At 37.7% G+C, this 72,089-nt stretch overlaps 1 protein-coding gene and 3 non-coding genes across 5 annotated transcripts; 2 read left to right on the forward strand and 2 right to left on the reverse strand.

The window, feature by feature from the left end:
* Positions 1 to 11,677: 11,677 nt before the first annotated feature.
* On the reverse strand, positions 11,678 to 11,781 carry LOC130971280 (small nucleolar RNA R71). Its single transcript, XR_009082507.1, has one exon. It is a non-coding gene; the product is annotated as a small nucleolar RNA R71 (small nucleolar RNA).
* A 14,849-nt stretch (positions 11,782 to 26,630) lies between these two features.
* On the forward strand, positions 26,631 to 29,894 carry LOC130970361 (cinnamoyl-CoA reductase CAD2-like). Of its 2 annotated transcripts, XR_009082046.1 has the most exons (7): positions 26,631 to 27,000; positions 27,086 to 27,255; positions 27,347 to 27,538; positions 27,749 to 27,917; positions 28,387 to 28,573; positions 29,152 to 29,211; positions 29,523 to 29,761. XR_009082046.1 is itself a non-coding variant. In XM_057896428.1 (6 exons), exons 1-6 carry the CDS (start codon positions 26,880 to 26,882, stop codon positions 29,665 to 29,667), a joined length of 984 nt encoding a protein of 327 aa, XP_057752411.1. In that variant the 5' UTR covers positions 26,639 to 26,879; the 3' UTR covers positions 29,668 to 29,894. The 2 variants fall into 2 exon arrangements, 1 of the variants encoding a protein (XP_057752411.1); XM_057896428.1 differs by lacking the exon at positions 29,152 to 29,211 and having other exon boundaries at positions 26,639 to 27,000; positions 29,523 to 29,894.
* An 11,673-nt stretch (positions 29,895 to 41,567) lies between these two features.
* Positions 41,568 to 41,675, forward strand: LOC130972121 (small nucleolar RNA R71). The gene has a single exon (XR_009083318.1). It is a non-coding gene; the product is annotated as a small nucleolar RNA R71 (small nucleolar RNA).
* A 24,859-nt stretch (positions 41,676 to 66,534) lies between these two features.
* LOC130971674 (small nucleolar RNA R71) lies at positions 66,535 to 66,642 on the reverse strand. The gene has a single exon (XR_009082883.1). It is a non-coding gene; the product is annotated as a small nucleolar RNA R71 (small nucleolar RNA).
* Between the last annotated feature and the right edge of the window lie 5,447 nt (positions 66,643 to 72,089).

Consider the following 72,089-nt stretch of genomic DNA (forward strand, 5'->3'; position numbering starts at 1 on the left):
CGTTGAGTTGTTGTACTTCTTTGACAAAGGTAGGGCTCTTCATGTTGAGTATGGCTTGACATTTGTCTGGATTTGCTTCAATTCCCCTTTGTGTGAGCATGAAGCCTAAGAATTTGCCTGCTTCCACTGCGAAGGTGCATTTTGCGGGATTGAGCCGCATGTTGTGCTTCCTTATAGTGTAAAACACATGAGTCAGCTCAGATAATAATGTATCTTCGCTTTATGTCTTTATCAACATGTCGTCCACATAAACTTCCATGATTTTTCTGATGTGATCTGAGAAGACTTTATTCATAAGCCTTTGATAAGTAGCTCCTGCGTTCTTGAGACCGAAAGGCATCACGATGTAATAGTAGTTTGCTTTCGGTGTTAGGAACGAGGTCTTTTCTTGATCTGGTGGATACATGGGGATTTGGTTGTACCCCGAATATGCGTCCATGAACGAGAGATACTTATATCCTGATGAAGCATCTACTAGAGCGTCGATGCTTGGGAGTGGGTAAGGGTCTTTTGGGCAGGCTTTGTTAAGGTCGGTGTAGTCGGTGCACATTCGCCACTTCCCATTTGACTTTTTGACCAAGACGACGTTTGCTAGCCATAGTGGGTATTTAACTTCCCTTATGAACCCTGCCTCTAGTAGCGCTTGTACTTGTTCTTCTACAGCTTGAGATCATTCTGGTCTGAGTTTTCTTCGTCTTTGTTGTACCGGCCGGGATCCCAGGTAGACTGCCAATTTGTGGCTCATTAGTTAGGGATCAATGCCTGGCATGTCGGCAGCTTTCCATGCGAAGAGATCAACATTATCTCGTAGGAATCGTATTAGTGATTCCTTTGTGTCTCCTTTCAGGATCGTGCCAATATTAGTTGTTTTATCCGAGGTGTCTCCGATCTAGACTCTTTCTACTTCTCCTTCGGGTCGTGGTCGGAGTTCTTCTCACCTCTGAACTCCACCGAGCTCGATTGTGTGGAACTCTCTTCCTTTGCCTCGGAGGTTTAGATTTTCGTTATAACAGCGACGCGCCATTTTTTGATCTGCCTTTATTGTAGCTATCCCTTCCGCAGTTGGGAATTTCATGCATAGATGTGGAGTTGAAACTATTGCGCCGAGTTGATTTAGCGTTGTCCGACCTATTAAGGCATTGTAGGCTGAGCTTACGTCGACCACGATGTAGTCTATCTTGAGTGTTCTGGATTGGTTCCCCTTCCCGAAGGTTGTATGCAGCGATATGTATCCCAGTGGTTGAACTGGGGTATCTCCAAGTCCAAACAGGATGTTCGGGTATGCTCTTAGCTCTTTTTATTCTAGGCCAAGTTTGTCGAAGGCAGTTTTGAATAAGATGTCGGCAGAACTTCCCTGGTCAATTAGTGTACGGTGAAGGTTGGCATTTGCCAGTATGATTGTAATGACCATGGGGTCGTCGTGTCCCGAGATGATTCCGGATGCATCTTCCTTGGTAAACGTAATTGCTGGGATGTCTGGCACTTCTTTCTTTCCTTCGACATGGTACACCTCTTTGAGGTGTCGCTTGCGGGATGATTTGGAGATTCCTCCCCCAGCAAATCTGCCGTGTATTACGTGAATGTGTCTTTCCGGTGTGCGAGGGGATCGTTCAGATCGTCCGACATCCTCATCCCTTCTTCTCTTTCTTAGTTCGTCGTTCTGATTGGCCAAAAACTGATTTAGCCTTCCTTCTCTTACTAATTTTTCTATGACGTTTTTCAAGTCGAAGCATTCGTTGGTGGAATGCCCTCGAAGTTGGTGATATTCACAGTATTCATTCCAATTTCCTCTTCCTCTTTTGCCTTTAAGTGGCCGAGCTGGAGGGATTTTCTCCGTACGGCAGACTTCTTTGTAAACATCTACCAAGGATACCCTAAGAGGAGTGTAGTTATGATAGTTTTTGATTTTTTCTCCGAAGCGATCTTTCTTTTTCTTGGATTCTTTATCTCGGTAGGCAGAACCGGACCTTGAGGCTTCGCCAAGTCGAGACTTTTCCTCCATGTTGATGTACTTCTGCACCCGTTCTTGTACTTCGTCTAGGGATGTTGGGTATCTCTTTGATATAGATTGGCTAAATGGTCCTTCTCGCAGGCCATTTATGAGGCCTATAATGGCAGCTTCTGTTGGTAGACTCTGTATGTCCATGCATGTTTTGTTGAATCTTTCCATGTAGTTGCGAAGACTCTCCCGATCACCTTGTTTGATCCCTAGTAGGCTAGGTGCGTGTTTGGCTTTGTCTTTTTGTATGGAGAATTAGGCTAGGAACTTTTTGGCCAGGTCGTCGAAACTCGAGATGGATTTTGGAGGTAGGTTGTCAAACCATTTAATGGCTATCTTGGTGAGAGTTGTTGGAAAGGCTTTGCAGCGAACTGCATCTGAAGCATCAGTGAGGTACATTCTACTTCTGAAGTTGTTGAGATGATGGTTGGGGTCCGAGGTGCCGTCATATAGAGTCATATCCGGAAGTTTGAAATCTTTTGGGATTTTGGTCTTCATAATTTCTCTGGTGAATGGATCTTGATCTTTCTGAGAGCTATCCTCTGTGGATGATCGAGTAGCTTTAGTCTTGAGATCAGCTTCAAGCTTTATAAGCTTATCTTCTAATTCTCGGTGCCGCCTTATCTCCCGACGTAGATCTTCTTCTTTTTCACGTTGATGTTGGGCTTCTTTCTCAAGTTGCTCCAATCGATTTTGAAGCGCTTCTATTACTCCTAGATTTGATGAATTTTTGTCTCCGTTGGGTTTCGGAGTATCTTTGAGTATAGTATCCGCGTTTTTATGCGGCGTTCTGTCTTCCAAACCTGAATCGTGGTCGTTGTCATGCTCATCCGCCATGTTGATGGATGACTTCCAGGTTCCCCGGCAACGGCGCCAATGTTCCGAGGGTTACCTGAAACTGTAGGTCGATCTCGGTTGAGATCTTCTGTGTTGGTCAGAGCCGACGTATCCGGCAGGTGTATAACGGCCGGAGCTGGTGTGTTCGACTTGTAGGACTTGGTGATGGTGCTTATCCTTCGTCCCCGGAGGGTGGGGGGTACCTGCAAGGAACTCCGATGCTTAAGTTAGCAAGGGTATTAAGCAGGTATTGAGGAGAATCAAAGTATGAGTTATACCTAGGTGCTCCAGTGTATTTATAATGGTAAGATGTGGCCTCCTGCGGATAAGATAAGTTAGTTATCTTTATCTTATTTTTATCTTATCTTTAAGTGAGGTCATCTTTAAGGGAACCGCCTTTATCTCTATGGACTCGGGCTGCCCTTGGTTTTGGGACCTGTTCCTCTATTTGGGCCCTTTGTTTGGGCTTTCCTGTGACTTGGCCAAGCTCTTTAAAAGGAGGTCGGGTTGTTCTGACCTGAAGAGGTCAGTCGCTTTGTCTGTAGAACATCCTGGGTCGGACAGCTCGACCCAGGGTATGAACAGGGACAAAGTCATCATCTTCATTGTCTAAGACCACCCTCTCAAATCTAGTATGTCCTTTTTGCTGTTTCACTGCACCACCTCCCTTTAGATATGAATGTCTATTTTGATAATCTTCATTGGTCAAGTCAACACCAAAATACTCAAATATGTAAGTTAGAAATATGCCATAAGGAAGTACTTTGTCTTTTTCACTCCTAACAGAGTCAAACATGTATCTAACCATCAAATATGCAAATGAAATTTCAGTTTTGGTGAGAAGGGCATATAAAACAAGAGTATCAGTGTAGAAAACCCTTTGATATGAACCACTTTGAGGAAGTATGATGTGGTTGACCATTCGGTGCAACTGAGCACGTTCATATCCAAGGACTTTGTGAGTGGGTGTAATGCCATCAATCAAGGAAACATGTTCACAAATATTAGTCAAAGCATCATGGTAGGAAATACCAACTCCTTCATCCCACTTAACAGATGCATAAGCATAAGGCCTAACATCAGTGTACTTCAATGAATCACTGATTATTTTATTATTTAGAACTATGTCTCGGCCCTTCACATATGAGTGAACAGTGCCTTCATGATATGTCATGTTAGCATAAAATTCTTTGACCAAAAGAGGATAAACATGCTTTTTGATGTCAAAAAGATTATTCCAATCCAGAAATTTCAAGTTCTCAACAAAGGAAAAACCTTTTCTTTTTAAAGTTGGCAAATCGGCTAGAAAAGAAGGACACATGGAATGATATTTAATCACTCCATCATAAAAGTCATTATTCATGGCAGATTTGAATCTATAAGGGTTATAGTTCGAATGAGAGGTCAAAAAATGAGATTTGTGATCAAAAGGACCAATGTCTGATTCTCTAATTGATTTAAGAGGAACTCAAGTTTTACCTCACTGAGAACGTAATGGAACAAACCTAGACTTTGGTTGTGTGGGCTCAGATGGAGGTTCAGGCGCGGCTGGTCGCTTCCCCTTGAATGAACTCGGCTTCGACGACCCTGGTTTGGATGTTGGCTCCTTCGAAGGTGGAGGGTTTGGCGTCGACTTGGCTGAAGAAGGGAACCTTAAAGGGTTTTTAGTGCGAGCCATGGGATCGGTTCTTGGAGGAGAGGTAGGAGGAGAAGGTGAGGGTGTGAAGGTTCGGTCTTGGGAGCGAGTTGAAGGCTTTGTGGGAAGCTTGTAAACTTTTTCACGAGGAGCCTTTTAGCATTGGTTTTCTTTCTCATTTGGTTAATTTCTGGCATTTGAGGGAAGAGAAGCAGTAAAGATAGTGGAGGAAACTGAGGAGTTGAGGAGAAGTTAATAAAGGGAAGAGAGAGAGTATTGGTAACCGTACCCAAAAGAAGTTTTTCACAAACCATGCAACTATATCACCTTTTGAAATGACTTGAAAAGACATGACCTCATAAAAGAAATATTTTATTTGATTTTAAAATAAAACAGGAAATAAATTTTAAATTTTGAAAACCCTTTTTGAAAAAAAATTAAATCAACCTGAAAATCTTTTTGGACTAGAAAACATTAAATGAAACCCTATCAAAAAAATTTAAACACTCGAGCCAAAAAAATATCAACCAAACAAATTGTAACATTCATATTTGGCCCCAGAGGTGGTTTGAATTAAGGAAACACATAGGACCACCCATGATCTGAATATTTTGAGGTTGGCTCAGATCAACCTTCACTTGCAACAAGCCCAGAACATGCTGATTGAAGGAAACTAATCTTCACTTGTCCAGAATTGTCTCATACCTGTTTATGAGACAAAAAAATTCTAACAAACACATCAGGAACTTATAAACAAGGAATCATAGCTTAAAATCCCTAGACTAGTCCTAAGAGTACAGAATCTGTCCTCAGCAAGTGATTTTGTAAAAATATCTGCTAATTGCACCTTCGGTTTAACAAATTGAATGCTAATATCCCCCTTTTGAACATGTTCTCTTATTGATTGAAATCTCACTTTAATATGTTTAGTCCTAGAGTGCAAGACTGGATTTTTAGAAATATTAATGGCACTCATATTATCACACAACAGGGGTATATTTTCAGCATTTAACTTGTAATCAGCAAGCTGTGTTTTTAACCACATAAGCTGAGAACAACATGAAGAAGCAGCTATATACTCAGCCTCAGCAGTGGATAAAGCCATTGTTGGCTGCTTTTTACTTGACCAAACATTTAAGGACTTTCCAAGGAAGCAACATAAGCCTGAAGTGCTCCTTCTATCAACTCTATCACCAGCAAAATCTGCATCACAATAACCAACTGTAGAAAAATCATCAATCTTAGGATACCAGAGACCAAAATTGGATGTGCCATGAACATATCTAATGATCCTATTAATTGCAGAAAGATGAGACTCTTTAGGTTTAGATTTAAATCTTGAACACATTCCAACACTTTGCACAATATCGGGTCTAGAGGAAGTTAAGTACATAAGAGAGCTAATCATTCCTCTATACCTAGTCTTATCTACATTTTTCTCAGTTTCTCCCTTATCTAATTTTGAACTAGGGTGCATGGGAGTTCCCATGGGTTTGGCATTTTCCGTACCAAATTTCTTAACTAGTTCCTTGGCACACTTCTCTTGATGAATGAAAATACCATTTTCAGTTTGTTTAATTTGCAGCCCAAGGAAAAAATTAAGTTCACCCATCATACTCATGTCAAATTCACTTGTTATGAGTTTTCCAAATTCAAAACAAAGGGATTCATTGGTTGATCGAAAAATAATGTCATCAACATATATTTGGACTAGAATGAAAGAATCATTAGAATTCTTGATAAATAGAGTTGTGTCTGTGGTGCCTCTTTGAAAACCATTTTTCAAAAGAAAAGAGCTAAGCCTCTCATACCAAGCTCTAGGAGCTTATCTTAAACCATAGAGAGCTTTTGATAATTTGAAAACATAGTTGGAATGCTCTTTATTTTCAAAACCAGGTGGCTGCTCCACATACACTTCTCTATCTATCACACCATTCGAAAATGCACATTTCACATCCATTTGATATAATTTAAAATCACAAAACACAGCATAAGCTAAGAAAAGTCTTATGGCTTCCATTTGGGCAACAGGGGCAAAGGATTCATCAAAGTCTATCCCTTCTTCTTAGTCATATCCTTGTGCCACTAGCCTTGCTTTGTTTCTTGCAATGCTACCATCCTCTCTTAGCTTGTTCCGAAATATCCACTTGGTGCCGGTCACTTTCTTTCCATTCAGCCTTGGAACTAAAGTCCACATTTCGTTCTTCTCAAACTCAAGAAGTTCATCCTCCATTGCTTTTACCCAAGAGGGGTCACTAAGGGCTTCTTTGACATTTTGAGGCTTCATTTGAGAGAGAAAGACAATGTTTGTCTCTTCATTGGCCTTTCTAGTTGAGGACCAAGTTCTAACCCCATGAGAGATGTCCCCAATAACAAATTCATCAGGATAATTCTTCAAGAATCTCCATCCACGAGGTCTAGTTGACCGGAGGCAGAATCAGTCACCAAGGGATTCTGAGTACTGCTGGTTTCGAGATCTCATTTAGATTCATGAGACAAAATGGAATTGTCTCTTGAATTTTCAGAAGCTGTAGTTTCTGGTTCAACTTGTCCAGAATTTTCATTTTCATGATTTTGAGCAGTTTCATTGTCCTTTTGAACTTGATTCCCTGCATCATAATCTTCTAAAATACTTTGAACCAAGTTAGTATCACAAAATGTAACATGTATGGACTCCTCAATAATCCTAGCATCTTGATGGTAAACTCTATATGCTTTACTAGTTGTGGAATATCCTACAAACAAACACTCATACGCCTTTGGATCATATTTTTCCAAATTATCCTTGTTATTTAAAACAAAACATTTGCATCCAAAGATGTGCAAGTAATCTAAGTTTGGTGGGTAACCTTTCCAAAGTTCAAAGGGGTTTTCTTCAAAAATTTTCTTATGATTGTTCTATTCAAAATGTGGCAAGCCGTGTTGACCGCTTCAGCCCAAAGGAATTTTGGAACATTACTCTCACAAAGCATAGCTCTTGTCATCTTTTTGTATGCTTCTATTTCTTCTTTCCACAACACCATTTTGTTGTGGTGTCTTTGGACAAGAGAAGTTGTGAGATATTCCAAATTCCTCACAAAAGGATTCAAATAAATTATTTTCAAATTCAGTTCCATGATCACTTCTTATAGAAGAGATCTTTAAATCCTTTTCATTTTGAATTTTCTTGCAAAAAGGTTCAAAAGCTGAAAAGGCTTCATTTTTATGTGCAAGAAATAAAACCCAACCAAACCTAGTATAGTCATCCACAATCACTAAACTATAATGTTTACCACCTAGGCTTTGAGTTCTTGTTGGACCAAATAAATCAATGTATAGCAACTCAAGTGGCCTTTTAGTAGAGATGTCTTCTTTTGGTTTAAAAGAACCTTTTGTTTATTTTCCAATTTGGCAAGCATCACAAGTGATGTCTTTGTCAAACCTTATCAAAGGAAGACCTCTTACTAACCCTTTCTTTACAAGTTTGTTTATTTGAAACATACTTGCATGCCCAATCTCTTGTGCCATAGCTACTTTTCAGAATCTTTAGAATGAAAACAAGCTACATTTTAATCCTTTAGTTCATCAAGGGTAAGTCCATACATATTATTAAAATGCTTGGCAACAAAAAGCACTTCATTGATCTTTTCATTTACAACACAATATTCAAGCCTTTTAAAAGTCACTAAATATCCTAAATCACACAGCTGACTTATACTCAAAAGATTGTGCTTCAAACCACATACTAAAAATACGTCATCAATAAAAGTAGATTGTTCATTACCTACTTTTCCAACAACAATAATTTTACCTTTACCATCATCTCCAAAGGTCACAAAACCTCCATCATACTTGTTTAGTTTGATGAAGTAAGTTGACCTTCTAGTCATGTACCTTGAGCATCCACTATCCATGCACCACATGTCCTTTTTGTTCTTGGATGCTAGGCAAATCTGCATGAAGAGTTTTAAGTAGTCTTAGGTATCCAAATTAATTTGGATCCTTTGAAGTTAATCCATCTTAGTTGTCCAAGTGCATTGAAATCACAAATAACATTGTAAATTTTGTTTCCCACAACTCTCTTTTCAATGAAACATCGTGCATATGTGTGACCAAATTTCTTGCAATTTACACAATGATTTTCTGATGTGTGATGCCAAGGCATCTTAGGCTAGTTTCACTAGCATTTTTCTGTTAGTTTTAGTTGTTTTATGCATTTTCTTGAGCTTAAAGTAACCAAGAATGGTTAAATGAACAACAAAGCAATGAACCATCCAAAACATTATGATTTTGATGCAAATTCCATGAGTTTTTAGTGATATTACTTGAATGCTATGAATGGATGAATTCTCATGAAATTTTGCAAGACTTTGATGCAATTGTTTGGATGATTTCAGGGAAGAGAGGCTAGGCAAGGAAGCAACAAAATCAATAAAGGAAGCTTGAAATTCAAATGGGACGTTTAAGCTCCAGTTTAAGCCTAAACTGGAGCTTAAACGCCAAAATCATGAGAAGAAAGGAAATGCTGTGACTGGCGTTTAACCTCCAGTTTGACCTTAAACTGGAAGTTAAACGCCAGAATGATGATTTGAACCAAGGGAGCATTCCACGTTTAACCTCTAGTTTAACCTTAAACTAGAGGTTAAACGTGTTCGACACTTTTCTTTCTCACCAAGAAGCATTCCACGTTTAACCTCCAGTTTAACCTTAAACTGGAGGTTAAACGCCAGAAGCAAGAGAGGCACCAGGAGCATTCCACGTTTAACCTCCAGTTTGACCTCAAACTGGAGGTTAAACGTGTTCGACCATTTCCTTCCTCCAGGGTGTTTTCTTCATTCCACGTTTAACCTCCAGTTTGACCTCAAACTGGAGGTTAAACGTGTTCGATCCAAATTGCCTCCAGGGGTTGCTTTCTTCATTTCCAAGTTTAACCTCCAGTTTGACCTCAAACTGGAGGTTAAACGTGTTCGACATTGTACACTCCTGGGTTGCTTTCGTCCAATTCCATGTTTAAGTTTCAGTTTAACCTTAAACTGAAACTTAAACTTCAACTTAAAGGCCATCTTTTGAAAGGGTTTCTGGGCCAAATTTATTGAAGTTTAAGTTAGCAATTGAGCACAAATGTTAACTTAAACGTATTATGGCATGAAACCCAATTGAATATCATGGTTTATGGGATTGGGCCTGAAGAATTGATGAGTCTGGAACTTCAAATTGTTGAGTCTTGTGTCATTACTTGTTTATCACTAAGTTTGCTCAATGAATGATACAGAATTGGATCATAGCCTCATCAGGATTATGGACCATAAGCCTAAAGCAAAAGGAAATCAAGGAAAGGCCTCAAAGACCAAGAAACACAACAGAAGCTCAATTTAGAAAGTGTATAAATAGGATAGAATTGAAGTTAGTAGGGATCTTTTGACCTTTGGACAATTTTTTTTACACTAGAGAACTTTTGATATTGTGTAATTGAATTCTGAGCTATGAAGCACTAAACCCCTTTCATTGGGTGAGGGAGCTCTATTGTAATTCAATGAATCAATAATAGTTTCATCTTTTTCTTCAATCTTTTCTCTTGAATTTTGTTAGAAAGCTTCTCGATCTAATTCCATTGGGTAGTTGTCTTGGGAAAGAAACTACCCATAATTGGAATCCTTCGGAACCTTGGGAAAGGAATGATGGATTCATGCTAGAGAAGCTTTCTCACAGTGAATTGGATTGGGGTTTGGATGGATATTGTGACATGTAATCCTACCAAATTGTGGTCCATGAAATTGTGTGGTATAATCAGTGATCGAGTATCATCTCTTCTTATGAACATTTAAACCAAGGGATTGGGAATTTGTTTGTTTTTAGAGAGAATTGGTGAGCCAAGGAATTGGGATCCAATCATATAAGATTGCCAAGCAAGATTCAATGAATGCATTGGTTGAGGAAGAGATGAAAATGTTTTGATTTGGAGATTTCAATATCTCCTGACCCCAATGAACTCCCCATCTCTGATCTACCCTTTTCTATTCATATTCTGCAATTTCAATTCATGCAATCACCCCATCCCTTTTAATTTCAGCAATTTAATTTCTCGCATTTTCATTCTTGCAATTTAAGATTCCGTCATTTCCATTCCTTGCAATTTACACTTCCCGCCAAATTTACTTTATGCAATTCACATCCAATTCTTGATTCCGCTCAACTAACCAAACTTCTAATCCGAATTGCTCACTCAACCAATCCTTGTGGGATTCGACCTCACTCTATTGTGAGTTTTTACTTGACGATAACCGGTGCACTTGCCGGAAGGAATTTTGCCGCTCGTGCAATTTCCTAAAATCGTAGCATAACAAGTTTATGCCCATCAAGTTTATGGCGCCGTTGCCGGGGATTGGTTTTCGATTGACAATTCTCAAATTGGAAGTTAACTAGATTGAGCATTTTTTTGTTTTGTTAATTTAGTTCTAGTTGCATGTTGAACTTTTAATTTCTGCACTCTGTTACTTGCTTTTTCTTTCTTATGCCTTTCAATTCAAACAACTAACTCACTGACCCACTAACTATTTGAATTAATTCCTCAACTGCTCTAACCATACTCTTCCATTAACCAAGAGTATTCCACTTGTTTGCTGCTTGTGGTGTGTTCGTGTATGACAGGTAGGAGAGGAGAAATATCAACTCCTCCATATACTGAACCAGAGAGGACCCTTCATAAACTTAGAAGGGAAGCAAGAGGGAAGAGAGTACTGGGAGAAGAAGAATCTGAAGGAGAATCTGAGGACAACTTTGAGGAAGCTCTAGATCTCAACATGGATAGAGAATTTCACAACCATGAGAGGGTTGATGGAAACAATGCCATTCCTGAGAGGAGGGTTCTTGGTTCATACATAAACCCAACCTCTGGGAATTGTGGAAGCAGCATTCAGAAACCACCCATTCAGGCCAATAATTTTGAACTCAAACCACAGTTAATATCACTGGTGGAGAACCATTGTTCATTTGGTGGGAGTGTTAATGAAGACCCAAACCAACATCTCACAAAATTCCTGAGAATTTGCGACACTGTGAAGTCCAATGGAGTCCAGGAAGATGCCTATAAACTGCTCTTGTTCTCATTTTCACTTAGGGACAAGGCAGCTAAGTGGCTGGAATCATTCCCAAGGGACAGCCTAACAACCTGGGATGAGGTGGAGAGCAAGTTTCTGGCACGTTTCTACCCCCTACAAAAGGTCAATAGGCTTCGATCTGAGGTTCAAACTTTTAGACAACAAGATGGTGAGACACTCTACGAGGCATGGGAGAGGTTCAAAGAATTGACAAGGAAATGTCCACCAAACATGTTCCCTGACTGGGTGCAATTGCATATTTTCTATGATGGACTTTCTTATGAATCAAGGAAGGCTGTAGACCATTCATCAGGAGGTTCATTGAACAGGAAAAAGACTGTGGAAGAAGCCATTGAAGTGATTGAGACAGTGGCTGAGAATGAGTACTACTATGCTTCAGAGAGACACAACACTAAGGGAGTCATGGAGCTGAACCATGTTGATACAATTCTAGCCCAAAACAAGGTGTTTGCCAAGCAACTAGCAGAGCTCACCAAGAAATTAGACACAAAGCAAGTGGCTGCAATACACACACAAGATCAAGAGGAAGTAAGCATTGAAGGAGGTGATTGGGAAGAGGCCAACTATGTGGGAAATCAACAAAGGCAATCATATGATCCACATTCTAACACTTATAACCTAGGATGGAAAAACCACCCAAACTTTGGGTGGGGAAACCAGCAAACCCAACCACAAAACCACAAATCTTACAACCATAACCAACACAACAATTCCACATACCAAAATTCCAACCAAAGATCATACCAAGCCTCACAAAACACTTACTCCCAACCACCATATCATGGCCAAAATAACCAACCTGCCCAATCTAATTCGAACCAACAATTTCAAGATCAATTAAACAGGATAGAAAGAATGCTTGCAACCATGAGTCAAGACATAACCGAATTGAAAGCCTTTAAGGAAGAAGTAAATTCCAACTTGCAAAACCAAGGAGCTGCCATCCAGAAGCTAGAAAATCAAATTGAGTACTTGTCTAAGCAAACTCCTGGGCCAAGCGTTTCTCATGCTGCCAAGGCTATTGCAAGGGAAGAATGTAAGGCCATAACCCTCAGAAGTGGAACGAAGCTGAAGGAGATCTCAAAGGAAACCACAGAGGATGAAGAAAAAGAAAATGTGAGAGACAAAGAACAGGGACAATCTTCTACACCGTCTGCAACAAAAGAAAAAGAAAAAGAAGTCCTGAAGCCTTACACACCCAAAGCACCATATCCTCAACGTTTGATGAAAAAAGAAAAGGATGGCCAATTCTCCAGATTTTTGGAGATTTTCAAGAAGCTTCAAATCAACATTCCGTTTGCTGAAGCAATAGAGCAAATGCCACTCTATGCAAAATTCTTAAAGGAATTAATGACCAAGAAGAGAAGCTGGAGAAATGAGGAAACTGTGTTGTTAACTGAAGAATGCAGTGCCATCATTCAACACAAATTGCCTCAGAAATTGAAGGATCCAGGCAGTTTCCAAATCCCCTGCATCATAGGAGAAGTCATGGTGGAGAAGGCCTTGTGCGACTTAGGGGCAAGTATCAATTTGATGTCTCTAACAATGATGAGAAGAATGAAGATTGAGGAAGCTAAACCAACAAGAATGGCCCTCCAATTGGCAGATCGAACTTTTAAATTCCCTCATGGAATAGTTGAGGATTTGTTGGTGAAAGTGGGAGATTTTATATTCCCTGCCGATTTTGTGGTGTTAGATATGGAGGAAGAAGCCAAGGCTTCGATAATCCTGGGAAGACCCTTCTTGGCTACTGCTGGAGCCATCATAGATGTCCAAAAGGGTGAACTCACTCTTAGACTACATGATGAGAAATTGGTGTTTAACGTGTTCAAGGCAATGAGCTATCCATCAGAATCACTAAAGGAATGCATGAGGGTGGATGTAGTGGACATTGCAGTACAAGAAACCTTTGAGGAAATAACAAAGGAAGTGGCAGAGGAGGAGTTCACCAAGGATATGGAAGTTAGTGACATCAAGGCTGCTGAAACAACCATGCCAAGCATGCCAGAAAGAGTGAAAGAAGAGAAGGAAGCACTAAAACCTGAGCTCAAAGCATTGCCCCCTAATCTCAAGTATGCATACTTGGGTAGTGATGAGAGCCATCCTGTTATCATTAGTTCTGCCCTGAGCCAAGAACAGGAAGAAGAATTGATCAAGGTGCTACAAACCCATCAAGATGCCATTGGATGGACCCTAGATGATTTGAAGGGGATAAGTTCATCCATATGCATGCATAAAATCTTGTTAGAAGAGGATGCTAGACCCTCCATTCAAGCTCAGAGAAGATTGAATCCCGCCATGAAAGAAGTGGTACAAAAGGAGGTCATGAAGTTATGGCAGGCAGGGGTAATCTACCCCATTTCTGATAGCCCATGGGTTAGTCCCATCCATGTAGTTCCCAAGAAAGGTGGCATAACTGTGGTGCCAAATGAGAGGAACGAACTCATACCCACAAGAACTGTTACTGGGTGGAGGATGTGCATAGACTACAGGAAGCTCAATGAAGCCACCAAAAAAGATCATTTCCCACTCCCATTCATGGATCAGATGCTTGAAAGGCTTGCAGGACATGCTTACTATTGCTTCCTGGATGGATACTCAGGCTATAATCAGATAGTAGTTGATCCAAGAGATCAAGAGAAAACATCATTTGTTTGTCCATATGGAGTGTTTGCGTATAGACGCATGCCCTTTGGATTGTGCAATGCACCTGCAACTTTCCAAAGGTGCATGCTGTCCATCTTTTCGGACATGATCGAAAAGTTTATTGAAGTTTTCATGGATGATTTTTCTATGTTTGGAAATTCTTTTCCTAGCTGCCTACACCACCTTGCCTTGGTGCTTAAGAGATGCCAAGAGACCAACCTAGTATTAAACTGGGAAAAGTGTCATTTCATGGTCACAGAAGGAATAGTCCTTGGCCACAAGGTCTCCAATAGAGGCATTGAGGTGGACAGAGCTAAGGTGGAACTCATTGAGAAACTACCTCCACCAAGTAATGTCAAGGCAGTTAGGAGTTTTTTGGGACACGCTGGCTTTTACAGAAGGTTTATTAGAGACTTTTCTAAAATAGCCAAACCTTTGAGTAACTTGCTTGTCTCTGATACACCCTTTGTATTTGATGAAAATTGCATGCTAGCCTATGAACTTTTGAAGCAAAAACTTTCCTCTGCACCTATCATTGCCCCACCTGATTGGAACTTACCTTTTGAACTGATGTGTGATGCATCAGACCTTGCTATTGGGGCAGTGTTAGGACAAAGGAAAGACAATTTGGTACATGTGATTTATTATGCCAGTAAAGTCTTGAATGATAACCAAAGGAATTACACAACCACTGAAAAAGAACTCTTGGCAATAGTTTTTGCATTTGACAAATTTAGATCCTATCTCATTGGATCTAAAGTCATTGTCTTCACTGATCATTCAGCTTTAAAATACTTACTTGCTAAACAAGAATCCAAACCAAGACTTATTAGATGGGTTCTTTTGTTGCAGGAATTTGACATTGAAATCAAAGACAAGAAGGGTGTAGAGAACAAGGTGGCAGACCATTTATCAAGGATACCATGTGAAGAAGGAAGCACACAAAGCACACATATAAATGAGTGCTTTCCTGATGAACAACTCATGGTAATTCACAAAGCACCCTGGTTTGCAGACATAGCAAACTTCAAGGCCACTGGGAGTTTGCCGTTGGAATTTAACAAGCATCAAAGGAAGAAATTGGTAAATGATGCCAAATACTTCATCTGGGACGAACCATACTTGTTCAAAAAATGTTCAGATGGCATACTCAGAAGGTGCATATCAGAGGAAGAAGGAAGGGAAGTCTTATGGGATTGCCATGGATCCACTTATGGAGGACATTTTGCAGGAGAAAGAACAGCAGCTAAGGTGTTGCAGTGTGGTTTTTATTGGCCTACTATCTTCAAAGATGCAAAGGAACTGGTGAAACACTGTCATGAATGCCAGAAAGCTGGAAACCTGCCAAGAAGAAATGAAATGCCACAACAATTCATTCTGGAACTTGAATTGTTTGATGTATGGAGAATAGATTTCATGGGACCCTTTCCCACCTCATACTCAAATAATTATATTCTTGTGGCAGTAGATTATGTCTCCAAATGGGTTGAAGCAATAGCAACTCCAACCAATGATAACAAGGTAGTCATGAACTTCCTCAGAAAACACATTTTTTGCCGTTTTGGGGTTCCAAGAGCAATCATCAGTGATGGAGGAAGCCACTTCTGCAACAAACCATTAGAGGCATTGCTTCTAAAATATGGAGTCAAACACAAGGTAGCCACACCATACCATCCACAGACAAGTGGGCAAGCCGAAATATCTAATAGGGAACTCAAAAGGATCCTGGAAAAAACTGTGGGAACTTCAAGGAAGGACTGGTCGATTAAGCTAGACGATGCTCTCTGGGCATATAGGACAGCTTTCAAAACACCAATTGGAATGTCCCCTTACCAACTAGTATATGGAAAAGCTTGCCATTTGCCACTGGAGTTGGAACACAAGGCATTCTGGGCCTTGAAACTCTTGAACTTGGACAGCAAAGCTGCTGGAGAAAGAAGGATGTTGCAAATTCAAGAGTTGGAAGAATTCAGAGCTGAAGCTTATGAGAATGCCAAAATTTACAAAGAAAGAGCAAAGAAGAAGCATGACAGCAACATAGCCCCAAGGAAATTTGAAGAGGGACAAAAAGTATTGCTCTACAATTCTAGGCTGAAGCTATTTCCAGGGAAGCTAAAATCAAGGTGGTCTGGACCATTCCTTGTCACCAAGGTCTCCCAATATGGACAAGTAGAAATCATGGAAGAAAAGTCACAACGAACCTTCACTGTGAATGGTCAAAGACTCAAACATTACTTGGGAGATGTGGAGGAGAAGGACAAGGTTAAATATCACCTCAATTGAGGGACAACCGTCAAGCTAATGACGTTAAAGAAGCGCTTGTTGGGAGGCAACCCAACCTGAGGTAATACTCTTTTACTGTTTCTTTTATTTGTTTCAATAAAAAGGTGAAGTAGTTTCTGTGCAGTGCAAAGAACTAAGTTTGGTGTTTCACACCAAACAATGAATTTGTGGATCAATAATTCAAAGGGGAATGTGTGACTCTAAGTTTGGTGTTCCACCATACAGATTAACTGAACACAACAACCTTTGAATTCTATGAAAGGAACAACCATTCTAAGCAATCACAGAAATGCTTAAAATCCTTAGCAGCAACTTCATTCCAAGGAGAATTCAAGGATTCAAAGAGCAGAGGAGTAAGTAGGAGACTAAGTTTGGTGTTCACACACCAACTTAAGACTCAGACACTTGCCCATATATAGTGAACTAACCATTCAAGTGCTTGAAAAACAAGCAACTTCATCACTCTTTGCAGGAAAGGAAACAAGGATCTTAGAAAGAACATGATGCAACAACTAGTAGAAGAAGGAGAAATCAAATTGTTTCCTGGCAACAAGGAGAAAACAAGAAATTTCACAAGGTGGTGTTGTTCCTTAACCTTTCTTTAAGAGGCAAACAAAAGCATGCTTGTTCTGGTTTAAACTGAAATTGTTGAATCTTTCTGGAATGTGAAGTTTTTAGTATGTTTGTCTGTTTATTGCTTTGAATAAAGTAAATGCCTAGATGTTTGGATATAACTTCACCTTCTTAAACAAATGCTTGCCATGCTTGTTCTGTTTCCAAAAATTAAAAAGAAAAGTTTGAACAAAAGTAACTTGGCTCAATTAGTGACAAATCAAGTAGAATTAAGTGGTGGTATGCATGCTTGATTGTTTAGTTAGCTCACTGGAAATTGAATGTAGAATTATCATTTTTTGTGTAGAAGTTTAATACTGTCTATGGATCTTGATGAATAAATGTCCTTGGCCATGAAAAAGAAAGAAAAAGAAAAAGAAAAGCCACTGAAAAAGGGCAACCAAAAAGCAAAAGAATTAAGAAAATAAAGCTAGGCACCAATGGTTTGAACTTTTGAGACATATGCCTGTGGTGTTTATGTACTAGGATCTGCTTGGATGAATAGGTTCTGTGGAGTGTTTCAACACTTGGTAACTTGGGTTAACTAACCCGGGATTATCAACCAAAAGTCCATTATCAAGAGCAACCTAGCTACAAAACATTTAGTTACACAAAGAGGTGCTGGGCACCAATGTCTCAAAAAGAAATGTGAACTAAAATGCCTATAGTGGATATGTGTACTGCACTGATAAGAAAAAGAAAATGCCAAAGGCTTGTGCACACATGACACTGAGCAAACAAAGAGCAAAAGAGCTCTAAGAAAAAGAAAAACAAAGAAAGAAAAAGTGCCAAGGACATGAGAATAACAAGAGGCCATAGCAGTGTTTGATGGATGCAATGAAAAAGTGATGATTCTACCTGATAAGAATGAAAAAGTGATGCTGCAACTTTCTGCATAAAACCCTTCTGATGAGCTTCAAATGCTTGCTAATATAGCCAATGTAATTGCTTTTTGTTTCATACTTTCTTCTCAAATAATTCAGGACTTGCTTAGGGACAAGCAAGTATTAAGTTTGGTGTTGTGATGCCAAGGCATCTTAGGCTAGTTTCACTAGCATTTTTCTGTTAGTTTTAGTTGTTTTATGCATTTTCTTGAGCTTAAAGTAACCAAGAATGGTTAAATGAACAACAAAGCAATGAACCATCCAAAACATTATGATTTTGATGCAAATTCCATGAGTTTTTAGTGATATTACTTGAATGCTATGAATGGATGAATTCTCATGAAATTTTGCAAGACTTTGATGCAATTGTTTGGATGATTTCAGGGAAGAGAGGCTAGGCAAGGAAGCAACAAAATCAATAAAGGAAGCTTGAAATTCAAATGGGACGTTTAAGCTCCAGTTTAAGCCTAAACTGGAGCTTAAACGCCAAAATCATGAGAAGAAAGGAAATGCTGTGACTGGCGTTTAACCTCCAGTTTGACCTTAAACTGGAAGTTAAACGCCAGAATGATGATTTGAACCAAGGGAGCATTCCACGTTTAACCTCTAGTTTAACCTTAAACTAGAGGTTAAACGTGTTCGACACTTTTCTTTCTCACCAAGAAGCATTCCACGTTTAACCTCCAGTTTAACCTTAAACTGGAGGTTAAACGCCAGAAGCAAGAGAGGCACCAGGAGCATTCCACGTTTAACCTCCAGTTTGACCTCAAACTGGAGGTTAAAAGTGTTCGACCATTTCCTTCCTCCAGGGTGTTTTCTTCATTCCACGTTTAACCTCCAGTTTGACCTCAAACTGGAGGTTAAACGTGTTCGATCCAAATTGCCTCCAGGGGTTGCTTTCTTCATTTCCAAGTTTAACCTCCAGTTTGACCTCAAACTGGAGGTTAAACGTGTTCGACATTGTACACTCCTGGGTTGCTTTCTTCTAATTCCACGTTTAAGTTTCAGTTTAACCTTAAACTGAAACTTAAACTTCAACTTAAAGGCCATCTTTTGAAAGGGTTTCTGGGCCAAATTTATTGAAGTTTAAGTTAGCAATTGAGCACAAATGTTAACTTAAACGTATTATGGCATGAAACCCAATTGAATATCATGGTTTATGGGATTGGGCCTGAAGAATTGATGAGTCTGGAACTTCAAATTGTTGAGTCTTGTGTCATTACTTGTTTATCACTAAGTTTGCTCAATGAATGATACAGAATTGGATCACAGCCTCATCAGGATTATGGACCATAAGCCTAAAGCAAAAGGAAATCAAGGAAAGGCCTCAAAGCCCAAGAAACACAACAGAAGCTCAATTTAGAAAGTGTATAAATAGGATAGAATTGAAGTTAGTAGGGATCTTTTGACCTTTGGACAATTTTTTTTACACTAGAGAACTTTTGATATTGTGTAATTGAATTCTGAGCTATGAAGCACTAAACCCCTTTCATTGGGTGAGGGAGCTCTATTGTAATTCAATGAATCAATAATAGTTTCATCTTTTTCTTCAATCTTTTCTCTTGAATTTTGTTAGAAAGCTTCTCGATCTAATTCCATTGGGTAGTTGTCTTGGGAAAGAAACTACCCATAATTGGAATCCTTCGGAACCTTGGGAAAGGAATGATGGATTCATGCTAGAGAAGCTTTCTCACAGTGAATTGGATTGGTGGTTTGGATGGATATTGTGACATGTAATCCTACCAAATTGTGGTCCATGAAATTGTGTGGTATAATCAGTGATCGAGCATCATCTCTTCTTATGAACATTTAAACCAAGGGATTGGGAATTTGTTTGTTTTTAGAGAGAATTGGTGAGCCAAGGAATTGGGATCCAATCATATAAGATTGCCAAGTAAGATTCAATGAATGCATTGGTTGAGGAAGAGATGAAAATGTTTTGATTCGGAGATTTCAATATCTCCTGACCCCAATGAACTCCCCATCTCTGATCTACCCTTTTCTATTCATATTCTGCAATTTCAATTCATGCAATCACCCCATCCCTTTTAATTTCAGCAATTTAATTTCTCGCATTTTCATTCTTGCAATTTAAGATTCCGTCATTTCCATTCCTTGCAATTTACACTTCCCGCCAAATTTACTTTATGCAATTCACATCCAATTCTTGATTCCGCTCAACTAACCAAACTTCTAATCCGAATTGCTCACTCAACCAATCCTTGTGGGATTCGACCTCACTCTATTGTGAGTTTTTACTTGACGATAACCGGTGCACTTGCCGGAAGGAATTTTGCCGCTCGTGCAATTTCCTAAAATCGTAGCATAACAAGTTTATGCCCATCAATGTGTATCGCTGAAATTGAGGTGAGTTGCTTTGCTGGAAATTATTAAAGGATTGAAATTTTCTGGTTTTTAGAAGATGTGCATTTCTTTTGACAAAATGATTTTTATTAAAATTGTTCCTCTTTGCAAAAACATTTTCACCAGAATTTTTTGAAACATTTGGACTCTTTGATTATGAGGTTTTGTTGTAGAAAGGTGGATTTTTGAAAGCAACCTTCTTATTCAAAGTATATCCCAGACCTGGCCTTTTTGAACTAGGTTCGGTTCTTGGTGAAGGTTTAGTTTCACTTGTGTATGCTTCATCAATTTTTTCTTCAAATGTTGGAACATATCCAATACCAGATTTGATTGGTGTGGATCTAATATCTGATGAAGAAGCCACAAATTTTATAGAGGAATCATTAAAAACTGCATCTTCCTTGGCTATATAACCTAAACCAGATTTTTCAAATAATGGTCTTTGACTTGCAAGTAATTTGTCTAAGTTAGTAGAACTTTGAGCAAATTTTGCTAAGTCGCCATTCAACCTTTTAATCATATCATTTAATCTTTCATTTTCAGCAATTAACTCATGAGAAGGGTCCACAATGTGCTTTCCTTTTAAATTTTCAAGTTCAGATTTTAGAAATCTGTTTTCTTCAATAATGTCCAAAACACATTTAGTTTTCTTCACTTTTTCTTTTAAAAAATCATTTTCAGCTCTTAAGACATCTCTTTCAGATCTGCATTCATTGTACTTGTCAAGCAGTTTTGAGGTGTTTAAAGTGAGATCATCAATAATAGCATATAAATCATCAATGGTTAAATCATAATAATTTACCTCATCAAGATTATTGTTTCCAGCCATGAAGCAGTCTTTATCTTCACCTTCAGATTCTTCTTTTTCATTTGAGTCGTTCTCAAGATCCTCCCAAACTGCCATGAGCACTCTTTTCCTTTCTTTCTTGCCTTTGTCCTCCTTTTTGAGCTTGGAACAGTTTAGCTTGAAGTGTCCAACCTCCTTACAATGATGACACGTCACTTTGCTCAAGTCCATCTTGTGTTCCTTTGAGCTTGAACCCTTATGCTTGCCCTTGTTCTTCATCATTCTTCTAAATCTCCTAACAAAAAATATGAGTTCATCATCTGAAATACCATCACTAGACTCACTTTATTTGGTTTCCATTTTTTACTTGAGGGCTATTCCCTTTTTCTTTGAGTCGGGTTTGTGTGTGTGGTTTCATAGGTAAGAAGTTTTTCTCTCAGCTCATCATAGGTTATTGGGCTTAGGTTGTTACTCTCGGTTAGAATAGTGGCAGTAGTTTTCCATTCTTTTTTGAGGCTTCTAAGAAGTTTTCTCACCAAGGTTTGTTCTGCATAGTTTGTACCCATAGCATCAAGGTTGTTGATTATGATTGAGAATCTCTCAAACATTTCATCAATGCTTTCTCCATCCTTCATATTAAACATCTCGTACTCTTTTCGCAGCATATCAATCCTCATTTCTTTGACTTGGTTAGTACCTTTGTGTGTAACTTGGAGTTTTTCCCAGATTTCTTTAGCTGTCTTGCATCTAGACACCTTTCGGTACTCTTCAAAGCTGATAGCACATTGAAGAAGGTTGATGGCTTTAGCATTCAGCTCCATCTTCTTCTTATCGTCTTCATTCCATTCAGCTTCTTCTTTTGGAGTCACCATTCTATCAGCACTTATTTTTGTTGGGATCTTGGAACCGCTCACAATAATCTTCCATATGTTGTAGTCAATGGACAGGATGAAGATCCTTATCCTCTCTTTCCAGTAGGCATAGTTCTTCCCGTTGAAGAAAGGTGGCCGGTTGTTTGACTGACCTTCAATGAGGGTGTAGGCAAATGTGGTTGTGCTCAAGTTGTTCACCATTGGATCTTTGCTCCAAGCGGTTAAGCTTGATTCTTTAGACCTTAGCTCTGATACCAATTGAAGGTTGTGGTAGGCTTAGAGAAGGGGGGTTGAATCTATACCTTCCTTTTCGGTTGCTGTTATGACCCTTTTTAAACAAACTTTCAATTCTGCTTCTGTTTGTACTCAGCAGTGAAAATTTATGAGACAATTTATTTTTGTTTCATGAATATCAGAAAATAGAACACAGCAGAGAAGAGAAAAACTAACACCAGCATGTATCCTGGTTCGGTTATCGTGTGCTATGAACCTACGTCCAGTCTCCTCCATAATAATGGAGGAATTTTTACTATAGTTAAAAGTATTACATACACCAATTCCACAGGATTGACCCAATCCTTTCACACTCAAGTTCTAACCTAACTTGACATTTGCTATGCTAATACCTAACTCTTCACTCTTAGTGCTAACCCAACTAAGAAAGGGATACCTTACGGGTACAAGATACAAGACATATACATACCTAAAGAAATCAGAAAATAACTCTAGGCTTTTCTCTCAAGTGTATCACTCAACCTTTTTCCACTCATGGCTTTTACTTGAGCTCTCTCACTATGCTTTTTCTCACAAGAAATTACAGAAAGATAAACATAGAAAAGTACATTACAATCTGTAAAACATGAAGGAGATTGACTTCATCAACAGCCTCCTTGCTATGTGATAAACTAGATTTGCAAACCTCATATTAAGTTTTTCGGTATTGGCCGAATGCTTCTTTGAAAAAAAGCATTATCCAAGTAGAAAAACTTCTTCACAGAACACAACTCACCAAACTCTGGTTTTCTCTCCTTGGTTTCTGAATGAACAGCAAACCTCTTTTATCTCCTTGCATGTTGCTTGGTTGCTCTCCCTAGGTCAACTTCTTGAGCCTTGAGCTTCACCAACCCAGCCGTTCATTTTTTCCCAGTAATCCTCAAAATGGAACTTTGCTTCTGACTTCTCTATCTTGATCAAAAGCCACATTATCAGCAGAAAATAATTTCTTCAATGGTAAATCCAAATCTTGGCCATTGAAACACAACTTGGTCCCCAAGATATATTCTCAACCGTTGATGCACAGCAGTGAGGAACAAAAATCCTCTTTTCCATATAGCTCAAAACGGAGTGGCAGCGAGTTGAAGATGAAGAGAAGAAAGTGTGATGCATGTAAAAGGAAATGTGTTACCTTTACTCTAAGCTTGATTTGGTTTGAACTTGCTAATTTGACCTCAGCCTTTCTTGCCTAACCTTCTCTTTCTTTCTTCTTTCATGACTAGCTTAGGAACTAAGCTCTCTTTCTTACTTTTTCTGAGTTCTGTGATTTGGCCGAGACAGAGAAGAGAGGAACATTGCTTTGGAAGCCAGATGGAGAGATTTGAAATCAACTCGGGCTTGGATTAGTTTCTTCTTAAGTTCAGCCCGTTGGTTTCTTTGGCTTTGTTTCTTTTGGGTTCCACTTGAATAACCAGCCCATTAGCCTTGATGTTTTATTTTTATTCCATTTTGGGCTGCTAGAGACAGTTTTGGCCTGTAATGTTTAATAAATAATTAGCAACATATAATTATTATTACTCAACACTAATTATTTATTTTACCCAAAAATAATGTTCGTCATCAATAATTAATTTAGTTAATTTCTTAACTCAACATATTCATTTATTATGTACATGTTTGGGGTTTATTAATATTTAAATATAATAAGAAAAAAACTGAATTTAAATACAAATATAAAACACAATTTTTTGAACTTATATTTTTATCTTTAAAATTAATTTAACTGTACATTTGTATATCGGATTGGATTGGATCGAATCGAATCAGATTAGATCTAAAAAAATATTCGCAAAACATAAAAAAATTTTTAAAAAACTTATTTTGATTAAAAATATCAATAATTTTTTTTTTAACTTGTTTACTCTTAAAATATTATTAAACATATATTTTTAAATAATAAAAATAAAATAATACAACATATATAATAATTATTAGTTGAAATAAAATACAAAAAAAATATTTATTTATTTATTTATTTTTGTGAATCTGCAGAAATACAGATTTTTACATAAAATTTACAATCTAATCCTAAAATTCTTAGATTTATGGTGATCTAAGTCAAGCTTTGCATGAAAAAACTTGAGGCTATAATATTTAATATTTTTTAGATCAGTTGTAAACTTGTAATATAATTCATCTTAGTCAGAGAAATCTTGAGAAAAGAATATATATCTTGTAAATACCTATTGAAAAGTAAAATTTACAACTTTGTTGTGCATTGAATGTAGACATTGTTAATCGAGCCATTATACATCTTGTTTTCATCTCCTCAACCTTGCCCCTTCTTTGAATTATTTTATTTGCGTAGTTTATAAACCTCAAAAGTTGTTTTTACGTTTGCCAAATCATATTTTAATGTAATTGATAAGCTATTTTTATTTCTCAAATTTATGAAAAAGTATACAAATACAATTCACCCCTTCTTGTGCACAACTATAGCCATTTTAATAAGTAGGTGTGCGTCGATCTAAATGAACTCAAACTTAGATTAATTTGATTAATTTTAAATATGTATAGGCTATATATATGTACAAATTAATTGATTAGCCTATATATAGCAAGACATACTAATTGATTAGCCTATATATATATATGTACAAATTAATCAAATTAATCAAATTAATTTTAGCAGCAAATTTGCATTACACATCTATTTTTTTCAGCCAGAATTTGATTAATTTTAAATATGTACAAATATTATTGAAAATTAAGTAAAATTATTATTATAATAATTTATAAATCAAATAAACCTAAAAATTATATATTGTGAACTAAAAGACTAATAAAATTGGATAGATTTTTTTGTTAAATGTAAAAAATCAGATAAATTCAGTTATATCTAAGATTCTAAGTGATTAAGCAAGACATGCTATTTTGTTTTAAAATCTTTTCAAAACAATTAGATATTTATATAAAATCTTTTGTTTCTCATCTTACTTTCACACAACCCAAAATATTGTTTATCTAAAATAGAATCTTTTGTTTTAAAATGAAAAAAGATGATATCCAAGCGAGTTAAACACTTTCAAATTTAAAGATAAAAAAGCAAATTATGATACGTACAAATAATTTAATATGTGATATTGATTAGAATTGGTTTAATTTTCAAATAACATTAACACAACAAATAAAACTGAACAACATAACACAACATTAGCTAGGATATGGTGTGTGCTGTATTTTTAGGGCCGTCTTGCAAAGCACTCCTTGCTAGAAATATAGTGTGTGCTGTATTCAGAGTGTTACTCAGATCTTAAATTCTTTTTTTTTTTTTTTTTTTTATGCTAAACAATTTATCCTTGCTTCGTTGTCTAGCGTTTGTTATAATTAGTATAATTTGATGCAAGTATATATTTCAGCTTCAGTTGTATTTTAGTTATTAGTAGTTATCACTTATCAGAATTAAATTGATAATTGATTGACTAAATTATAAGATTACTAGATTGATAGTTCAATCAATATGTCATTCGCCAAATTTTTTGACTCAATAATAATTAAATAAATATATACAATTACGATAAAATTAAAATTTGAATAATAAAAATATGAATTTAACTTTGATATATTATATTTAACTATGTAATATTATATTAATAAAAATAATTATTTTTTATATTAACCACATAAATAATTATTTAAAAGAACAAATGTAATTGAATAATTTTATAAAATATTTTATATTAACATATCAAACTTAAATTATAAAAATAAATAAATATATATTATTATCGAAGAATAAAAAAAATATTTTGTATTATTTAAATTTTATTGTTTTAATTTATATATATATATATATTCTTTAGTAATTATTATGATGGATCATTGGTAACAAAAACTAATGTGAATGTTTTCTGAAGGTCCCAGATTCGAGCATTCTTTGGGTCAATTTTTTGGATTAATTCAAAAAGTTGGCTCCTGTAGTGATCCAGTGCACATGCACCATGGAAGCGCGCTGAAGTCGTCGATCCGTCGGGTCAATATATAGATCCGGTTCAATTCAGTTTGACCGCTTAACCTGGACCAATTCAGAATTTGATTCACCGGATTTTTGGTCGAACTTCTCGGGGTCGTTCCAGTCCGGGTTTGATAGTTCTCTTTTCTTTGCCTTCTCTTGTCAGTGTCCTTTTCCTTTGTTTATCTGTAACTTGTCAGACAATGACTGAATGAGACAACATTACTGGAAGATAAAAGAACAGTAGAATACTTTTAAGGGAAAGGGTAAATTGGATATTTCACACGAGGCATGTGCCATCTGTCATGTTAAAAATAGTCATATTATGTTAAAGTATCTTAGAGGAGGAAGATGTAATTTCCTCTTACATTTATGAAAGATGGATTTCTGTTCCTATTTTCGAAAAATCTATATGAATGATTTAACATGAACTCACCCTTATTCATTGAATATTGAACTGTAACAAGTCCTTAGGACTGTTGATGACTATCTGCATTCGTGAGAGACATGTAAGCGCATGCGTCATGTTTAGTTGTGAAGTCGTAAAGTAGATTTAGAACTTGTATCTGTATAAAGAACCCAAGTGAATGCAACTCATAAAGAGCAAGCAACAAAGTAGCGAAGAGAATATTGAAGAATGAGCAGCAGTGTCGGCAAGGTGGTGTGTGTCACCGGAGCTTCAGGTTACATTGCTTCATGGATCGTCAAGTTTCTTCTTAATCGCGGTTACACTGTCAGGGCCACCGTTCGTGACACAAGTCTGTTACTCTTACTCTACCATCAATTCTTTTTATTTATTTATGTATTTATCTCTTTAAATGTGTTTCTCTTAAAAACATGCAGATGATCCGAGAAAGGTAGAGCACTTAACTAAGCTTGAGGGCGCCACAGAGAGACTACAGCTGTTCAAGGCGAATCTTCTAGAAGAAGGTTCGTTCGATTCTGCAGTTCAAGGTTGTGATGGTGTCTTTCATACTGCATCCCCCTTTTATCATGATGTCAATGATCCACAGGTTCGGTTCGATTCGTTCTGTTATACATTTCATCTGTGTCTTTTATTCTTATCTCCTCTTCACGACGTTGCATTTCTTTTTGTTTCTTCAGGCTGAGTTTTTGGATCCAGCAGTTAACGGAACCCTCAATGTTCTTCAAGCATGTGTGAAATCGCAGTCGGTGAAGCGCGTCGTTTTGACCTCTTCAATGGCTGCAGTTACATTTAATGGAAGGCCTCTAACTCCTGAGGTAGTAGTTGATGAGACTTGGTTTTCCGATCCAGAACTCTGTAAGGAGTCGAAGGTATGTGCCATGTCCCCAAAATTGTTATCATATTAATTAGGCCAAATTAGTAGAAGTAGTGGAATTAGTTTCATGTGTTGTTAACTTGATTTTGTTTCATATGAATAAGCTCAATTCCTTGTAAATTTGAGACTCTGCAGCGCAATTTGCTTTCCCATTTTCCCTTTCTTTTTCTGGCTTACACATACCATTTTCTATTTGTGTTTTCAGTCATGGTACTGGTATGTGCTTTCAAAGACATTGGCTGAAGATGCTGCCTGGAAATTTGCAAAAGAAAACAACATCCACTTGGTTACTATTAACCCAGCAATGGTGATTGGACCTCTTTTGCAACCAGTTCTTAACACAAGTGCTGCTGGAGTTTTGAATGTGGTTAATGGTAATTTTTAAAATTCTGTTTTCTGCATATGGAAATGAAAATTGAAATACTAAAGGAGGGAAATAAAAGTACAATATATAATGTGTGAATTTAATCGAAATATTTGTTGACTTTGTTGACAATATGTTCTGTCTATGATTATCTAATTGATCGAATTAGATGCATAGCAACTAAAAGTTGCAGAGTAAGACAACAAAGATTGAGAAAATAAGAATATCCACGTATTTGAGATGTTTATTTATTTCGTTACTTTATGGTTGAGTTGTCTTTGTGTGACCTCAAATTAGGCCGGGTACATTATACCGTTGGGTGTGGCCCTTTCCCGAACCCTGCACTAAAGTGAGATTGTACACCGGGTTGCCTTTTATGAATATTAGTTATTCGTGTGATTCAGTTATTTTTGGTTTTCCAATTGATAAGACCTTTCCATGTGCTGAATAGAAGAAAATCATTAACATCCTTGATGCAGGTGCACAGACATTTCCAAATGCTACTTTTGGATGGGTCAGTGTGAAAGATGTTGCAAATGCTCATATCCAGGCTTATGAAATTCCTTCAGCTAGTGGGAGATATTGCATGGTAGAGAGAGTAGAACATTTCTCAGGGATTGTGAAACTTTTACGTGATTTATACCCAACACTATCCCTTCCAGAGGAGTAAGTTTAATTATTTGATTACCTTCAAGAATGCATATAATCCCTGTTTCCTGAATTAATTGCTTTTGATACTTTCATTGTTCGTTTGAAAACTCAAATCTACTTAAAGGATTCATCATTGATTTCAATATAGTGTTTATTTACTGTCATTCAAAATGCAATTGAAAAAGTCGAGGAAATCTGGTGTAGAAGTTTCAAAAGTAGAAAAACTAGTACAACTCGTAATTCTTGTAGTGATAATTTAACGACTGAATATCTCAGTCCAAATGAAGAGCTGTGTTCTAAAGGGCCTTTGTATTTCCGAATAAAGGATTAATTTGGAAATTAAAATGTTGCTGGATTTAGGTTTTATGAACTTTGTATGTGAGAATAATGAAGTTAGTTGTCAAGCATGGGCATAAGGATACCTCGTATAAATTTCATTCTAATCAGATCTATTCTATCTGTAAGTTCTGATATGGTAATGAACATGTACTTTTTAGTTGTTTACTTATAGCTGTTTTCTTTTTCTTGTCTGGGGTGTAGCACTCTCTTGCTTTAATTCAACATTGCTTCAAATTTTAATTTAAAATTTGTAGGTGATGTGATTTATGGTATTACTGTTAGTCATTCAGCGTGCAGAATCTCAACTCTCAATGGTGGTGTTATAACTCTAATCTCTAAGCATTCAGTTATTTTCTTTTCTTAGCATGTTCTTTATTATGCAAGCTGAAGAATCTGTATCTCACTTCTCTTTTTTCTTGAAAAACACACCTTAGTAACTAATTTATATTTAAAAGAATTTCCTAATTTGCATACTATTCATACAAAACTCCTTAATTGATTACATATATGTTTTATATGATATTTTTTTCCACTTCTATTGTTGTACATTCACAAAATTTAAATCCTAATTTTTCTTGTGTTGATTTTTCATATACCATTTTCACATTATCATCATTGTCATCAGGCCCGCTGATGATAAGCCGTATGTGCCAACATATCAAGTTTCGAAAGAAAAGGCAAAAAGCTTGGGACTTCAATTTATTCCTTTGGAAGTGAGCCTCAAGGAGACTGTGGAAAGTTTGAAAGAAAAGAAATTCACCAACTTTTAATTCATAGTATTAGTAGAGGAGAAAATATTTAGTTGTTTACTTGAATGTTCTTACTCATGACACAGAATGAATGTACTGCCGAGTAAGATTGGAGGAAATAGTAGTCGTACTGCAAGTTGCAGATAATGGAATAAAAGTTTGGAAGGGATGTTGATGTGTCTGACAAGTTGATGCTTACATTAACTCCCTTTGGATATAATAGAACTGTATCTTTATATATATATAAAATCCAGTATTTCTTTTAAAAAGTTTTATAATTGTTCCATTAGAAAGAGATAGAAAGAGATTCTTTAATCGGATAACATGACAGTAATAGAATGTCAATCTTCAAATTTCGAAAACATAGCACAAAAATTTATTTATTTACAATAGACTTTTGAGAGACTCATTCAAGAATCCATTTAGAATTTTAGATACTCTCAAATCAAATGACCTATTTTTAAAATTAAAAAAATATATTCTCAGTATGAAAACTGTCGCTGAAATTAAAATCTCATTCAAAAAAATATTAAATATCTGGTGAAAATTTTTTTTAAAAAGTTATGCAAGGACATCCGTCTATATATATATACGTGGTTGGTTAAAAAACACATTAAATTCTCTTAGAGCATGTTCTATAATCATTGAGAAGTTTTTTTTTTCAAAAAAATATATTTTTTAAAAAAATAATTAATGGGCAATAGTTAAAAATATATTATTTTTAAAATTGATAATTTTAATTTAAAAAATAAATTACGAGGAAAGAAATATTTTAAAACTTATCATTTGTAAATATATTTTTTTTTGTAGTTGGTTAAAAATGACTAAACTCTCTTAAAGCATATGTTCTGAGAGTTACCTAAAACTGGATTGCTTTTGGGTGTGAACGTGAACTCCAAACTCCTCTTGGGCAGCATTCGACTTCTGTTAGTACTGAGGTGCCTCAGTCTGAGTTCCTCGTGAGGAGGTGAAGATGGTACCTACAAGAGACTCTGATACTTAAGTTAGCAAGGATTTTAAAGAAATTTTTAATAGATTGAGTTTTGAATATACTTGAAGGTATCAGTGTATTTACAATAGAATTAATAATCACTTTTTAGAGTAGTTTCATCTTTGATGGTGGATAACTATTCTTTTTTGTTAGAAAAGTTATTGAAATCTTTCTTTTAGATTATTTGGATGAGTCAGATATTTATTTAAATAAGTATGATTTGATTGGATTTTATTCGTTTTAGACCTCACTGAATTATGGACAGTGCATGAATAACATGTTTTATAATTATTAAAAAAAAAATTATCAAAGAATAATGGGTAAAAGTTGAAACTTGAAAATAAATTATTACTGAAATTGATAATTTTATTTTAAGAAATAAATTATAAGTTAAAGTAATATTTTAAAACTTATCACTCAAAATACTGAACGAACAAGTAATTTTTATAACTAAATTCAGCTAAATATCTCAAAATAAATATATTTTCTATTTATCTTACTCATATAAATAACTTGTAACGTTGTCTACTCATTTTTTTTCTTCTTCTCAATTTTTCTCCTTTCTTTCTCCTACATCTTCAATTTCTCCATTCTTTTATATTTTCTCTTTTTTTTTTCTTTTTTATTTCATTGTAAATTGTAAAAAATTTTAATGAAAAAAAAAAGAGCAGAATACATTAAAAAATATAAAAGTTATTTATACAATATACTGAAATTTTTTTATAATAAATATAGAACCTTTTTAAAAATAAATATAACTTTTTGAAAAAAAATTAAAATAATTTTTGTTACAAAAATACAAAAAATTTATAAGATAAATACAACCTTTTAAAAAAATTTTAAGTAAAAAAATAAAAATTTATTGACGATAAATATATAAATTTTATGACAATAAACGCAGAATTTTTTTTAAAGGTAAACATAAATTTTTGAAGAAAAACAAAGAAAAAACACAGAAATATATTGACAAAAAATATACAAAATTAAAGATGATAACCACAGAAATTTTTTTATGGTAAATACAACTTTTTAAATAGAAACATAAAAAAAAACAAAAATTTTGCAAAGGAAAAAATAAAAAAATTTACAATAAACACATAAATTTTTTAGGAATAAAACACAAATTGTTAAAAGAGAAACAAAGAAAGAAAACATGGTTTTTATGTTATGCAACTAAAATTTATGTATTTTTTTATTATTCAATTAAAAATTTACACAATTCAAAATAATTATTGTGCCATACAACTAAAATTTTTATATTATATGATTAAAATTTTTATATTTTTTTTTGTTATTCACTTAAAAGTTCTATTACTTTTATCAAGTAACGTTATAAATAAAAATTGAGAGAACTTTTGAAGAACAAATAGTCAGCATTAAAACTAACTGATGCTTATTTCATTTTAAGTTTGTGTTTTTTTTATTCTATTTATTATACACCTTTTATATCCTAAAAAAAGATAATTTACGTAGTTTGTAATCTATATCTTATTTACTTTATCACATACCAGATTTACAAATACAATTTAAGTTAGTTTTTACACTTTATATAATTTGTAAGATGAATTTCAAAAGTTATAAAGTATATTTAATACACACCTTTTAGTCTGGTTTATCGTTGATCAAGCTTACCCATTAAGACAAGAATATTTAAGGTTCTTAGATCATTTTGTTGATCTAAGTTACTGTGATACCTGAGAAGATTTAATTTTAAGAATATGAGTATCTAAAGTTCTTAGATTTGTCATAATATATTAGGATCAATTAGATCAATTAGCATTATTTAACATATTTGAATATATATAAACCTTTCTACTATTCTCTCTTACCTTTCTAACATGGAATAGAGGAAAAATGTAAAAAATATGGTGATTTCATCAAAAGAAAAATAACATATCTTCTTCAAAGAGGATAATCATGGCTCTGATACCATATTAGAAAGGAGTAAGAGAGAGCAGTAGAGAAAAAGTTTATGTATATTCAAATATGTTAAATAATGCTAATTGATCTAATTGATCCTAATATATTCTGAAAAGATTCATGATGATCTAAGTCAAGTTTTTCATCAAAAGACTTGAGGCTATAATTGGCTATAGGTGGTTATTCAACTTGGGAATCAAACCTTGGTGACAATGCCAAATTGCGTAGGTGGAATCTTGCTTAAAGCGCAAGATTCCTCCATCGAAGGTGATAATGACTTACTCACAAGTTGAATCGGTTCCCAGTATATTATATTTGACTCTGTCTGTCTTTATCGATTATTCGAGCGTTGCACATAAGTTATTAGACCAAGGCTAGATTCTTTAAACTTGTTCATATTAAGCCAATCATACATTGGGTCTAAAGTTTTACGTCTATAATGTTACACATCTATTTTTTTCCAACTAGAATTTGATTAATTTTAAATATGTATAAATATTGTTGAAAATTAGGTAAAATTATTATTATAATAATTTATAAATCAAATAAACCTAAAAAATATAAAGACAGGTTTGTCAAATTTAAAAAATAAAAAATGGACTAGCTTGTTTAAATTGTTTTTGGCTCAGCATAAAATAAAATTAAAATTGATTTCTTTAAAAATAAATACTTTTAGTTTTTTTAAGTTGTTTCTATATAGTTTTGTAAAAACATAGGAAAACAATAAGTGTCTTCTGCAATTATTTTAAAAAGTAGTTGAGAAAAGAGGAAAATTGTCATTAATTTTGAGAAAATTAATTTTACAAATTTATCCCACATTTTTTTTGGAAAAATCATGTATCCCTAAAAGAAGAAAGAAAAAAATGACTCTTGTGCTAAAAGAATTCAAATGTCTTTTTTTTCATGCATTTTTTTTTTAGATTACATTATAAACTATTATTAACAAAAAATATTCAAATATTTAAATGTCTTTTTTTTCATTATTTTTTTAGATTATATTACAAACTATGAATAAATGACCATTTGTACCCATGAGAGATGAAAACGCTGACATTTGTACTGATGATAGCTTGAAACTAAACTTATACTCATGATAGATGGCCTCCGTGTGACAAAAGTGTCCTGCCTTAGATCTGAGCTTGATTCGTGGGAATCCGATCCTAGGTGGCACTCCCACCCCTCAAAGCCATATCTTACGTGGATTTGAACATTGGTATCACTAAGAGTATGGAAAAAAGAACGACACTTCCCGAGAGAATCCGACGTGCCCTAGTAGAGGTTCGTCATCGCTGTTGGTCCATTCCAAGTCTGAAAAGACGACCGGATTACTCCGAATCGAGTAGCGAGTAGAGCCTTATACCAGTCCTTTTGTCTTCGACAGTGAGGAGGTCACTCCCTTTGAGGAACAGAGGTATGTCATTTGCCACTAATGATTAATTTTATATGTCGTTGCCACTAGTTAAACAGACGTTGTTACCTAATGAAACCCTATGCGTAACTTTATTTCCTTCAGAATTGATAGAGAGTAGTTGGTTGAGGGTTTGTGTTAGCATTAGTTACAGAGAATGTTTATTTATTATTTTGATTAATTTTACTTCCAGGGATGGCCATCATCCACATAACTCTGTCCATTCATCATAGAGGAAGGTTTGAGAGAGGGCCATGTGGGAAGGTTAGCTACATTGGTGGAGAAGTGACAGAGATAGAGAGGATAAACGTTGATACCCTCAATGGTTTTTTCATATCTGACTTGCTGAAGGACATTGGATATATGTCGATTGCTGAGTTTTACTGGCTAGAACCTGGGAAGGAGCTTGATGATGGATTGAGGTTGCTAAGGGTTGATATGGATGTAGTTAGAATGTATGAGGCAGCCATGAAGAACGGTAACAAAATTAATGTGTATACAGAGCATCTGGTGGATCATCCTGTGGTAGTTGAGGAGAAGAAATTGACTCCATCAAAGATGAGAAGAAAGGTCTGTGCTAAAAGGGTACCAACTCCAAAGAAGACTCCAAGAAGAAGATCGGCAGTAGTCGAAGATGATGACGATGCTGAGATAGCTGTTAATGTCCAAGTTGTGAAGTAGGCCCAAATAAGTGCTGAGGCCCAGCCCATGGATGAGGCCCATCAAGAGAATAACCCAGCTAATGTTGTTGCCCAAAATGAGGTTAGTTTGATAGTGCCTAAACAGATACCAAATCCAGCACCTTCAGCAACACATGAAGCAATTAACATTTTCCAACCTCCTCTAACACCTGTCCAACCGGATGAACCACCTTCAACTCAATCCCAACCTTCCCAACCACCTCTTGAGGTAGATCAGCAAGGCCACTACAACACAGAACTTCAATGTTGCAATGGATAGGCTAAAAAAGATAGATGTTGGGGCTTGGGAATACTTGGACAAGATTAGTCTGAAACAGTGGAGCAGAGAATATTTTAGTGAATACCCTAAGATGGACAACTACACCAATAATAACTGTGAGGTGTTTAATGCCAAGGTGAAGAAGATGAGGGGGAAACCGATTATAACCATGCTGGAAGAAGTGAGGTGCTACGTAATGCAGATCATAGCAAGGAATAAAAAGGCTTTGGTTGGGTACAGTGGAAGGTTAACCCCTACTCAACATAGCATATTAGAAAGGGAGAAGAGAGAGAGCAACAAATGGAGACCACTTCCTACCGGAGATGACGCGGGAAATGTATATGAAGTTCAATGTCTTCCCATGAAGGTCAGTGTAGACTTGGGCAAAGGTACATGCAGTTGTAGACTCTAACAACTGACTGGACTACCTTGTAGACATGCATGTGCTGCTTTATCTTACCAAAACAGAAGACCCGAAGAGTAAGCACATAATTGGCTCACGATGGGTGCTTATAATGCTGCATATCAAACTTCAATGCGCCCAGTTCCAAGCCAAGAGTTTTGGGAGCACCTTGACACCCTACCTATTCTGCCACCCTGGTACAAAAAAACAATCGGAAGACCTTCAACCAAGAGAGACAAAAGAAACGATGTCCCTAAGGAGAAGAGTGACCCCCATAGAACAAAGAGGAGGATTGGCACCATTGTATGCAAATACTGCCTCCAGGTATATTCAGTATATTATCACAACTATTTAACTTCATGTGTGCCACATTTTAATTATTACCTATTTTACGTAGGCTGGTCACAACAAGAAAAGCTGTAAGAAGAGAAAGGAAGCAATGGGTGAAAGGAGTGTGGTGCACGAAATTGTGATCACTACACAACTTTGCACAACTAACCAGCAAGTGCACTGGGTCGTCCAAGTAATACCTTACGCGAGTAAGGGTCGATCCCACGGAGATTGTTGGTATGAAGCAAGCTATGGTCACCTTGTAAATCTTAGTCAGGCAGACTCAAATGGGTATAGTGATATACGAATAAAGCATAAAGATAAAGATAGAGGTACTTATGTGATTCATTGGTAGGAACTTCAGATAAGCGTATGAAGATGCCTTCCCTTCCGTCTCTCTGCTTTCCTACTGTCTTCATCCAATCCTTCTTACTCCTTTCTATGGCAAGCTTATGCAAGGGTTTCACCGTTGTCAGTGGCTACCTCCCATCCTCTCAGTGAAAATGTTCCTATGCTCTGTCACAGCATATGGCTAATCAGCTGTCGGTTCTCGGTCAGGCCGGAATAGAATCCAGTGATTCTTTTGCGTCTGTCACTAACGCCCCGCCTGCTAGGAGTTTGAAGCACGTCACAGTCATTCAATCATTGAATCCTACTCAGAATACCACAGACAAGGTTAGACCTTCCGGATTCTCTTGAATGCCGCCATCAGTTCTCGCCTATACCACGAAGACTCCGGTTAAAGAATCCAAGAGATAAACATTAGAGCCTCGTTGCTTGTAGAACAAGAGTGGTTGTCAGTCACTTTGTTCATGAGTGAGAATGATGATGAGCGTCACATAATCATCACATTCATCATGTTCTTGGGTGCAAATGAATATCTTGGACAAAGAACAAGCGGAATTGAATAGAAGAACAATAGTAATTGCATTAATACTCGAGGTACAGCAGAGCTCCACACCTTAATCTATGGTATGTAGAAACTCCACCGTTGAAAATACATAAGAACAAGGTCTAGGCATGGCCGAATGGCCAGCCTCCCAAATGATCTAAGATAGCATGAAACTCAAAGATAGCTACCAAGATGTCTAATACAATAGTAAAAAGGTCCTACTTATAGAAAACTAGTAGCCTAGGGTGTACAGAGATGAGTAAATGTCATAGAAATCCACTTCCGGACCCACTTGGTGTGTGCTTGGGCTGAGCAATGAAGCATTTTCGTGTAGAGACTCTCCTTGGAGTTAAACGCCAGCTTTGGTGCCAGTTTGGGCGTTTAACTCCCATTCTTGTGCCAGTTCCGGCGTTTAACGCTGGAATTCCTGAGGGTGACTTTGAACGCCGGTTTGGGCCATCAAATCTTGGGCAAAGTATGGACTATCATATATTGCTGGAAAGCCCAGAAGGTCTACTTTCCAACGCCGTTGAGAGCGCGCCAATTGGGCTTCTGTAGCTCCAGAAAATCCACTTCGAGTGCAGGGAGGTCAGAATCCAACAGCATCTGCAGTCCTTTTGAGTCTCTGGATCAGATTTTTGCTCAGAAAAACACACAAACTCATAGTAAAGTCCAGAAAAGTGAATTTTAACTAAAAACTAATAAAAATATACTAAGAACTTAACTAAAACTACTAAAAACATACTAAAAACAATGCCAAAAAGGGTACAAATTATCCGCTCATCACAACACCAAACTTAAATTGTTGCTTGTCCCCAAGCAACTGAAAATCAAATAAGATAAAAAGAAGAGAATATACTATAGACTCCAAATTATCAATGAAACTTAGCTCCAAATTAGATGAGCGGGACTAGTAGCTTTTTGCCTCCAAACAGTTTTGGCATCTCACTTTATCCTTTGAAATTCAGAATGATTGGCTTCTTTAGGAACTCAGAATCCAGATAGTGTTATTGATTCTCCTAGTTAAGTATGATGATTCTTGAACACAGCTACTTTTTGAGTCTTGGCCGTGACCCAAAGCACTCTGTCTTCCAGTATTACCACCGGATACATACATGCCACAGACACATAATTGGGTGAACCTTTTCAGATTGTGACTCAACTTTGCTAGAGTCCCCAATTAGAGGTGTCCAGGGTTCTTAAGCACACTCTTTTTGCCTTGGATCACAACTTTATTTCTTTCTTTTTCTTTCTTTTTTTTTCTTTCTCCTTTTTTTTCGTTTTTCTCATTCTTTTTCTCTTTTTTTTTTGTATTCACTGCTTTTTCTTGCTTCAAGAATCATTTTTATGATTTTTCAGATCCTCAGTAACATGTCTCCTTTTTCATCATTCTTTCAAGAGCCAACAATTTTAACATTCATGAACAACAAATTCAAAAGACATATGCACTGTTCAATCATACATTCAGAAAACAAAAAGTATTGTCACCACATCAAACTAATTAAGCTAGTTTTAAAGATGAATTCGAAATCCTGTACTTCTTGTTCTTTTGTAATAAAAACAGTTTTCATTTAAGAAAGGTGATGGATTCATAGGACATTCATAACTTTAAGGCATAGACACTAAGACACTAATGATCATAAGACACAAACATGGACAAACATAAGCATAAGAATTCGAAAAACAGAAGAATAAAGAACAAGGAGATTAAAGAACGGGTCCACCTTAGTGATGGCGGCTCTTTCTTCCTCTTGAAGATCCTATGGAGTGCTTGAGCTCCTCAATGTCTCTTCCTTGTCTTTGTTGCTCCTCTCTCATGATTCTTTGATCTTCTCTAATTTCATGGAGGATGATGGAGTGTTCTTGATGCTCCACCCTTAGTTGTCCCATGTTGGAACTCAGTTCTCCTAGGGAGGTGTTTAGTTGCTCCCAATAGTCTTGTGGAGGAAAGTGCATCCCTTGAGGCATCTCAGGGATTTCATGATGAGTGGGGTCTCTTGTTTGCTCCATCCTTTTCTTAGTGATGGGCTTGTGGTCATGCCTTCTCAGTTGAACCAGCTTCCCTCTTGAATTTCTCTTCTATTGAGCGCCCTCTTCACATATGACTGTGAGGACTTGGTCCAACCTTTGATCAAAGTTGACCCTTCTAGTGTAAGGATGTTCATCTCCTTGCATCATGGGCAAGTTGAATGCTAACCTTACATTTTCCGGACTAAAATCCAAGTATTTCCCCCGAACCATTGTAAGATAATTCTTTGGATCCGGGTTCACACTTTGATCATGGTTCTTGGTGATCCATGCATTGGCATAGAACTCTTGAACCATCAAGATTCCGACTTGTTGAATGGGGTTGGTAAGCACTTCCCAACCTCTTCTTCGGATCTCATGCCGGATCTCCGGATATTCACCCTTTTTGAGTGAAAAGGGGACCTCGGGGATCACCTTCTTCAAGGCCACAACTTCATAGAAGTGGTCTTGATGCACCCTTGAGATGAATCTATCCATCTCCCATGACTCGGAGGTGGAAGCTTTTGCCTTCCCTTTCCTCTTTCTAGAGGTTTCTCCGGCCTTGGATGCCATAAATGGTTATGGAAAAACAAAAGCAATGCTTTTACCACACCAAACTTAAAAGATTTGCTCGTCCTCGAACAAAAGAAGAAAGAAGAGAGTAGAAGAAGAAGAAATGAGGAAGAAGGGAATGGCTTTGTGTTCGGCCATGTATGGGTGGGTTTGGGAGGGAAAGTGGTTTGAATTTGAAGGGTGAGGTAGGTGGGGTTTTATGAAGGATGGATGTGAGTGGTGAAGAGGTATTGAGGTGATTGGTGAATGGGTGAAGAAGAAGAGAGAGTAGTGGGGTTGGTGGGGATCCTGTGGGGTTCACAGATCCTGTGGTGTCAAGGAAAAGTCATCCCTGCACCAAATGGCTTTCAAAATCACGTTTTGAGCCATTTCTGGCGTTAAACGCCGGGCTAGTGCCCATTCCTGGCGTTTAACGCCAGGTTCTTGCCCTTTTCTGGCGTTTAACGCTAGTCTGGTGCCCCTTTCTGGCGTTAAACGCACAGAATGGTGCCAGACTGGGCGTTAAACGCCCAACTGCTAGCCTTACTGGCGTTTAAACGCCAGTGAGTTCTTCCTCCAGGGTGTGCTGTTTTTCTTCCTGTTTTTCATTCTGTTTTTGCTTTTTCAATTGATTTTGTGACTTCTCATGATCATCAACCTACAAAAAACATAAAATAACAAAAGAAATAGATAAAATATAATCATTGGGTTGCCTCCCAACAAGCGCTTCTTTAATGTCAGTAGCTTGACAGAGGGCTCTCATGGAGCCTCACATTTTCTCAGAGCAATGTTGGAACCTCCCAACACCAAACTTAGAGTTTGAATGTGGGGGTTCAACACCAAACTTAGAGTTTGGTTGTGGCCTCCCAACACCAAACTTAGAGTTTGACTGTGGGGGCGCTGTTTGACTCTGAATTGAGAGAAGCTCTTTATGCTTCCTCTCCATGGTGACAGAGGGATATCCTTGAGCCTTAAACACAAAGGATTCTTCATTCACTTGAATGATCAGTTCACCTCCATCAACATCAATCACAGCCTTTGCTGTGGCTAGGAAGGGTCTGCCAAGGATGATGGATTCATCCATGCACTTCCCAGTCTCTAGGACTATGAAATCAGTAGGGATGTAATGGTCTTCAATCTTCACCAAAACATCCTCTATAAGTCCATGAGCTTGTTTTCTTGAGTTGTCTGCCATCTCTAATGAGATTCTTGCAGCTTGTACCTCAAAGATCCCTAGCTTCTCCATTACAGAGAGAGGCATGAGGTTTACACTTGACCCTAAGTCACACAGAGCCTTCTTGAAGGTCATGGTGCCTATGGTACAAGGTATGGAAAACTTCCCAGGATCTTGTCTCTTTTGAGGTAATTTCTGCCTAGACAAGTCATCCAGTTCTTTGGTGAGCAAAGGGGGTTCATCCTCCCAAGTCTCATTTCCAAATAACTTGTCATTTAGTTTCATGATTGCTCCAAGGTATTTAGCAACTTGCTCTTCAGTAACATACTCATCCTCTTCAGAGGAAGAATACTCATCAGAGCTCATGAATGGCAGAAGTGAATCCAATGGAATCTCTATGGTCTCAATTTGAGCCTCAGATTCCCATGGTTCCTCAGTAGGGAACTCAGTAGAGGCTAGTGCACGTCCATTGAGGCCTTCCTCAGTGGCGTTCACTGCCTCTCCTTCCTCTCCAAATTCGGCCATGTTGATGGCCTTGCACTCTCCTTTTGGATTTTCTTCTGTATTGCTTGGAAGAGTACTTGGAGGGAGTTCAGTAATTTTCTTGCTCAGCTGTCCCACTTGTGCCTCCAAATTACTAATGGAGGACCTTGTTTCAGTCATGAAACTTTGAGTGGTTTTGATTAGATTAGAGACCATAGTTGCTAAGTCAGAGGGGTTCTGCTTAGAATTCTCTGTCTGTTGCTGAGAAGATGATGGAAAAGGCTTGCCATTGCTAAACCTGTTTCTTCCACCATTATTGTTGTTAAAACCTTGTTGAGGTTTCTCTTGATTCTTCCATGAGAAATTTGGATGATTTCTCCATGAAGAATTATAGATGTTTCCATAGGGTTCTCCTAGGTAATTCACCTCTTCCATTGAAGGGTTCTCAGGATCATAGGCTTCTTCTTCAGATGAAGCATCCTTAGTACTGCTTGGTGCATTTTGCATTCCAGACAGACTTTGAGAGATCAAATTGACTTGTTGAGTCAATATCTTGTTCTGAGCCAGAATGGCATTCAGAGCATCAATCTCAAGAACTCCTTTCTTCTGATTAGTCCCATTGTTCACAGGATTCCTTTCAGAAGTGTACATGAATTGGTTATTTGCAACCATTTCAATTAGCTCTTGAGCCTCTGTAGGCGTCTTCTTCAGATGAAGAGATCCTCCAGCAGAGCTATCCAAAGACATCTTGGACAGTTCAGAGAGACCATCATAGAAAATACCTATGATGCTCCATTCAGAAAGCATGTCTGAGGGACACTTTCTGATCAATTGTTTGTATCTTTCCCAAGCTTCATAGAGGGATTCACCATCCTTTTGTCTGAAGGTTTGGACTTCCACTCTAAGCTTACTCAATTTTTGAGGTGGAAAGAACTTTGCCAAGAAGGCATTGACTAGCTTTTCTCAAGAGTCCAGGCTTTCTTTAGGTTGAGAGTCCAACCATGTCCTAGCTCTGTCTCTTACAGCAAAAGGGAATAGCATCAGTCTGTAGACCTCAGGGTCAACCCCATTAGTCTTGACTGTGTCACAGATTTGCAAGAATTCAGCTAAAAACTGATGAGGATCTTCCAATGGAAGTCCATGGAACTTGCAATTCTGTTGCATTAGAGAAACTAATTGAGGCTTAAGCTCAAAGTTGTTTGCTCCAATGGCAGGGATAGAGATGCTTCTCCCATAGAAGTCGGGAGTAGGTGCAGTAAAGTCACCCAGCACCTTCCTTGCATTGTTGGCATTGTTGTTGTTTTCGGCTGCCATAGGTTCTTCTTCTTTGAAGAATTCGGTCAGGTCCTCAACAGAGAGTTGTGCCTTAGCTTCTCTTAGCTTTCGCTTCAAGGTCCTTTCAGGTTCAGGGTCAGCTTCAACAAGAATGCCTTTGTCTCTGCTCCTGCTCATATGAAAGAGAAGAAAACAAGAAAATGTGGAATCCTCTATGTCACAGTATAGAGATTCCTTGAAGTGTCAAAGGAAAAGAAAAGTAGAAGATAGAAGTAGAAAATTCGAACTTATCAAAGAAGATGGAGTTTGAATTTTGCATTAAGGGATAGTGTTAGTCCATAAATAGAAGGATGTGAGAAGAAGGGAAGTGATTTTCGAAAATTAAGTAAAGATTTTTGAAAACATTTTTGAAAAACACTAATTGATTTTCGAAAATAAGAGTGGGAAAGAAATCAAGTAATTTTTGAAAAAGATTTTGAAATTAGAAGTCAAAAAGATTTGATTAAAAACTATTTTGAAAAAGATGAGGTTAAGAAGATATGATTGGTTTTAAAAAGATGTGATTGAGAAAATATGATTTGAAAACAATTTTAAAAAAAGATATGATTTGAAAACAATTTTAAAAAGATTTGATTTTTAAAAATTAATGACTTGCCTAACAAGAAAAGATATGATTCAAACATTAAACCTTTCTCAACAGAAAAGGCAACATACTTGAAATGTTCAATCAAATCATTAATTGTTAGCAAGTATCTTTGAAAAAGGAAAGAAATTGATTTTGAAAACATTTGATTGAAAAGATATGATTTGAAAAAGATTTGATTTTGAAAAACTTTGAAAACTTGAAAAAAAATTGATTTGAAAAACAAAATCTTCCCCCTTGTGCCATCCTGGCGTTAAACGCCCAGAATGGTGCACATTCTGGCGTTTAACGCCCAAAACTATACCCTTTTGGGCGTTAAACGCCCAACCAGGTACCCTGGCTGGCGTTTAAACGCCAGTCTGTCCTTCTTCACTGGGCGTTTTGAACGCCCAGCTTTTTCTGTGCAATTCCTCTGCTGTATGTTCTGAATCTTCAATTCTCTGTATTATTGACTTGAGAAGACACAAATTAAAAAATATTTTTGGATTTTTAATAATAAGGAATAATCAAAATGCACTAAAATCAAATAACAATGCATGCAAGACACCAAACTTAGCAGTTTGTATACTACTGACACTAACAAAATGAGAATGCATATGAGACATATAAACACTCAAGTCAAGAGAATTAAAAATCAGAGTAATAAAATCATCAAGAACAACTTGAAGATTAAAGAAGACACATGCATGAATGCAAAAAGAACAGAAACATGCAATTGACACCAAACTTAACATGAGACTCAAGACTCAAACAAGAAATTTTTGGATTTTATGATGTTGTAATTTTTTTTTTGTGCTTTTTCGAAATTTATATGGAAAAGAAAAACAAAGGTATCAAAATTCTTAATAAGAATTCCAGGAATCATGCAATGTTAGTCTAAAGCTTTAGTCTAAAGGAATTAGACATGGCTAGCCAAGCTTCAGCAGGACATTACATTCAAGAGCTAAATTGATGATAATCAATCAGCTTTGGTGATGATAAGAACATCACCTTGAAACACTAGAATTCATTCTTAAGAACTCTGAAGAAAAATACCTAATCTAAGCAACAAGATGAACCATCAGTTGTCCATACACAAAACAATCCCCGGCAACGGCGCCAAAAACTTGGTGCGCGAAATTGTGATCACTACACAACTTTGCACAACTAACCAGCAAGTGCACTGGGTCGTCCAAGTAATACCTTACGCGAGTAAGGGTCGATCCCACGGAGATTGTTGGTATGAAGCAAGCTATGGTCACCTTGTAAATCTTAGTCAGGCAGACTCAAATGGGTATAGTGATATACGAATAAAGCATAAAGATAAAGATAGAGGTACTTATGTGATTCATTGGTAGGAACTTCAGATAAGCGTATGAAGATGCCTTCCCTTCCGTCTCTCTGCTTTCCTACTGTCTTCATCCAATCCTTCTTACTCCTTTCCATGGCAAGCTTATGCAAGGGTTTCACCGTTGTCAGTGGCTACCTCCCATCCTCTCAGTGAAAATGTTCCTATGCTCTGTCACAGCATATGGCTAATCAGCTGTCGGTTCTCGGTCAGGCCGGAATAGAATCCAGTGATTCTTTTGCGTCTGTCACTAACGCCCCGCCTGCTAGGAGTTTGAAGCACGTCACAGTCATTCAATCATTGAATCCTACTCAGAATACCACAGACAAGGTTAGACCTTCCGGATTCTCTTGAATGCCGCCATCAGTTCTCGCCTATACCACGAAGACTCCGGTTAAAGAATCCAAGAGATAAACATTAGAGCCTCGTTGCTTGTAGAACAAGAGTGGTTGTCAGTCACTTTGTTCATGAGTGAGAATGATGATGAGCGTCACATAATCATCACATTCATCATGTTCTTGGGTGCAAATGAATATCTTGGACAAAGAACAAGCGGAATTGAATAGAAGAACAATAGTAATTGCATTAATACTCGAGGTACAGCAGAGCTCCACACCTTAATCTATGGTGTGTAGAAACTCCACCGTTGAAAATACATAAGAACAAGGTCTAGGCATGGCCGAATGGCCAGCCTCCCAAATTATCTAAGATAGCATGAAACTCAAAGATAGCTACCAAGATGTCTAATACAATAGTAAAAAGGTCCTACTTATAGAAAACTAGTAGCCTAGGGTGTACAGAGATGAGTAAATGTCATAGAAATCCACTTCCGGGCCCACTTGGTGTGTGCTTGGGCTGAGCAATGAAGCATTTTCATGTAGAGACTCTCCTTGGAGTTAAACGCCAGCTTTGGTGCCAGTTTGGGCGTTTGACTCCCATTCTTGTGCCAGTTCCGGCGTTTAACGCTGGAATTCCTGAGGGTGACTTTGAACGCCGGTTTGGGCCATCAAATCTTGGGCAAAGTATGGACTATCATATATTGCTGGAAAGCCCAGGATGTCTACTTTCCAACGCCGTTGAGAGTACGCCAATTGGGCTTCTGTAGCTCCAGAAAATCCACTTCGAGTGCAGGGAGGTCAGAATCCAACAGCATCTGCAGTCCTTTTGAGTCTCTGGATCAGATTTTTGCTCAGATCCCTCAATTTCAGCCAGAAAATACCTGAAATCACAGAAAAACACACAAACTCATAGTAAAGTCCAGAAAAGTGAATTTTAACTAAAAACTAATAAAAATATACTAAGAACTTAACTAAAACTACTAAAAACATACTAAAAACAATGCCAAAAAGGGTACAAATTATCCGCTCATCAGAGTGCTGCACCCCAAGTCCCTGCAAGTGATGAGGATGAGGATATACTGGCTGAAATGTACTATGAGGAGACATTAGAAGCTGTAGAGGCTAAAGCAGCAACAACTAAAGTAGGAAACGATTCCATAGCACCCCAACTTGCACAGGTTAGTTCATAGTGTTATTCATTTCCTTAATTACACTTGTTTAATCACTAATACATTTGCTTTGGTTCTTCTTTGGAATCCAGCAACCGCCCCCGATGCCACCACCAGCAAGTACACAACCGCAGACTCCAACAACCAGTGGAGCAGCCAAGAAATAACCTAAACGGAGAAATGTCAAGTGACCTCCCCCGACTGCACATACACCACAAGCATCTGCACCTTCTCCCAAGAATCCATCCACAACCCCTTCCACACACAACTCTCAAACAATCCCTCATCCACTGCAAGGTGCTAGTGCAGGTACAATCACACGGTTCGTGTAGTTCATGCCGACACCTGGTGTGGCTGCAAGTTCTAAAGACCGAGGCACGACTGTTAGATGCAGAGGTGAAGGAAGAGGTCGAGGCAGGAGAGGTGCATCAAGCAGTGCCAAATATGGTTCTCGAACGGGAGCAGTAACTCAACACCAATGTCATAGACTGTGTTTTAACTGTATTTTGCTATTTTGATGTAATCAACTTTGCTGATAGACTACTTACGGTTGGGTACTGGTTAGTTAAGTTTACTATTTTGGTGTAATCAACAGTGCTATTTTAGTTGTTCTGACTGTGTTCTGCTATTCTTGCTGTAATCAACTATATTTTTTTGTTATGCATTTTCATGGTCAGTCCACTTGTTGAGTTAGTTATGCTAGCTTTCAGGTTATACTTTAAGTTGCAGCATCTATGTATAACTGTTCCCAACTCTTTTATGGTTAACATTATCATTATTCGAACAGCACCTACTTCTGATTTTATAATTCATAACCACAACCATCACATTTCTAAATCACAGATTCAACTTAATTATGATTATTTAAGTAGAAAACATAAATTCATGTGCATATCCATGTGTCTAGCAATAAACTTTATCAAAAGGAACTTACATGGCAGCAACAGATTTAAAGTGTCTATGTCAAAATCAAGAAATACATTCACTCTCTCATGCTTTACAAAGACCCCAACTCCATACAAATTTTACATTTTCATTATGAAATACATCTCACCCATCAAACAAAATGCAACCCCCAACGCAATGCATAAAAGCAACACTCTAATTCCCCTAATTTTACCCCTAAATTTGTCTATCTTTCTCGCTAGGATTGACGGTGCTTGCTGATTTTTCCCATGTTCAGTGATAGTGAGCCCATCATCATGCCTTGCATAAGAAGTCTCCGAATGTCTTTTAGCCAAACATCTTGCTATGCCCTCCCATCCTTCTTCTATTTCATCAACCCATACAAAAAATTTGCAGTCTCTTGTCCAACAAAACAAAACAAATGCACCCATGGGTCAACTTAAATTCAAAGAAAACTTTCTCACCTGAACTCCAACAGCGTCTGGCCATTACCGCCCATAAAGGACATCTGATGAACCATCTATTAGGGTTCGTAATCGTGCCAGACTCCATCAACGCAACCTCTCTGTCACAGAAGCATATGCCGTCCAGCTTCTTCGCCTTCATCTTCTTCGAACTTGAAGAACTACTGTGGTTGCCATCATTTGCAGCAGAGTTAAATCTGCGGAAAGACATTGGGGGGTACGAGCTAATTCTTTATCACTGTGGGTGCACTTCACACTCAATGAGATTCAACAAGCATCGATTTTCTGGGGTATGGTTTGTATTGGAGGAGGAAGCTACCTAGAGTTTCGATTTTATGCGTTCAACCTTCCCACCTCTCATATACCAATGTTCAAATCCATGTAAGATATGGCTTTGGGGGGTGGGAGTGCCACCTTGGATCGGATTCCCACGAACCAAGCTCAGAACCAAGCCAGGGCACTTTTGTCATACGGAGGCCATCTATCATGGGTATAAGTTAGTTTCAAGCTATCATAGGTACAAATATCAGCGTTTTCATCTCTCATGGGTACAAATGGTCATTTATTCTACAAACTATTATTAACATAAAATATTCAAATATATTTTCTACTAATAATTTATGTAACCATTTTATTTTATATTAACTGTTTTATATAATTAAAGCCTTTTTAAAAAATACCATGTAATACAAAATAAATTTTTATACAATACGATCACATTTGTAATTCTATTTAACAAAAAAATACTTACATATTTTTGAGCATTCCTGAAGGGATAAAGAAGAATGGGTAGAAAAATGAAGACCATGAAATAGAGTGCCTTTGATGTAGCGAAGAATGTGAAGAACTGTCGGATAGTGAGTAGTATGAGGAGCTGACAAGAATTAGCTAAGAACATGAACTGGATAGGCGATGTCTACTCGGTGTGATAATCAAGTAAACGAGACCTCCAACCAACTGTTGATAAATAGTAGGGTTATCCAAAACAGCACCATCCATAGAGGTAAATCGAACATTAGGCTCAAGGAGAGTAGACTCAGTGTGACTATCTGTAATTCCCGCCTGAGCAAGAAGATCCGAAGCATACTTAGCTTGAGAGATATAGATATTGTCATCTGTGGATATAACTTCTAGACAAGGAAAATAACTGAGAGAACCAAGATCTTTCATTTTAAAAGTATGGTGAAGGGAGGCTTTGAGATCAGAGATACCATCAGCATCATCTCCAGTAATGATCATGTCATCAACATACAAAAGTAGAAGAACAACTCCACGTTCACTTTTACAAATAAAGAGAGCATTCTCATGGGGACTGCAAGTGAAATCGAAATTGCATATAATGGTGCTAAACTTATCAAACCATTCACGAAGAGCTTGTTTAAGACTATAAAGTGCCTTGCGAAGAAGACAGACTTTGCTGGAAGGACAAGGATATCCTGGAGGTGGTTTCATATAGACCATTTTTTTCAAACTCCCATTAAGAATTGCATTCTTCACATCCATCTGACTGAGAGACCATTTCTTGACCTCAACAATGGCAAGAAGAGCTCGAACAGATGTGATGTAAGATCCATAATTTTCAAAAAATATTATTATGAGTTAATTTTAATTTATTTATTCATTAAAGACTTTATTTTTAGAAATTATTTTATTAAAAGTAATCAAATCAAGTTTTGATAATTAAATTGAAAATTTTACTTAATCTTATAATTATTGAATAATTTTATATATTTAAATTATACAACTTAACAGTTGTAAAAGAATAAGAATTTCATACGATTTAGTTAAATAATTTAGATTTTCGAATTTAATACTTTAATTCTTATAAACAAAGAAAATTAATTATATTATTTTATATTTTAAATTAGAATATTTAATTAAAAGTCAATTAACAAATTGATAATTAAATAATATTTTCAAAAATAATTTTAAAGGATTAATTTAGAATTTAATTTAATATAATATCTCTTAATTTTATTAAAATTAAACAAAACCCCAATTTGCCCCAAATCAAATCCTAAATTTCCAATCAGAAATCCTAATTTTCTACCATAACCTTAACCTAACCTAACCCCACCTCACCGCCACTCACCATTCAACTTCCCCCTCAGCCCAAATACAACACAGCACTGACTGTGAATAAACAAAAAGAGAAAGAAATAGGCATCTGATAAGAGAAGAGAGAGGGAGATTGGAGGGAGCAGAGAAGAGTGAGGGAGCCGCTGCCAGCTGGTCGCCGCCGCACCCGCCACCTACACCGTCTGTCCTCAATGTTGTCAGCTGCGCCGTCGTGGAAGAAAGATGCAACAGAGAGAGAGGGTCCGCAGAGGGTCGCCGCCATTCGCGCAGGGGAAACCATGGCCGTTGAGGGTCCATCCACGTCGTCGCTGAAGCTTGAACGCCGCTATAACCACCGCATGTTATCATCTTCAGATCTGCCGCCATTGGAGTCGCGAACAGGGAACGCACGCGAAGGAAATTGTCGCGAAGCTGCCGTTGCCATCGCGTTGATAGGCTCGCCGTCGTTCTGCCCGCACGGCTGCTGCGTTGCCAGAGCTCCTCGCCGCCGCTACTGGCACCGGAAACCGCCTTTCAAGCTTGTATCTGTTGGTAATCCCTAACCCTGCTTCAGCTTCTTTATCCGTTAAGTTTACCTTTACCGTGAGAGTTGTCGCTGAGATTGCCTGTGCCAGGTTGTACATTCACCACGAGTTTCTCTGCCGCCGTTCTACTTGCTACCGTAGAAGGTTCATCGCTGTTCTTGTCGTTGCTGCCACGGTCGCCGGTGAGTCATGCACTGCCATCAGAGCCGAAGGCAGCACCAACCTTCTTCTTCTGGTTTTGATTCTCCTATTTTTGAACCTGTAAGTTTTAATCCTTACTCTGCTTCTATTTTGTTTCTTAGTCTTTTTCTATTCCGAGTAAGGAAAACCTATGTTTCTGTTTTACACTGCTACTCTGCCTTCCTTGTTTGCTGATGGAATTATCATAGGTGATAGTATTAATGGTACTAATGAGCTATTAGAGTTGCTGCCGCTGCTGAAATTAACAAAAATGGGATCATCGTGTTTAAATTCGACGGATTCGACTAACTGAGGTAAGAGCATTTTTCTTAAACTTGTTTTACTTTCCAGAGTTGTTATAAATTGATACTAATGCATAAAATATATTTTTGTGATTTTGTGAGTCTTATGAATTGAATTGAGTTATTTTGGATGAATGAGATTGTTAGTTTGATTGATTGATCAAATGAGAAAGTTGAATATTCTAGCTGGTTGACTGATGTTGTTAAAGTGTTTTTCCTTGAATTATTGGAAGAGATTTAATATTGGCATTTAGTTTAATTTTGGAAACGATTTGGTTTTATAAAAGATTTAATATTAAAATTTGATTTGATATTGAACCCGATTTAACATCGGAATTTGATTTTAAAACAAATTTAGAAAATACCTAATATTTGAAAACGGTTTGTCTATTGAGAATGATTGCTATTTTGGAAATGAATCAAAAAGTGTTTGAGGAACGGTTTGGTTTGAAACTGTTTAGAGAAGATCAAGAATTCTTAATTATTCATTGATGCTGTTGGTTGAAGTTCGTTAAAATTGCGATTGATAGGATTGGTTGATTGAATTCTGGATTTTGTAATTTCCTTAGGTTGAGTGTTGTTATTGTGATAATGGTTATTAGAAGTGATTTGATTGATTATCAGGTGTTTGGTTTGGTTTGGTTGGGACCCAAAAAGGGTGGCAGAATCCGAGTTTTAGAAGAGATGCTGCTGAAATTTTATAAAATTGGAAGTTTTGTTTGAAGTAATTATTTAAAAAGATTTAGTTTTTAAACGTTATATGTTTTAAGATTGATTTATTTAGAAAATAAAGAACTATGTTTTAGATTGAGATTGTTGAATAATGGAAAGAAGGATAATGAGGATTGATTTGAAATATGACTTTTGAATGAATTCAGAAATGAGATATGGATTGACGAATGATGATGATTTTGAGAATGGCTTAGATATCGATGAATGATGAATGAATTATTCATATGGATTATGAATTTGAATTATCTGAGACACGGGTTTCCTGGGTAAACGTAGTGGCTTGTCACCACTTGCTCCATGTTGAGACTCGATACTCTGTTGACCCTACGACGTAAGAGTGACTGGACACTATAAATTCCTGGGAATGGGACCCCCATTGAGTGATCTGATATATATATATACATTATATATATATATGAGAAAAAGCTATGCATAGACTCATGGGGATGCGCGTTGGGGGACAGTCTAAGGTTTTCGGACTTGTCGAGTTGGCTGGATAACCGACAGATGAGCTCATTAGCCATAGGACAGGCATGCATCATATGCATTTGTATGCTTTGCCTAGTTGTTAAACTGTCATTAACTGCTACCTGAACTATTTGCTGTAACTGCTACCTAAACTTGTGTTTTCCTTATCTGTTTTGCCTGTGTTTGTCCTGGTGTGCTACATTTGAGAATGGACTTTGGTGCTGAATTAATGATTGTGTTGATTGATTGCGTGGTTGGTTTCTGATTAAGATTTTCTTATAAGAAAAGAAAGGTTTTGAATTTCTGAAAGTTTAAGCATTGTTTCTTTGAAAAGGTTTTGAACGATTAGCTATTAGTTTTTAAAAGATTCATAAGGCAATGATAATCACTGAGATTGAAAATAGTTTTCTTATTAAATATCTTCTTATGACAATTCTGAAACTCCGTGGTAAGACCGTCTGGTTGACTTCTCACCCCTTACAGCTTTACCTTTTTAGGAATCGGAGGAAGGAGCATTATGGATAGTTATATCGCGTATTGGTTTATATGATGTTGTGTTAATTAGATAATTGTTCTTTCCTCGTCTATCTTATTACAATTTTGTAAGAGGGGGTAGGAGTTATATGTTTTATATGTATATTATGTTATCAGCTATTATGTAAGAAGTCTTGTATATAAACCTATGCTTGTTTGTTTTTTTTTCTATTTAGAATTTATTTTCGGTTTTCAATTAAGTCAGTGATACGGCGTCGAGTCACTGGCCCCTATTTTAATATTAAGTATATAAAGTAGTCATAAAACTTCTTGCTATCAGAGTGGCGCAGCCGCAAGCGTGACATTCTAGTAGTGAGGGTGTTACATGCGAGCAAAAGTTTCTTCATAATTAATACCATACTCCTGGGTACAACCTTGAGCAACCAATCGTGCCTTATAACGGTCAATAGAACATTAGAGTGAGTCTTGATCTTGTATACCCATCTACTATCTATAACTTCCTGATAAAAAAGAGGAGTCCCAAGTGTGTGCTTTTTCAGGTGCTTAGATCTCTGATAAACCACTATTTTATGGTTTATATTGTGTTTGATTGAGTGGTTTTATCAAGCTTTTCACCCACTTATTCATATGATTAGCATGTATTTACAATTTCTTCCCAAATTGTTCTATGATTGAAAACTTGCTTCCTAAAGACCTTTTAGTTGTATATTTTTATTTTCCTTCGTACCATTCGATGCCGTGATATGTGTGTTAAGTGTTTCAGGCTTCATAGGGCAAGGATGGCGTAAGGAATGAAGAGGAAGCGTGCAAAAATGGAAGGAACACAAGGAATTGAGGAAATGACCAGCGAGAAGTCACGCGGTCTCATGGCTCACGCGACCGCGCGAAATGGAAGAAATCAGAGTGACGCGTTCGCGTGCCTGACGCGACCGCGCGGACTGGAAGCTACATGAACGATGTGAATGTGTGGACGACGCGCACGCGTGGTACGAAAAATGCTGAGTGATGCGATCGCGTAGACGACGCAGCCGCGTGACATGTGCGATCTGCAGAATTACAGAAGTTGCTGGCAGAGATTCTGGGCTGCATTTCAACCCAGATTTCGGCCCAGAAACACAGATTAAAGTCAGAGAACATGCAGAGACTCAAGACATAACCTCAGAGCAATTCATAATTCACTTTTCATATTTTAGATGTAGTTTTTAGAGAGATAGGTTCTCTCCTCTCTCTTAGGATTTAGGATTAGGATTTTTAGAATTTAGGAATATTTTTATCTTCTTTATCTCAGGTTCAATATTCTTATTTATTTATTTTCTCTTTTATTTGTTTAATGACTATTCATGTTATGATTTTCTTTATTTGATCTAAATTGAGGTATTTCCGACTCATGATTGCCTTTCCCTATTTTTTTATTTAGATTATTTACTATTGGCTTTGGTTAGGTAATTGGTAACACTTGAGTTGTCAAACTCAGCAGTGATTGAAATGAGCAAATTCTAATTGATCTAGATCGCTCTAAAGCTAGTCCTCCCACAGGGATTGACTAGGACTTGAGGATCAAGCTAATGCCTTTCCCTATTTTTTTCTTTAGATTATTTACTATTAGCTTTGGTTAGGTAATTGGTAACACTTGAGTTGTCAAACTCAGCAGTGATTGAAATTGGCAGATTCTAATTGATCTAGATCGCTCTAAAGCTAGTCTTCCCACAGGGATTGACTAGGACTTGAGGATCAAGCTAATTAGTCCACTTGACCTTCCTTTGTTTAATAAAGAAAAACCAAGTGGGATTAAAACCCAATTCTCATCACACCTGATAAGGATAACTAGGATAGGAATTTCGATTCTAATACCTTGCCAAGAGTTTATTTGACCATTACTATTTTATTTTTCTTATCATTTAACATACTTGTTCTTTACTTTCAAAACCCCCAATTTACAAGACTCATAACCAATAATAAGAACATACCTCCCTGCAATTCCTTGAGAAGATGACCCGAGGTTTAAATACTTCGATTATCAATTTTATCAGGGGTTTGTTACTTGTGACAACCAAAACGTTTGTAAGAAAGGACTTTTGTTGGTTTAGAAGCTATACTTGCAACGGGAATTTATTCTGAATTCTAGACCACGCAAAAGTTCTCTCTTCAAAATGGCGCCGTAGCCGGGGAATTACAAACGTGTGCCTTATTATTGGTTATTGTAAATATTTTTCAAAAAAAATTCAGATTTTTATTTTAAAATTTTTTATCTTATCTTATCTTTTTTTCAAAAATCATATCTTTTTCAAAATCTTATCTTATCTTTTTTTCTAAAAATAAATCTTTTTCAAAATATTTTCTTTTTATTAGTTTTTGTTTTTATTTTCTCCTAATACTATGAACTCTCACCCCTCTGGCTTCAAGTTTGATTCCAATGTTGTTGTTAGGAATGGGAACTATAATGAGAACGGGCATCAAGGTTGGAAGAATCAAAGATGGGAGGAGCCACAAGGATTTGATCAACCCTCATGGCAACAACCACCTCCAATGGATTATCAACAACCATTCTGTGATGCATATCAAGGCAATGGCTATGGTGAACGCTCTTTTGATTATCAACAACCACCACCATATGCCTATGAACCCCCTCCTCAACATGACTTTGGACCACCATACTCACAAACCCCTTTCCGTCATTCACCTCCATATGACCATAATCCTTATCCACCACACCAACCACCATATGAACCATACCCAGAACCACCACCTCAATATTCACCATTTCCATATCCTGATAAAAAAGAACCACCTCCATATTATGAACCTGTTTTCCAAAAAAATGAACCCTCCTATCCACCCCAAACCTCCATGGAGAACACACTTACTTCTCTCATTAGTCTCACCTCTACACTCCAAAATCTTATATCCCGCATGGACCAACCCTCCACCTCCAATGTTCAACCCTTAAGCTCCAATGCACTTCCATCTCAACCACAGAATGATCTCCCCATTCCATCACCACCATCCATGGAAGAGCACCAACATCCATCAATCCAAGAACAACATGATCCCACTGATGCTATTGACATAGAACAAGAGAGAAGGGATCATCTTTGCGAATCCATACTTCATAAGGAGCTAGAGGAGGCACTAAAGGTGAAGGTAGAAGAGACCTTTGCAGATGAAGGAGTAGTTGAAAGGAGTTATCATAGAAAAGAAGCCATCAAGGAGGAATACGATTTCATACTTAAACACCTGGATCAAGCGATAAATCGATTACCTTTCTGACATTCGGACATTCAAGGAACCCCCATGGCTTCATATGCAGAATCTAATGAAGAACGTAGCATGAAGGAGAAACTAGAAACTCCAGTGGACAATAAGGAGCGTGATTTTGTACTGGAACAAGTGGAGGAAGCCAGAATTATTGAAGAAGAAGGAGTAGTTCAAGACTTAGGGGATGCTGAACCTCCATGGGAAAGTCAAGTTATAGAGCCTCCTTCAAAGACATTTGAAACTGATGTTGAGGAGGGTGTACAACCTTCAAGGCATATCAAGATTGAAGACTTTGAAAGAGATGGTCAAGAGATAGATTCGATCATTGATGAATTCTTATCTACATTTGTATTCTCTCCCATTGGACTTGACGTAGAGATGAAAGAAGAGGAAGCACAACCTCCCATGCCCTTGGTGAATAATGAAGAAGAGATTGAATTGGAAGATATCCACCAAGAGGAGGAGGTTGATATTGAAGAAGATTGCAAAGAGGTGGAAGTTGTCAAAAAAGAGCACAAGGGAGTGGAGCTTGCAAGATCATTAGAAACACCTCTCCCGAAGCCATTACCGTCCAACACAACGTTCAAGTGGGTAAAATTTTTATCCTTGACCTTTACTTTCCCACTTGAATATAGGCTTCTAGAGATGGATGGTCAACTTAGAGCTCTTTGTGGCATTAAGAGCAAGAGGAAGATGGTTAGTGGTTGGAGTTGTCAAGCAAGGTTCAACATGGTTGTATGCTCCAAGTTGAAACACAAAGTTTGGTGTAGAGCTCAATTGAATGGGTCTAAGAAGCTGTTTGGCCGCTTTGGTGAGAATTCAGATTGCTTGCTACCCGGATGGAATCATGATGATAAAAAAGAAGACGGGTGCAAAAGCAAGGTTTGGGACCCCGGAATTCATTTTGGCAATCAACACTCTTGGGGCCTTGTCACTTGCTTTAACTTGCTTGAAGGCTTTCTGTGCCTAGTTTGGGGTCTCGGAGGATATTGGATTTGCAAACATTAGTGGAGATTTTTGGATGAGTTCAAGCACAAGCCGCCATAACAGGGAGCTCACTAAATATCCAACTTAAGGACTTTAACTAAAAGTGCTAGGTGGAAGACAACCCACCATGGTATGATCGTTCCTTTTTTTCAGTTTTAATTATAGTCTGTTTTGTTTGTTTTTGAATTTTGATTGAACCTGAAATTTTGCATAACATTCATATTAGCATTGCATTCTGCATACTGCATCAAAAAAAAAACACGCACGCGACGCGACAGCGTCACCGACGCGTCCGCGTCATAGGTGCGTTGGGAAGAAAAGAAAAGTGAACAGAGAGTCACGCGAGAGTGTGGCTGGAGGCGTGCCTTTGGCACAAATTGGTCCACGCGACCGCGTCGATGACGCGTCCGCGTCAAGTGGGCAAAATGCCTTCCACGCGTCCGCGTCACCCACGTGAATGCGTGCCTCAAAAATCAATGTAAAAAGGGTGTATGGCTGAAAGTTGAGCTAGAATTGGGCTAGACTCGTGCTAGAAGCACAAGCCCTACCACGCGTACGCGTGCCCCACGCGTCCGCGCCGTTTTCAAATTTAGGCCATCCATGCGATCGCGTCAACCATGCGACCGCGTCACCCAAAGATTTGGCAATATGAATTTCAAACAAAGAATTGCGTGGCCGCGAGGCTGCCCTCACGCTAATGGCACAAATCGATCCATGTGACCGCGTGGATGACGCGTCCGCGTCAATTCATAGAAGTGCTATCCGCGCGAACGCGTCACTCACGCGTCCGCGTCGACTGCGCCGCACAACTTATCTTAATTTGCCAAAATATCTTATCTTTTTCTTCCCCAAATCCTACTTTTTTTTCCTTTCTTATTTCTTTCTTCCCCCTTCATCCTTCTTCCTTCTTTCTTCTTCCTTCTTTCTCCTTTCTTTTTTATTTTTATGCATTTTTATGTTAGTATTGGAGCTTTATTTGGATTTTACTTTATTATAACAGAACTTGTGACTATTATAAGGATTGGTTTGACAATTGATATTTTAAATTTGGCTCTCATATATATTTGGATTTATTACTTTCATTCCTCTTTTAACTCACACTACTTGTAATCCACCTATATTTGAGATTATCATTCACAATTGTCATTATACAAGTGCTCTTTAATCTAGCTTATTTTAAATTGATGCTTGACCTATGCTTCTCATGCCTTTGCCTGCATGCTTTTATACATCTTGCATCTAATTGATTTAATATGCCTTGCTATATTTCCATTGATGTCCTAATTGCATGTAGTCGTGACCATGTATTTAAGACATTATCCCTTACCTTGGAATTGATTATCACTTGAACCTTCCTCCTCCCGGTTCTAGCTATTTGAATTACATGTCCCTTTCCTTTCTCCCTTTTTCAGGATGGCCACCAAAAAGGATAATGAGAAAGCCTCTAAACAAGCCACCGGCGAAGAGCAGAACGACATGAGCACCAGCTGAGAAACCACAACCCCCGCCCACCTACACAGCTTTGCATGCACCGAGGACGGTGCAACCCTTAAGTGTGGGGAGGTCGATACCGATCTCCGTGGGTTAGTACCTTCCTGTCTTAACACCAACGTTTAAATTAGTTGTTGCATTTGCATGTTTGTTTGATTTTGTGCATATATTACCATTACTTGGTTGAAGTAATATTTTCTTTTTCAAGAAATTTTTTATAGTATTTCACTAATTTAAATTAAAAACTTTTTGAAAAACTTGTTTGAAGAAATATTATATTGGAACATGATTTAGAGCTCGAACATACAAAACCAGGGAGATTTTGAGCCTACTTGATTGGTTGCATTTTACCAACCAATATTTTATTTTTGGTGTGTATTTTTTCTCTCTAAAATTGTGATCTTTGTCTTGCTTAATTCTATATTTCCATTATTTGATGTATGCATGCACTTATATGATTGAGGCCTTGTTTCACTGAGCTTACATACCCATATAGCCTTACCTTTCATTATCCTTTGCAAACCAATGTTGAGCCATTTTACCCTTTGTTCTTTACTTTAGCACATCATTAACTCTAAGCGAAAAACAATAATATCCTTAATTTGAATCCTTGATTAGCTTAGACTAATGAAAGTGCTCATAAATTAAGTGTGGGGAAAGTGGGTTTGGAAACGTTTGGTTTGAGAATTGAGTATGTTAGACTTTGTGTGAAAATGTGAAAAATATTAAGAACATGTTTATGCATTCAAAACCTTAATCATATGCATTGAAAAAAAATTATTAAGAAAAGAAAAATAGAAAAAAAAGAAAAGAAAAAAAAGAGCAGAAAAATAAAAAGGGGACAAAATGCCCCAAAGTAAATGGCAATAGCAATGCATATGTACTGTACTCAAAACTTGGAATGCATAAATATGTAGAAAACGCAATTAATGGGTAGTTATTGATTTTATATTACATGGATTGTCCTAAGTTAGGTGAAAAGTTTATGTTAATTAAGGATTCAGATTTTAGTCCACTTGTCCAAATACAATCCTACCTTGACCCTAACCCCATTACAACCCTTAAAAGACCTCTTGATTTGTGTATTGGTGCATTAAATTTTTGTTGATTTTTAGATGAAGATCAAGCTATAGAAAGTAAGATTAGTAGAGAATTGAGAGAATTAACCCTAGACACTTGAGAGTTGGAATGATATACACTACCATTAAGGGTTCAGTGCTTATTTCTATGTTCCCTGCTTTCATGAGCTATCTTCTTCTTGCAAGTTATTTGTACTTCATTTTTATGATTTAAATTAGTGAAATCTAGTTCATATTTGCTCTTGAAAGATTTATTTACTTTTTCACCAAGTAGGTAGAATCATTTTAGCATGTAGTTGCATTCACATTCATAGGTTGCATTGCATGAGTCCTGCTTTTCCTTACTCATTTATTTTGTCTCCTTGAGCTTAGCATGAGGACATGCTAATGTTTAAGTGTGGGGAGGTTGATAAACTACTATTTTATGGTTTATATTGTGTTTGATTGAGTGGTTTTATCAAGCTTTTCACCCACTTATTCATATGATTAGCATGTATTTACAATTTCTTCCCAAATTGTTCTATGATTGAAAACTTGCTTCCTAAAGACCTTTTAGTTGTATATTTTTATTTTACTTCGTACCATTTGATGCCGTGATATGTGTGTTAAGTTTTTCAGGCTTCATAGGGCAAGGATGGCGTAAGGAATGAAGAGGAAGCGTGCAAAAATGGAAGGAACACAAGGAATTGAGAAGATGACCAGCGAGAAGTCACGCGGTCGCATGGCTCACGCGACCACGCGAAATGGAAGAAATCAGAGTAACGCGTTCGCGTGCCTGACGCGACCGCGCGGACTGGAAGCTGTACGAACGACGCGGATGCGTGGACGACGTGCACGCGTGGTACGAAAAATGCTGAGTGACGCGATCGCATGGATGACGCGGCCGCGTGACGTGCGCGATCTGCAGAATTACAGAAGTCACTGGCAGAGATTCTGGGCCGCATTTCAACCCAGTTTTTAGCCCAGAAACACAGATTAAAGTCATGGAACATGCAGAGACTCAAGACATCAACTCAGAGCAATTCATAATTCACTTTTCATATTTTAGATGTAGTTTTTAGAGAGAGAGGTTCTCTCCTCTTTCTTAGGATTTAGGATTAGGATTTTTAGAACATAGGAATATTTTTATCTTCTTCATCTCAGGTTCAATGTTCTTATTTATTTATTTTCTCTTTTATTTGTTTAATGACCATTCATGTTATAATTTTCTTTATTTGATATAAATTGAGGTATTTCCAACTCAAGATTGCCTTTCCCTATTTTTTTATTTAGATTATTTACTATTGGCATTGGTTAGGTAATTGGTAACACTTGAGTTGTCAAACTCAGCAATGATTGAAACTGGCAGATTCTAATTGATCTAAATCGCTCTAAAGCTAGTCCTCCTACAGGGATTGACTAGGACTTGAGGATTAAGCTAATGCCTTTCCCTATTTTTTTATTTAGATTATTTACTATTGGCTTTGGTTAGGTAATTGGTAACACTTGAGTTGTCAAACTCAGCAGTGGTTGAAATTGGCAGATTTTAATTGATCTAGATCGCTCTAAAGCTAGTCTTCCCACAGGGATTGACTAGGACTTGAGGATCAAGCTAATTAGTCCACTTGACCTTCCTTTGTTTAATAAAGGAAAACCAAGTGAGATTAAAACCCAATTCTCATCACACCTGATAAGGATAACTAGGATAGGAATTCCGATTCTAATACCTTGCCAAGAGTTTATTTTATCATTACTATTTTATTTTTCTTATCATTTAACATACTTGTTCCATACTTTCAAAACCCCCAATTTACAAGACTTATAATCAATAATAAGAACATACCTCCCTGCAATTCCTTGAGAAGACGACCCGAGGTTTAAATACTTTGGTTATCAATTTTATCAGGGATTTGTTACTTGTGACAACCAAAACATTTGTAAGAAAGGACTTTTGTTGGTTTAGAAGCTATACTTGAAACCTGAATTTATTCTGAATTCTAGACCACGCAAAAGTTCTCTCTTCAATCTCTTCTTGCATTGCTTACTGCCAACTTAGATTTGTAGAAGCTTCTTAGAATGACTTAGGTTCATGGTTGTAACACCCTTACTACCAAAATCTCATATTTCTGGCTATGCCATGGTGCACGAAAATTACACTCACACTATGTAATTTCGCACAACTAACCAGCAAGTGCACTGGGTCGTCCAAGTAATACCTTACGTGAGTAAGGGTCGATCCTACGGAGATTGACGGCTTGAAGCAAGCTATGGTTATCTTATTATTCTTAGTCAGGATACCAATAGGGTTCTTTAGTTTTAGTTGTAAAAAGTGAAAGAGCATGAAATGAGTATTTGTTACGCAGTAATGGAGAATGTGTTGGAGTTTTGGAGATGCTTTGTCTTCTGAATCTTTGCTTTCTCCTTGTCTTCTTTTTCACGCACGCAAGGTTCCTATTATGGCAAGCTGTGTGTTGGTGGATCACCGTTGTCAATGGCTACCATCCGTCCTCTCAGTGAAAATGGTCCAGGTGCACTGTCACTGCACAGCTAATCATCTGTCGGTTCTCACTCATGCTGGAATAGGATCCATTGATCCTTTTGCGTCTGTCACTACGGCCAACCCTTGTGAGTTTGAAGCTCGTCACAGTTATTCAATCCCTGAATCCTACTCAGGATACCACAGACAAGGTTTAGACTTTCCGGATTCTCAAGAATGCTGCCAATGGATTCTAGCTTATACCACGAAGATTCTGATTAAGGAATCCAAGAGATACTCATTCAATCGAAAGTAGAACGGAGGTGGTTGTCAGGCACGCGTTCATAGATTGAGAATAGTGATGAGTGTCACGGATCATCACATTCATCATATTGAAGTGCGAATGAATATCTTAGAGAGAAACAAGCGTGTTTGAATAGAAAACAGAAATAATTGCATTAATTCATCGAGACGCTGTAGAGCTCCTCACCCCCAACAATGGAGTTTAGAGACTCATGCCGTCAAAAAGTACAAAGTTCAGATCTAAAATATCATGAGGTACAGAATAAATCTCTAAAAGTTGTTTAAATACTAAACTAGTAACCTAGGTTTACAGAAAATGAGTAAACTAAGATAGATAGTACAGAAATCCACTTCTAGGGCCTACTTGGTGTGTGCTGGGGCTGTGACTTGAGCTTTTCACGTGCCTGGGCTATTTCTGGAGTTAAACGTCAAGTTGTGACCTGTTTTAGGTGTTTAACTCCAACTGGTAACCTGTTTTTGGCGTTTAACGCCAGAATGCAACATGGAACTGGCGTTAAACGCCAGTTTATGTCATTTATATTCGAGCAAAGTATGAACTATTATATATTTCTGGAAAGCCCTGGATGTCTACTTTCCAACCCAGTTGAGAGCAAGCCAATTGGACTCTTGTAGCTCCAAAAAATCCATTCTGAGTGCAGAAAGGTCAGAATCCAACAGCTTCAATAGTCCTTTTTCAGCCTGAATTAGATTTTTGCTCAGCTCCCTCAATTTCAGCCAGAAAATACATGAAATCATAGAAAAACACACAAACTCATAGTAAAGTCCAGAAATATGAATTTTGCATGAAAACTAATAAAAACATACTAAAAAGTAGCTAGAACCTATTAAAAACAACCTAAAAATAATGCCAAAAAGCGTATAAATTATTCGCTCATCACGCCACTCTAATAGCGAGGAGTATTACGACGACGTTCATATACTTAATAATAAATAGGAGCCTTTGTAAAACTCGAAACCGTATAAACTATTCTTTTAAAAACCGGAAATACTTTTTATTTGAAAACGAGACAGAATAGAAAATAGCTCAGATAGTAGTTAATAACAGTTAAGTAATTAGGCAAACCAAAGCAAATTCAAAACCAAACAAAGCATACAAATTCATATGATGCATGTCTGCCCTATGGTTGATGAGTCTCATCTGTCGGTTATATAGCCAAATCTGACATGTCCAGTAGCGAACACTAGATAGGAACACCAAACACGGAGCAAGTAGGACCAGACCACAATTCTTGCACCTTACATGAATACCCAGAGTAAGGGGACCACCTCACTGCTTGCCTCTTACCCAGGCATGTTAGAATTCTCAACCCGTAGCAAGTGGTGATAGAACTCAACCTTTGCCTCTTACCCGGTGTCTCAAACTTTTATCCGGAGTAAGTGGACAACACCATTGCCTCTTACCCAGTCACATATATCTCAATCAAATTCAAATTTCATTTTCAAATCCATTATCAATATCATTCCATTCATTTAAAAATCATACTTTAAAATCAATACTATAATCCTTCATTCAAATTCCATCATCATCATTCCTTATTGCCACACTCATCCTCATCACATCTCCCATTCCGTTCATCAATAATCCAAACTCAAAACATAATTCATTTTTTTCTAAATAAATCAAACTCAAAACGTAATCACTTTCTTAATAGCTCAAAATCAAATCGTATCACTGATGAGCGGATAATTTGTACCCTTTTTGGCACTGTTTTTAGTATGTTTTTAGTAGTTTTAGTTAAGTTCTTAGTATATTTTTATTAGTTTTTAGTTAAAATTCACTTTTCTGGACTTTACTATGAGTTTGTGTGTTTTTTTGTGATTTCAGGTATTTTCTGGCTGAAATTGAGGGACCTGAGCAAAAATATGATCCAGAGACTGAAAAGGACTGCAGATGCTGTTGGATTCTGACCTCCCTGCACTCGAAGTGGATTTTCTGGAGCTACAGAAGCCCAATTGGCGCGCTCTCAACGGCGTTGGAAAGTAGACATCCTGGGCTTTCCAGCAATATATGATAGTCCATACTTTGCCCAAGATTTGATGGCCCAAACTGGCGTTCAAAGTCACCTACAGAAATTCCAGCGTTAAACGCCGGAACTGGCACCTAAATGGGAGTTAAACGCCCAAACTGGCACCAAAGCTAGCGTTTAACTCCAAGAAGAGTCTCTACACGAAAATGCTTCATTGCTCAGCCCAAGCACACACCAAGTGGGCCCGGAAGTGGATTTTTATGTCATTTACTCATCTCTGTACACCCTAGGCTACTAGTTCTCTATATATAGGACCTTTTACTATTGTATTTTCATCTTGGTTCTTCCGGTTCCCTCTCTGGGGCCGAAACCAATGATCACTATTGTTCTTATGTATTTTCAACGGTGGAGTTTCTACACACCATAGATTAAGGTGTGGAGCTCTGCTGTACCTCGAGTATTAATGCAATTACTATTGTTCTTCTATTCAATTCCGCTTGTTCTTTGTCCAAGATATCACTTGTTCTTCAACTTGATGAATGTGATGATCCGTGACACTCATCATCATTCTCACCTATGAACAAGGTGACTGACAACCACTTTTGTTCTACAAGCAATCAAGGCTCTAGTGAATATCTCTTGGATTCCTGATACACGATGCATGGTTGATCGCCTGACAACCGAGTGCTTGCCTGACAAACGAGCCAGCCATTCCGTGAGATCAGAGTCTTCGTGGTATAGGCAAGAACTGATGGCAGCATTCAAGAGAATCCAGAAGGTCTAACCTTGTCTGTGGTATTCTGAGTAGGATTCAATGATTCAATGACTGTGACGTGCTTCAAACTCCTAGCAGGCGGGGCGTTAGTGACAGACGCAAAAGAATCAATGGATTCTATTCCGGCCTGACCGAGAACCGACAGCTGATTAGCCATATACTGTGACAGAGCATAGGAACATTTTCACTGAGAGGATGGGAGGTAGCCACTGACAACGGTGAAACCCTACATGAGCTTGCCATGGAAAGGAGTAAGAAGGATTGGATGAAGACAGTAGGAAAGCAGAGAAACGGAAGGGAAGGCATCTTCATACGCTTATCTGAAGTTCCTACCAATGAATTACATAAGTACCTCTATCTTTATCTTTATGCTTTATTCGTATATCACTATACCCATTTGAGTCTGCCTGACTAAGATTTACAAGGTGACCATAGCTTGCTTCATACCGACAATCTCCGTGGGATCGACCCTTACTCACGTAAGGTATTACTTGGACGACCCAGTGCACTTGCTGGTTAGTTGTGCAAAGTTGTGTAGTGATCACAATTTCGCGCACCAAGTTTTTGGCGCCGTTGCCGGGGATTGTTTTGTGTATGGACAACTGACGGTTCATCTTGTTGCTTAGATTAGGTATTTTTCTTCAGAGTTCTTAAGAATGAATTCTAGTGTTTCAAGGTGATGTTCTTATCATCACCAAAGCTGATTGATCTCCATCAATTTAACTCTTGAATGCAATGTCCTGCTGAAGCTTGGCTAGCCATGTCTAATTCCTTTAGACTAAAGCTTTAGACTAACATTGCATGATTCCTGGAATTCTCATTAAGAATTTTGATACCTTTATTTTCTTTTTCCACTTAATTTTTGAAAAAAAGGAAATTACAAATTCATAAAATCCAAAAATATGTCTTGTTTGAGTCTAGAGTCTCATCTTAAGTTTAGTATCAATTGCATGTTTCTGTTCTTATTGCATTCATGCATGTGTCCTCATTGATCTTCAAGTTGTTCTTGATGATTTCCTTGTTTTGATCTTTGAATTCTCTGGACTTGAGTGTTTTGTGTGTCTCATATGCATTCTCATTAGTGTCAGTAGTATACAAACTGCTAAGTTTGGTGTCTTGCATGCATTATTATTTGATTTTAGTTGCATTATGATTATTAAAAATCCAAAAATATTTTTAATTTGTGTCTTCTCAAGTCAATAACACAGAGAATTGAAGATTCAGAACATGCAGCAGAGGAATTACACAGAAAAAGCTGGGCGTTCAAAACGCCCAGTGAAGAAGGACAGACTGGCGTTTAAACGCCAGCCAGGGTACCTGGTTGGGCGTTTAACGCCCAAAAGGGTAGTATTTTGGGCGGTAAACGCCAGAATGTGCACCATTCTGGGCGTTTAACGCCAGGATGGCACAAGGGGGAGGATTTTGTTTTCAAATCAATTTTTTTTCAAGTTTTCAAAGTTTTTCAAAATCAAATCTTTTTCAAATCATATCTTTTCAATCAAATGTTTTCAAAATCAATTTCTTTCCTTTTTCAAAGATACTTGCTAACAATTAATGATTTGATTGAACATTTCAAGTATGTTGCCTTTTCTGTTGAGAAAGGTTTAATGTTTGAATCATATCTTTTCTTGTTAGGCAAGTCATTAATTTTTTTCAAATCTTTTTTAAAATTGTTTTCAAATCATATTTTCTCAATCACATCTTTTTAAAACCAATCATATCTTCTTAACCTCATCTTTTTCAAAATAGTTTTTAATCAAATCTTTTTGACTTCTAATTTCAAAATCTTTTTCGAAAATCACTTCCCTTCTTCCCACATCCTTCTATTTATGGACTAACACTATTCCTTAATGCAAAATTCGAACTCCATCTTCTTTGATAAGTTCGAATTTTCTACTTCTGTCTTCTATCTTTCTTCTTCCTCTGACACCTCAAGGAATCTCTATACTATGACATAGAGGATTCTATATTTTCTTGTTCTCTTCTCTTTCATATGAGAAGGAGCAGAGACAAAGGCATTCTTGTTGAAGCTGACCCTGAACCTGAAAGGACCTTGAAGCGAAAGCTAAGAGAAGCTAAGGCACAACTCTCTGTTGAGGACCTGACCGAATTCTTCAAAGAAGAAGACATGGCAGCCGAAAACAACAACAATGCCAACAATGCAAGGAAGGTGCTGGGTGACTTTACTGCACCTACTCCCGACTTCTATGGGAGAAGCATCTCTATCCCTGCCATTGGAGCAAACAACTTTGAGCTTAAGCCTCAATTAGTTTCTCTAATGCAACAGAATTGCAAGTTCCATGGACTTCCATTGGAAGATCCTCATCAGTTTTTAGCTGAATTCTTGCAAATCTGTGACACAGTCAAGACTAATGGGGTTGACCCTGAGGTCTACAGACTGATGCTATTCCCTTTTGCTGTAAGAGACAGAGCTAGAATATGGTTGGACTCTCAACCTAAAGAAAGCCTGGACTCTTGGGAAAAGCTAGTCAATGCCTTCTTGGCAAAGTTCTTTCCACCTCAAAAATTGAGTAAGCTTAGAGTGGAAGTCCAAACCTTTAGACAAAAGGATGGAGAATCCCTCTATGAAGCTTGGAAAAGATACAAACAATTGATCAGAAAATGTCCTTCTGACATGCTTTCTGAATGGAGCATCATAGGTATTTTCTATGATGGTCTCTCTGAACTATCCAAGATGTCTTTGGATAGCTCTGCTGGAGGATCTCTTCATTTGAAGAAGACGCCTACAGAAGCTCAAGAGCTAATTGAAATGGTTGCAAATAACCAATTCATGTACACTTCTGAAAGGAATCCTGTGAACAATGGGACCAATCAGAAGAAAGGAGTTCTTGAGATTGATACTCTGAATGCCATTTTGGCTCAGAACAAGATATTGACTCAACAAGTCAATTTGATTTCTCAAAGTCTGTCTGGAATGCAAAGTGCACCAAGCAGTACTAAGGATGCTTCATCTAAAGAAGAAGCCTATGATCCTGAGAACCCTTCAATGGAAGAGGTGAATTACCTAGGAGAACCCTATGGAAACACCTATAATTCTTCTTGGAGAAATCACCCAAATTTCTCATGGAAGAATCAAGAGAGACCTCAACAAGGTTTCAACAACAATAATGGTGGAAGAAACAGGTTTAGCAATAGCAAGCCTTTTCCATCATCTTCTCAGCAACAGACAGAGAATTCTAAGCAGAACCCCTCTGACTTAGCAACCATGGTCTCTGATCTAATCAAAACCACTCAAAGTTTCATGACTGAAACAAGGTTCTCCATTAGGAATTTGGAGGCACAAGTGGGACAGCTGAGCAAGAAAATTACTGAACTCCCTCCAAGTACTCTTCCAAGCAATACAGAAGAAAATCCAAAAGGAGAGTGCAAGGCCATCAACATGGCCGAATTTAGAGAGGAAGGAGAGGAAGTGAACGCCACTGAGGAAGGCCTCAATGGACGTGCACTAGCCTCTACTGAGTTCCCTACTGAGGAACCATGGGAATCTGAGGCTCAAATTGAGACCATAGAGATTCCATTGGATTTACTTCTGCCATTCATGAGCTCTGATGAGTATTCTTCCTCTGAAGAGGATGAGTATGTCACTGAAGAGCAAGTTGCTAAATACCTTGGAGCAATCATGAAGCTAAATGACAAGTTATTTGGAAATGAGACTTGGGAGAATGAACCTCCTTTGCTCACCAAAGAACTGGATGACTTGTCTAGGCAGAAATTACCTCAAAAGAGACAAGATCTTGGGAAGTTTTCAATACCTTGTACCATAGGCAACATGACCTTCAAGAAGGCTCTGTGTGACTTAGGGTCAAGTGTAAACCTCATGCCTCTCTCTGTAATGGAGAAGCTAGGGATCTTTGAGGTACTAGCTGCAAGAATCTCATTAGAGATGGCAGACAACTCAAGAAAACAAGCTCATGGACTTGTAGAGGATGTTTTGGTGAAGATTGAAAACCATTACATCCCTGCGAATTTCATAATCCTAGAGACTGGGAAGTGCATGGATGAAACCATCATCCTTGGCAGACCCTTCCTAGCCACAGCAAAGGCTGTGATTGATGTTGATGGAGGTGAACTGATCATTCAAGTGAATGAAGAATCCTTTGTGTTTAACGCTCAAGGATATTCCTCTGTCACCATGGAGAGGAAGCATGAAGAGCTTCTCTCAATTTAGAGTCAAACAGAGCCCCCACAGTCAAACTCTAAGTTTGGTGTTGGGAGGCCACAACCAAACTCTAAGTTTGGTGTTGAACCCCCACATTCAAACTCTAAGTTTGGTGTTGGGAGGTTCCAAAATTGCTCTGAGTATCTGTGAAGCTCCATGAGAGCCCTCTGTCAAGCTACTGACATTAAAGAAGCGCTTGTTGGGAGGCAACCCAATGATTATATTTTATCTATTTCTCTTTGTTATTTTATGTTTTTTGTAGGTTGATGATCATAAGAAGTCACAAAATCAATTGAAAAAGCAAAGACAGAATGAAAAACAGGAAGAAAAATAGCACACCCTGGAGGAAGAACTCACTGGCGTTTAAACGCCAGTAAGGCTAGCAGTTGGGCGTTTAACGCCCAGTCTGGCACCATTCTGGGCGTTTAACGCCAGAAAGGGGCACCAGACTGGTGTTAAACGCCAGAAAAGGGCAAGAACCTGGCGTTAAACGCCAGGAATGGGCACCAGCCCGGCGTTTAACGCCAGAAATGGCTCAAAACGTGATTTTGAATGCCATTTGGTGCAGGGATGACTTTTCCTTGACACCACAGGATCTGTGGACCCCACAGGACCCCCACCAACCCCACCACCACCCTCTCTCTTCTTCACCCATTCACCAATCACCTCAATACCTCTTCCCCAAAAAAACCCCTCACCTATCAAATCCCATCTTTCTCTTCACCACTCACATCCATCCTTCATAAAACCCCACCAACCTCACCCTTCAAATTCAAACCACTTTCCCTCCCAAACCCACCCATAATGGCCGAACCCCATCTCCCCCCTCTCCTATATAAACCCTTCTTCACCCCTTCATTTTCACACAACCTAAAATACCACTTCTCCCCCTCTTTGGCCGAATACATAAGCCACTCCCTTCTTCCTCATTTCTTCTTCTTCTACTCTCTTCTTTCTTCTTCTGCTCGAGGACGAGCAAATCTTTTAAGTTTGGTGTGGTAAAAGCATTGCTTTTTGTTTTTCCATAACCATTTATGGCATCCAAGGCCGGAGAAACCTCTAGAAAGAGGAAAGGGAAGGCAAAAGCTTCCACCTCCGAGTCATGGGAGATGGATAGATTCATCTCAAGGGTGCATCAAGACCACTTCTATGAAGTTGTGGCCTTGAAGAAGGTGATCCCCGAGGTCCCCTTTTCACTCAAAAAGGGTGAATATCCGGAGATCTGGCATGAGATCCGATGAAGAGGTTGGGAAGTGCTTACCAACCCCATTCAACAAGTCGGAATCTTGATGGTTCAAGAGTTCTATGCCAATGCATGGATCACCAAGAACCATGATCAAAGTGTGAACCCGGATCCAAAGAATTATCTTACAATGGTTCGGGGGAAATACTTGGATTTTAGTCCGAAAAATGTAAGGTTAGCATTCAACTTGCCCATGATGCAAGGAGATGAACATCCTTACACTAGAAGGGTCAACTTTGATCAAAGGTTGGACCAAGTCCTCACAGTCATATGTGAAGAGAGCGCCCAATGGAAGAGAGATTCAAGAGGGAAGCCGGTTCAATTGAGAAGGCATGACCTCAAGCCCGTGGCTAGAGGATGGTTGGAGTTTATCCAACGCTCAATCATTCCCACTAGCAACCGGTCCGAAGTTACTCTAGACCGGGCCATCATGATTCATAGCATCATGATTGGAGAAGAAGTGGAAGTTCATGAGGTTATAGCCCAAGAACTCTATAAGGTGGCGGACAAGTCCTCTACCTTAGCAAGGTTAGCCTTTCCTCATCTCATTTGTCACCTCTGTTATTCAGTTGGAGTTGACATAGAGGGAGACATCCCCATTGATGAGGACAAGCTCATCACTAAGAAAAGGATGGAGCACACAAGAGACCCCACTCATCATGAGATCCCTGAGATCCCTCAAGGGATGCACTTTCCTCCACAAAACTATTGGGAGCAACTGAACACCTCCCTAGGAGAATTGAGTTCCAACATGGGACAACTAAGGGTGAAGCATCAAGAACACTCCATCATCCTCCATGAAATTAGAGAAGATCAAAGGATCATGAGAGAAGAGCAACAAAGACAAGGAAGAGATATTGAGGAGCTCAAGCACTCCATTGGATCTTCAAGAGGAAGAACAAGCCGCCATCACTGAGGTGGACCCGTTCTTTAATCTCCTTGTTCTTTATTCTTCTGTTTTTCGAAAATTAATGCTTGTGTTTATCTATGTTTGTGTCTTGTGATCATTAGTGTCTTAGTGTCTATGCCTTAAAGTTATGAATGTCCTATGAATCCATCACCTTTCTTAAAAGAAAACTGTTTTTATTACAAAAGAACAAGAAGTACAGGATTTCGAATTCATCTTTAAAACTAGCTTAATTAGTTTGATGTGGTGACAATACTTTTTGTTTTCTGAATGTATGCTTGAACAGTGCATATGTCTTTTGAATTTGTTGTTCATGAATGTTAAAATTGTTGGCTCTTGAAAGAATGATGAAAAAGGAGACATGTTACTGAGGATCTGAAAAATCATAAAAATGATTCTTGAAGCAAGAAAAAGCAGTGAATACAAAAAAAAAAGAAAAACAAAAAAAAAGAGAAGGAGAAAAACGAAAAAAAAAAGAAAGAAAAAGAAAAAGAAAAGAAAAAGAAAGAAATAAAGTTGTGATCCAAGGCAAAAAGAGTGTGCTTAAGAACCCTGGACACCTATAATTGGGGACTCTAGCAAAGCTGAGTCACAATCTGAAAAGGTTCACCCAATTATGTGTCTGTGGCATGTATGTATCCGGTGGTAATACTGGAAGACAGAGTGCTTTGGGCCACGGCTAAGACTCAAAAAGTAGCTGTGTTCAAGAATCATCATACTTAACTAGGAGAATCAATAACACTATCTGGATTCTGAGTTCCTAAAGAAGCCAATCATTCTGAATTTCAAAGGATAAAGTGAGATGCCAAAATTGTTTGGAGGCAAAAAGCTACTAGTCCCGCTCATCTAATTTGGAGCTAAGTTTCATTGATAATTTGGAGTCTATAGTATATTCTCTTCTTTTTATCTTATTTGATTTTCAGTTGCTTGGGGACAAGCAACAATTTAAGATTGGTGTTGTGATGAGCGGATAATTTGTACCCTTTTTGGCACTGTTTTTAGTATGTTTTTAGTAGTTTTAGTTAAGTTCTTAGTATATTTTTATTAGTTTTTAGTTAAAATTCACTTTTCTGGATTTTACTATGAGTTTGTGTGTTTTTTTGTGATTTCAGGTATTTTCTGGCTGAAATTGAGGGACCTGAGCAAAAATCTGATCCAGAGACTGAAAAGGACTGCAGATGCTGTTGGATTCTGACCTCCCTACACTCGAAGTAAAATTTCTGGAGCTACAGAAGCCCAATTGGCGCGCTCTCAACGGCGTTGGAAAGTAGACATCCTGGGCTTTCCAGCAATATATAATAGTCCATACTTTGCCCAAGATTTGATGGCCCAAACCGGCGTTCAAAGTCACCTACAGAAATTCCAGCGTTAAACGCCGGAACTGGCACCTAAATGGGAGTTAAACGCCCAAACTGGCACCAAAGCTGGCGTTTAACTCCAAGAAGAGTCTCTACACGAAAATGCTTCATTGCTCAGCCCAAGCACACACCAAGTGGGCCCGGAAGTGGATTTTTATGTCATTTACTCATCTCTGTACACCCTAGGCTACTAGTTCTCTATATATAGGACCTTTTACTATTGTATTTTCATCTTGGTTCTTCTGGTTCCCTCTCTGGGGCTGAAACCAATGATCACTATTGTTCTTATGTATTTTCAACGGTGGAGTTTCTACACACCATAGATTAAGGTGTGGAGCTCTGCTGTACCTCGAGTATTAATGCAATTACTATTGTTCTTCTATTCAATTCCGCTTGTTCT

The sequence above is a fragment of the Arachis stenosperma genome, chromosome 3, assembly GCF_014773155.1.
Source record: "Arachis stenosperma cultivar V10309 chromosome 3, arast.V10309.gnm1.PFL2, whole genome shotgun sequence".
Classification (NCBI taxonomy): Eukaryota; Viridiplantae; Streptophyta; class Magnoliopsida; order Fabales; family Fabaceae; genus Arachis; species Arachis stenosperma.

Excerpts from the sequence above, each read along its gene's own strand:
- LOC130970361 (XM_057896428.1), top strand. The coding sequence starts at position 26,880 with ATGAGCAGCAGTGTCGGCAAGGTGGTGTGTGTCACCGGAGCTTCAGGT. Across the intron at positions 27,001-27,085 it reads GGCCACCGTTCGTGACACAA|ATGATCCGAGAAAGGTAGAG; the intron begins GTCTGTTACTCT and ends AAAAACATGCAG. Across the intron at positions 27,918-28,386 it reads AGTTTTGAATGTGGTTAATG|GTGCACAGACATTTCCAAAT; the intron begins GTAATTTTTAAA and ends TCCTTGATGCAG.